Genomic DNA, 72,089 nt, shown 5'->3' with positions numbered 1-72,089 from the left:
TTTGAAATAGTGTTGAATAGCAAATATATAGTTGTTTGTATTGTTTATTTGCAATAGTGTTATATTACATACAAAAATTAAAAAAAATCGATAAAGTGCATATGTGCATTAGTGTTGTATTATATATATGCGATCATGTGTTTTGCATACAATTATTAGTGTCGTATTTGCATATATTCAATAGTGTGTATTGGATAATGCAATTGTGTCGTACTATATGCAATAAAACACTATTGTATATATGAAATAGGCATTAGTGCACATATGCACTACAGTAGTACACCGACAAGTTTGTTTTTTTAGTATCAATATCATCTTATTAGAAGGAGGAAAGAAAAAAAATCACAAAATATTTTTTTTTAAATAGTTAAAAGTAATTCTTTACTAGTTCTCTCTTTAAGATGAGTTCTCTCTAGATCCCACCCCTATATATATATATATATATATATATATATATATATATATATATAGGAACATGTTAAAGAGAACTCAAAAAAAGTGAGGAACTAAGGGACTCTTTCTTTTACATGTAAAAACTAAAAAAAAAATTCATTTTTCATGTAAAAAACACATTTTACATCATCTTTTAATAGCTTTTTACATATAAACACATGTAGAAGCCGTTTTAAAAAAAATATTTTTCAGTTAAAAAAACGTAAAGGAATTTTTTTTACAAAATTTATTTTTTTATTGGAATGTCTTTTGCATGTATCTATAAGCAAAAAATCTAAAAAGGTTTATGCTAAAACTAATTTTTTGCATGTGAAATCGAGCTTTATATTATTTTTTTTACATGTAAAATAAAAAGTTCACCAGTGCTTCACTTTTTTGAGTTTCCTTTTGAATCTGTATATATATATATATATATATATATATATATATATATATATATATATATATATATATATAGAGAGAGAGAGAGAGAGAGAGAGAGAGAGAGAGAGATATTTAGGTTCAAAAGGGAACTCCAAAAAGTGGGTAACTGAGGAACATCATTCCCAACCATTGATAATTTCTTCATATCCTTATGGTACACCCTCAATCACCTACATCACATTATTTTTGTAAGAAAAAAAAAACCGCTAAAAAATCAAAAAATAAATAAAAATTATCAAACAAAAAAATAAAAAAAAGTAAAAACCAAAATGTTTATCAAGCATCCCCCGTTCAAAAAATAAAAAATAAAATAAAATAAAAATAATTTCTTGGTTAGCCTTCGGGTTTAGTTTATCTTTTTAAGAAGTGTAGGTTTTTTTTAGCTGGGGGAGGAGAACACTTTTCATTAATATTTTACACGTAAAACAACAGATCTTATTAACATTTTACATGTAAAACAATAGTTCTTTAATATTTTACATGTAAAAGTTAATATTTTACATGTATAATAACACTTTTGATAAACCCTTTTATTTAACATTTTACTCATAAAATAACAAATCTCATTAACATTTACATGTAAAATAACAGCTCTTTAAGATTTTACATGTAAAAATTAATACGTTACATGAAAAATAACACTTTTAAATAACATTTTACACGTAAAATAACAAATCTCATTCATTTGCATGTAAAATAACATTCTTTAAGATTTTACATGTAAACATTAACACTTTACATGTAAAATAACACTTTTCATTAACATTTATACACGTAAAACAACAAATCCCATTAACATTTTACATGTAAAACCACAGTTCTTTAAGATTTTACATGCAAAATAACACGTTTCTTTATAATCTGAATTCCCATATATATATATATATATATATATATAAAACCCGTAGATAATCGACCTCTTAGGAACTCTAAACAACCGAACATTTTTTTAAAATTTTTTTATATATTAACATTATTTAAGAGTCGTTTTATCATATTTTATATAAAAAATTTTGATTACATATATTAATCACAAGCTTACACATGTGTAAAATTTATGTACTAAGAAATTTACATAGGTGTAAAACAAAACATAGATATGTTTAAAAATTAATTTTCAAAATTGTAATCGTAAATATAGATATAAAAAATGATAAACCTACACTCAGATAATATTAACATACAAATTTTTTTTAACAAAACCGTTAGTTTTTAAGGGTTCTTTCATGTTCTCAAATAATTTAACAATTTTGTAATGATACTCATCCTATGTGTATATATATATATATATACATACATACCATGAGTAACAGAGTAATCACGGACATTAGACAATACAATATTTTACAAAGTAAAAAACCATCAGTAAATACTAACTGCCAGTTTATAATTTTAACTTAGCCAGTAAATTACTCTAACCTTTACTTAATTATTACTTAAGTAATATTAGAACCATTTCTTAAAGGGGTGTTTTATGTCATGATTCAATACTTTATGGGCTTAGCCCATCATGATGTTTATTAACTTATGATAGAATATAATGAAATAAGAAGTTCTTACTTGCACAAGAATGATAAGAATGATAAAGATACACCAGTGTGACTCCAAAGCTTGAAGCTTTTATTAATAAGATGAATATTTTACAAGATTGCAGAAAGAAAGGAGGTGCTAAGAATTAGCGTACCTCCAACTAGAAACTAACCCTTCTTTTATAGGGAAAACACACCGGAAAGAAACAAAATACATAAAAATAAATTAGAAAATATATTATATAAAGACCAAAGATTCCTCATGGGAGAAGCATGGCCATTTAAATTGGCATCCAAAGTCTGCCTTATGAGGCTTTGTCAGAGATTCCCATTATGAAGATAACTATTAACTTTTGCAGAGATTCCCACTATAAGTAGGGAAAGTGTTTTGTCATCATTTAATTTAAGCATTTTATTTTCCCTTGCCTGGTTTGCTTTGGGAAGATTCCCCTGATTGATCTATGAATTCTTCTTGGAGTTTTTCTAAATATTTATCCAAGTCTGCATCTAGGCATGCGATTTCTTCTGTATCCTGGGCTTCTCCTGGTAACAAGAGAATTCATTATAATCTCCTTGACTATTAGATGAAATGGACATAGCTTTTGAGGAACTTGCTGCAAAAAAATGTTTCTTTAGTTCCTTTTTCATTTCTTTCATATAGGATTTAATAATCTCGGACTTGGAGACCTCTTGCTTGCCTTCTATAAGCCTTTTCGAAATATTTCCGAATGGACTATTGAGCTCCTTTTGTTGCTTTATTGTCAGTTGGGTTTTATAATATTCTATTCTCGAAGTGATTGCATTCACTGTGTCCTGATCTTCAATTTGTTTGGTGGACACATTTATCCGGATCATTTTTGTCCAAAACTTTGTATAACATGTTCTTTTGAGACATGGGAAGTTATCCCTCAGGGTACACCCTGTGGCCGGTTTCCATTTCCAAATCCATGGAATAGAAAATTCTTTGAAAAAAATACATTGAGGCTATTCCCTCAAACCAACAACCATTATTTTTTGCTTTTATAAGACTGGGAGATACTTCAACCCATTCCAGATATAATTCTTTCAATGGTTTGGGAAGAATTTGAACTGTTGGCCCATATAAAATGAACCATTTTTGAAACCAACAAGGTATGCCTTGTTTAAAGATATTATCACTAATCTTTATGAACCAAGAATGTTTTCTTTTTGGATTTTCATATAATAAGCATTTTTCAAACCCTTGGATATAATCCTAGTAATTATATTTATAAACTTGCTTGCCACTTGTCTCGGATATATGAATTCCCTTTCCTTTAAGGAGCTTAATCCCCATTTCTGTGGTGGTATAATTGTTTTTATCAAAATTTTGCTGAAATTATTCATATTTTTCTCTCTTTCTCCTGGATAAAAATGCCTTATTTCTGCTGTTTCAGTAAGCTACAAAATATTTTCATAATATTGTCGTGTTTTATAATATGATGCTTCATATGAAGCCGGCTCAATATATTTTTGCATAAGAACCCATGGATCATCAAAAAATTCAAAATCTTCTTGATTTAAAAGAATTATTTTCTTTTGCCTCTTGGTTATGAACCAAGAATATTCTTCATCGTTGTCTTCGGCTACATAGGCATAAGTAGGAGATTTTGAAGCTTCTTCTTCTCTTTGAGCCTTTATCATGGCCATGACCTTTTCGTATAATGGGTCATTTGGATCAATTTGAATTTCTGTATCATTTGTGTTGTTATGAACGATACTTGAGCTAGAAGCAATATTTGAAGCTATGAGTCTTCTTGTACCCATTTGTGCTAGGACTATGTCCTGCCTATTACTAATACTTCTGCCTCTGTCTGGCCCGTTTCAGCTAACTCTTTTCCATTATCTAGCATATTAACTTTTTATTTTGTTTTTTATAATTTTTAGAGTCTTAGTTTTTGTAGTCCGATTTTATTTTATTTTTTGTTTTAAGTCGTCCTTATCCTTGCATTGAGGACAATGCAAAATTTAAGTGTGGGGATAAGATATTTGAGTCGTAGTTTAAATCGAGTTTAAATTTAAAAAAAAAATTTAAAAATTAAAAAAATTTAAAAATTTGAAAAAAAATTGAAAAATGTGTTAAAAATGTCCCTTGAATATAGTTTTTTGCGTAGTGGGAGATGATGATATTTATCGGGAAATCGGTCTTTCAAACTACTAATAATATGAGATAAATAAAAGAAAACACACTTAACTTGGGATGTGTTGGTAGGCTCAACCTTGAAAATGAAAGGGCAATTTGATAAAAATGGTTAAAACGGAAATCTTTTGTGGGTAAAGCGTTTTGTCCGTGGAAAATAAGTAATGAAAGGTCGGGCCATACTCAAGCCTCAATTATTGGTATGAAAAAGTGGAAATATTATAAATTTTAAAATCTGAATACGTTATCATATGAGGGTAGGTTTTACGTTAGAGTATGCCGTGTAGCCTGTGATATAAACTTAAAACTGCTAGTTTAGTGTTTTACACCTCATCGGCGTATGGTTTTATAACCTTAAATCCTGTATTGATGAGATGCTTCGGGTCTGAAGACCATGGGTCTATATGCAATCTATTCATCTGGGTATTCACAATTCCTAAGTGGGGTTGTGGATATTTAAAATAAATCTAAAAAGGGCAAACCCTTATAAGTCTATAAACATGATTACAAGAGTACAAAAGTACAAATTCACTACAGACTTGATCATCCACGCTGTTAGCCATGTGGGGTCCCCTTGCTCGCGTCTCATTACCATTAAGAAACGGACCACAAGGGACACGCTACATGTGAGCCCTACAGATGAAATTTTGCATACTCACCTATGGTGATGGCTTTGGGGTATTGCTTGATAACGGGGGTATGTCATGTTATGGGGAACACTAGCTACTAATTAATTGAACCTTAATCGTATCTAATGGCTGCTTGGTAGACTTTGATGCTTAAGATTAGGTGGATAAACAATACCCTTGATCGTCTTAACTATTCATGAATAAAATAGAGCAACAAAAGTTTTAAATCTGCTAATTTTGAGGTTTAAGTCAAGTTGGGGTGGTCTGGTCCAGTAAAAGCTGAAAATAAGCGGGTCTTAATTGTGTAAACCACTGAGTATTATAATTGTCGGATCTTATTTGTCCCAGTAAAGATTAAGGCATGGGTTTAAGTGGACAACAATATCGGTGATCGCGGTTTTTGCGTTTTTCCGAGCTTTAAAAAATTAACCAATATGTTTGTTAGACTATATTTTCCGATTCTGATCCAATTGTATCAGACTTTTTCAGGGACGAAAAAAGAGTAAGTGTGGGGATATTTGATATACATCTCGAATCTCTTGTAAAGTTATGTTTATTTAATGTTTGAGTTTGTTTTAGTTCATGTTTCGTTTATCTTTCTTTAATTTAAGTTTTGAGTCAAGTATGTTATGTTTATCGTGTTTTTATATCTTTTGGTGTCTTGTATGTTAAACTTAATTCTTTCTATCATTTCATGCGAAGTTTATGCTCATTTTGCTTATCATTGATTACATGATTACTTCATTTACGAGTTTTGATTTATCTTCATGTAGATGGTGGCTTGGTGATAAAGGGAAGGAAGATCTAGAAGGTTCTAAGCATTACTTGGAGTTCAAGAAAGAATAATATCAAGATTTGGCAACAAATAACAAGAATTAACAACAAAAATCCGTAGCCCATCCATTGAGTATGCCGCGCCGCGCGGAGGTGAAGCCAAGGGGGGCCGCGCGGCGCCTTGAGTCCCCTGGTCGGCTATTTTTCGCAAGCCCAAGCCTGGTACTCGTTTATGTAAACATCTTTTGCAAACCTAGCCAAAACGAAGCTTATTTCCAGCCGATTTTGAGAGCAAAACCAAGGTTTTGAAGGTGATTTGAAGCTAGGAACCAAGGAGTATCAAGAGTTCTTTCATCCGGGTGTTCAAGGATCAATCGCAAAGGGTTTTATCGCTCTAAATTTCGTTCCCTGTTCATTATTTTTGATGTCTTTCCTCTTTGTTTTTAATACTTGTTTAGGATTGTTTTTAATAATGATTCTAGGCTAGACTTCATGTCTACCTAGGTTAATGAACATGTTTTCGACTTGATTCTTGCTTTGGATAATGTTTTGATTATGGTTTTGTTTTAATAATAGTAAAGACTTTATTTTGTTTTCATGACGCGTATAAGTATTTATTATCTTGATTGATTATTAACCATTGCTTCACATGGATCTTACTTTCTATTGATTGTGTTCTTTAGATATTAGGGTTCATATTTAATCATTACTTGGTGTTTTGATTATTATGGTTGAATAGGCCTATTAGATCATAAAGTCTTGTTAATCGTTGATTAGGATTTTAAATGCTTTGCTAAATTCCAAAAGCTGTAAGGTGAGGAGTTATTCATGTGTTTTGGTCAATTGCATGCTAGGATAGTAGTGACAATATTCTCGCTTATTGTGTTGATCCTTGATGTCATGTTAGTTTATCAAGTTATCTAGAGTTTTGTGTTTCGTAAGATTGCTTGCTTTAGATACTATTAATTAACCCTATTTGATAACCATAAGGAAGTCAATATAACTGATTGCTTAATAATCTAATATTCATTCTTTGGGATTTCGTTTGATTCAGTCAATGGTTCTTAGGGGTTGTTAGATGAATACGTTTAGAAATCAGTTTCCATAATCATGTTATTTGTCCATTGCTTGATGATTGTTGATACATGAGATTCTTACCTAGGTAGATTCCTCCTCTGATTGCTTTCGATCTTGTGTTTAATTTCTTGTTTCTCGTTTGCTTGTTTATTTGCTTTCTTAGTTAAATCTTAGTTTAAAAACCCCCTTTAAACATTAATAATAAATAGTCGTGTCGTAAGTCGACTCTAATTAGTTAATTAACGTAATTTATAGAGTCCTGCGGGTTTGATATTCCGGACTTACTTAGCTTTAGTACAATTGACCGGTTCACTTGCCGGTGTTTTATGTAGTTGAGTCTTAAGTCTAGTTTTTATTACTTGTTTAGTTTAGTTATATTTAATTGACTGTTTCTAGCACATTAAGTTTTTGGCGCCGTTGCCGGGGACTCTTGGCAATTGCGTTATTATTAATTGGACTCATTCACTACATTCGTGCTATTTGTTTATTTTCGTTTGAGTCGTAGGAGTCTAATTAATTTTAGTTTAATTTAGTTTTAGTTTTTATTTTTAGTCTACTTACTTAGTCCGTTGCATCTTTAAGGTTTATGCCACATTTTTGTTCGCAAGGTCCACCGTCGGAAGCTACTTCTACACCGAAATCATCACCATCCAGTTCACCACCATAAAGTCCGAGAAGTCAACCAGACGTTCAAATGGCCGACAACAGATCAATTGCTGCTCAAGCCTTCGATGGTTTAACCGGAAACCAGTCGTGCATCGTCGTTCCCGCAATCAATAATCCCAATTCGTGGCAAATTCCGTCATACGTCATGAACAACATCGTTCAAACTAATCAGTTCACGGGACGTGATGATGAGGATGCACCGGCTCACATTAACCGGCTTTATCGCGTTCTTTAAACTTTTAATTTACAAGGTGCTACCGAAGATGCTATTTTCTTACATCTGTTTCCGTTTTCAGTTGCAGGGAAAGAAGCTACTTGGCTTGACACGCATCCACCTGGCACGTTCACCACTTGGGAAGAACTGTGTTCTGCATTTATTAAAAGATACTTCCCAGTTGATTTTGAGAGAAAAACCAAGGTTTTGAAGGTGATTTGAAGCTAGGAACCAAGGAGGATCAAGAGTTCTTTCATCCGGGTGTTCAAGGATCAATCGCAAAGGGTTTTATCGCTCTAACTTTCGTTCCTTGTTCATTATTTTTGATGTCTTTCCTCTTTGTTTTTAATACTTGTTTAGGATTGTTTTTAATAATGATTCTAGGCTAGACTTCATGTCTACCTAGGTTTGATGAACATGTTTTCGACTTGATTCTTCCTTTGGATAATGTTTCGATTATGGTTTTGTTTTAATAATAGTAAAGACTTTATTTTGTTTTCATGACGCGTATAAGTATTTATTATCTTGATTGATTATTAACCATTGCTTCACATGGATCTTGCTTTCTATTGATTGTGTTCTTTAAATATTAGGGTTCATGTTTAATCATTACTTGGTGTTTTGATTATTATGGTTGAATAGGCCTATTAGATCATAGAATCTTGTTAATCGTTGATTAGGATTTTAAATGCTTTGATAAATTCCAAAAGCTGTAAGGTGAGGAGTTATTCATGTGTCTTGGTCAATTGCATGCTAGGATAGTAGTGACAATATTCTCGCTTATTGTGTTGATCCTTGTTCATGATGTCATGTTAGTTTATCAAGTTATCTAGATTTTTGTGTTTCGTAAGATTGCTTGCTTTAGATACTATTAATTAACCCTATTTGATAACCGTAAGGAAGTCAATATAACTGATTTCTTAATAATCTAATATTCATTCTTTGGGATTTCGTTTGGTTCAGTCAATGGTCCTTAGGGGTTGTTAGATGAATACGTTTAGAAATCATTTTCCATAATCATGTTATTTGTCCATTGCTTGATGATTGTTGATGCATGGGATTCTTACCTAGGTAGATTCCTTCTCTGATTACTTTCGATCTTGTGTTTAATTGCTTGTTTCTCGTTTGCTTGTTTATTTGCTTTCTTAGTTAAATCTTAGTTTAAAAACCCCCTTTAAACATTAATAATAAATAGTCGTGTCGTAAGTCGAGTCTAATTAGTTAATCAACCATAAATCGGACACGACCCTGTGTTTCTGGAAGCACACCCCCGTGTTTTTGGTCTGACAATTCTGTTATAAGCCAGTCTGACTGAGATTTTTACAGCGAAGATTCTCGCCCGCACTTTGTGGCACATGTCTGTGCTTTTAAAAGCACACCTCCGTGTTTTTGTAACTTTTTTTGAGTTTGACTATTTACAAGGCCTAGTTTTAGAAGGTCTTGGCCATACCATGTTCCTGGTATGTTTATTTGGTTGGTTGGAGGATTATTACCTCCGAGACATTTTCAAATGGCCCATCGGTATAAGGTTTCAATCGATGTCCACTAACTTTGAACTTGTGGCCATTAGAATTTGAAATCTCGATTGTCCCATAGTCAAAAACTTATTTGACCGTGTATGGACCTGTCCAGCGAGATTTCAATTTTCCTGGAAAAGGACGTAAACGTGTGTTGTATAGTAGTACTCGATCACCAACATGAAAATTTTTGTTTCCTTTTAAATGGGCGTCGTGTAAACGTTTAGTCTTTTCTTTGTAAGACCAGGAGTTTTCATATGCTAATTTTCTTAGCTCTTCGAGTTTGTAAATTTGGTCTTCCCGGTTTTTGCCGACGGGCATTAGATCAAAGTTCACCGCTCTTAGAGCCAGTAGGCTTTGTGCTTAAGTTCTGCGGGTAGATGACATGTTTTTCCATAAACGAGTTTGAAAGGTGTTGTTCCTATGGGGATTTTGTAGGCTGTCCTAAGGGCACACAAAGCGTCATCTAACTTTTCTGCCCAATTTTTGCGATTCATACCTATAGTTCTTTCTAGAATCCTTTTAATTCCTCAATTCGAGACTTCTACTTGCCCACTAGTCTGAGGATGATATGGTGTTGCCAGCCGATGGTAAACTCCGTACTGCGCTAAGACTTTGTCCATTAAAGCATTACAGAAGTGAGTTACTCTGTCGCTAATTAAGGTTTTTGGGGTACAAAATCGTGAAAATAGCTTTTTCAGAAACCGTACAACTACTCGAGTATCATTAGTGGGAAGAGCTTGTGCTTCTACCAATTTGGACACGTAGTCGACTGCTACAAGGATGTATTTGTTTCTGAATGAGTTAGGAAATGGGCCCATGAAATATGTTCCCCATACATCAAAGACTTCACAAATTTGAATGTCATTTTGAGCCATCTCATTTTTGGCTGAGATATTCCCGGCTCTTTGACAAGCATCACATGCTTGGATAAAAGCATGTGTGTCTTTATATATGGTGGGCCAGAAGAATCCTGCATCAAACACTTTTCTGACCGTAGTGGCGGTGCTGTGGTGTCTGCTAGTTGGTCTTTCATGATAATGTTTGAGGATATCTAAGACTTCTTTCCCTGAAACACACCTACGAACAACCTGATCGGCTCCTATTCTAAACAAGTATGGATCTTCCCAGAAGTAAAAATTAAGGTCGGAGAAGAACTTCTTCCGCTGTTGATGAGTAAGCCATTTTCTTAAGATTCTACAAGCTAAATAGTTTGCGAAATCGGCAAACCAAGGACTTTCATCTTCCTCTTGCATGACTTCTTGGATATGCGTGAGAACTTCGTGTGGAAAGTTATCATTGATAATATCCTCGTGATGTTCTTTTGAAGCTGAGCATTCTAAGCGAGAGAGATGGTCAGCGGCTACATTTTCTGCTCCTTTCTTATCCTTGACTTCTATATCGAATTCCTGGAGTAGGAGAATCCATCGGATGAGTCTTGGTTTAGCATCTTGTTTGTTAAAGAGGTAGCGTATGGCTGCATGAACGGTGTAAACTATGGTTTTGGAAAGAACGAGGTAAGATCTAAATTTTTCAAAGGAGAAAACTACTGCTAGTAATTCTTTTTCAGTTGTGGTGTAATTTTCTTGTGCATCATTAAGAGTTTTACTAACATAGTAAATTGGGTGAAAATGCTTTTCTTTGCGTTGTCCGAGTACGGCTCCAACTGCAAAGTCACTTGCATCGCACATGATTTCGAATGGAAAGGTCCAATCGGGTGTAGTTATGATTGGTGCGTTGACAAGCTTGTCTTTTAATGTATTGAATGATCCAACACATTCTTCGGAGAAAACGAATGGTGGTCATTTTCTAGAAGTTTGGTCATAGGTCTAGCAATTTTGGAGAAGTTTTTATGAAACGACGATAGAATCCTGTGTGACCTAGAAAACTTCTAATGGCTTTGACTGAAGTTGGTGGTGGAAGTTTAGAGATGGTTTCTATTTTTTCCCTATCAACTTCTAGTCCTTCTTGGGATATCTCGTGACCGAGAATAATGCCCTCTTTGACCATAAAGTGGCATTTTTCCCAGTTGAGTACTAAACTCACTTCTTCACACCTAGTCAACATTTTGTCTAGGTTTTTCAAACAATGATCGAAGGAGTCTCCAAAGACTGAGAAGTCGTCCATGAAAATTTCCATAGAGTGTTTGATCATTTCATGAAAGATGGCCACCATGCAACGTTGGAAGATGGCTGGGGTATTAAATAGTCCAAATGGCATTCTTCGGTAGGCGAAGGTTCCATACGGGCATATAAAAGTGGTTTTCTCTTGATCTTCAGGAGCTATGTGAATTTGAAAGTATCAGGTGAATCCATTAAGAAAATAGTAGAACATTTTTCCTAATAAACGTTCAAGCATTTGATCGATAAAAGGAAGTGGAAAATGATCTTTTATTGTTGCATCATTAAGCTTCCGGTAGTCAATGCAAACTCGCCAGCCTGTGATGGTTCTCATCGGTATTAGCTCGTCTTTCTCGTTCATTACAACTGTCATTCCTCCCTTCTTGGGTAGTACTTGAACTGGACTAACTCAAGGCGAATCTGAGATTGGGTAGATTAATCCGGCATCAAGGAGTTTTATTACTTCCTTCTTCACCACATCTTGCATGTTGGGATTGAGACGTCTTTGATGATGGACCACATGTTTGTATTCTTCTTCCTTGAGGATTTTGTGAGTACTAAAGGAGGGACTGATGCCCTTGCTATCCATGATCTTCCATGCGATAGCTTTCTTATGGTTTTTAAGAACCTTAAGAAGTTCGTCTTTTTCTTCTTTAGAAAGGTAAGATGAAATAATTACTGGAAGTTGAGAGTCTTTTTCGAGAAAGGCATATTCGAGATGGTTCCGGAGTTCTTTTAACTCTAAGGCGGGTGGTTCTTCGATTGATGGTTTTGATTTTTTATTGCATTCGGTGATCTCATATACTACTTCTGATATTTCTTGATTGTTTTCATTAGCATTGAGATTTTCGTTTTCTAAAATGAGTTTAGTGTCTATATCAGTTAAGATTTGTGTTTCTAATGGTGTTTTGATGGAAGATTTCCGCACATAGCAACACACGATAGAATCGATGATGTTGACACAATACAATGTGTCATCGTGATGTTGCGGATGTTGCATAGATTTTCCTATGTCAAAAGTGATAGCCTCGTCATTGACCCTAAGAGTGAGTTTGCTGGTGCAAACATCAATGATAGCCTTTGCAGTGGCTAGAAAGGGTCTTCCTAAAATCAGAGGTCCACTTTTGTCTTCTTCCATATCTAGAATTACAAAATCTACTAGGAAAACAAATTTGTCAATTTTAACAAGTATGTTTTCGACAATGCCCCGGGGATATTTAACGGATCGATCAGCTAACTGAATGCTCATGCGGTGGGCTTTGGTTCTCCTATCCCTAGTTTTGCAAAAACCGCATAAGGCATTAAATTAATACTAGACCCTAGGTCGGCCAGGGCATTGCTAACAGACACATTTCCTATGAGACAAGGGATAGTAAAGCTCCCTGGATCGGTCATATTTGGTGGTAGCTTGTTTTGGAGGACAGATGAACATTCTTCACTCAGGGTGACATGTGATAGCTCCTCCAGCTTCCTCTTGTTTATCAGCACTTTTTTGAGAAGCTTAGCATATTTTGGCATTTGAAAAATTGCTTCGATAAAAGGGATGTTGATGTGGAGTTGTTTGAAGAGTTCTAAAAACTTCCCGTACCGAGCTTTCAATCTTTCTTGCTTCAGCCGTCCTGGGTATGGAATAGGTGGAACATAAGTTCGGACTGGTTTCTTGGGTTGTACGGTGCCTGTTGGAATTAGTATCTCCTGTGTTTTGTCAGTGGATTCCTTCTCCATAACTGGTTCTGAAGTTGGTGAGGCAACAATGGTTGTACCGCTTCTGAGTGTTACAACGTTAGCTATCGCATTCGGGTTGGTGATTGTTTTGCTAGGGAGAGCGCCAGGTGGTCTTTCGGATAATTGTCGGGCAATTTGTCCGATTTGGGTTTCTAGATTATGTAGTGGCGATTGTTGACTTTTTAGGTCAACCTCATGCTTTAACAATACTTCGCTGATATCAACAGCTCTTGAGTCGGCCTTCTTTTCTGCTTCGTTTGTTTCGGTCACGATTTGGATTAACATTTCATCAATTTTTGAGTAGCTTGGATTTTGATGGCTACTGGAACTTTGATCTTGAAATTGTGGTTTAGGTTGGAAGGTTTGATTCATCGGTCTTTTTTGAATTCGGGTAGGGCTTGAGTGTTACCTTCGACCTTCGTCTTTCCAACTGAAATTCGGGTGGTTTCTCCATCCTGGATTGTAGTTATTGCTGAAAGCGTTGTTTTATCGAGCGATGAAGTCGACTTCTTCCATAGCCATAATGACTTGTTTGCAATCACTTGTCTTATGAGTTCCTCCACAGGTGTCACAGGTGATTTTGGTTTTTAATAATTCGACTTGAAGTTGTTCGAATTTTTAGAAAGGGTTTCAATCAGTGCGGAGACAAGAGTGTTGGAATCGACATGGTGTATTCCTTTATGGGTTTGTGTAGATTTTGGTGGGTTGTACGCGAAACTCTTATTTGCTGCCTTCTCCAGGACTTCAAATGCTTCATCAGGTGATTTGGATCCCAGGTCTCCACCGGCGATTTGGTCGATGATCTGCTTGTTTTGACTGGATTGTGCGTCAAAGAAAGTTTGTACTTGTAACCATACGCTTAGTCCATGATGTGGGCATCTTCACAGAAGACTTTTGTATCTCTCCCATGCTGCGTCTAATGACTCATCATCATCGGTCCGGAATCTAGTAATGCTGGCTCGGTATTTGGCAGTTTTATCAGGCGGAAAATATTCGAGGAGAAACTGTTCAACCATCTGGTCCCAAGTGGTGATTGAACAAGAGGAAAGAGATTCTATCCATTCCAGGGCTTGTCCACTTACGTTGTGTTCCAGAGATTCAGTTATGGAGAGAAGAGAAGAGATTTTGGAAAGAAGAGAAGAGGAAGGAGAAGAGAAGGCTTATAGAGTATATTTATTTCTTTCCAAATCGGAATGATTCGGAGAGAAAGAAAGGATCAAAACCACGTTCATTTTTCCATTCCATATTTACCCTTATCATCAACATGGCGGCAATTTCTCTCACTACCCGCCATGCCTTCAACCACCTTCCATGATACCATTCACAATTCAACAGGCATCTAGAAGTAGTAGAGAATTAAAGACGTTTGTGTTAATTTCATGCCATAATCGTTGAGTTAACACCTGCACTCAGTTTTGTTTTAATTTGATATTAATTTGTGTAATAATAGCTGTAATTGGATGTTAATATTGTTGTTTTGTAACCCTAATTCCATTCGTGCGAAGTATGTCCGATGTAAAAAATTTCTGTAAGTTAATTTATTAACAACACTTTTAATCCCATGGATTTATGTTATCATCGCCCACTTTAGGTTAATTGTCACTTTAACATTTTATTTCTTGGCTTTAACTAATTGTTTGTTGTAATCAATATCTAATGAAATTATTTAAATTAGCGGATTTAGAATCAACTAAAAATTGATAATCATACAACCACTCCAATATAGAAACTGTATTCAATATTAATAAAATGAGCAGGAAGGGACTGTTTTAATAACGACCTTGGGATTTTTTATGATGCTAATTTACATTAGATTTTGGTATTGTTTAAAATTTTGTTGAATTTTGTTTAGCACTCAATCAAGTTCAGATATGTTTCGATGACTCAAGTTCTGGTCTATTTTAATGCTAAATCACACTTGCAGTTTTATATTTCTTCTGTTACATGTTGTGATTAAAGCTACTCTCAGTTGTTTTTACACAGAGAATTTGGTTTAATTCCATAAAACATAACGGGTCAAAATATTGCATCAAGGGTGTTTTAGTAAGCTACCAAAATTTGCTAATATTAACGCATAAACTTACTGTGTTCAGCTTGTTTGTTTTAATGGGTCGTGTGTTGTTGTATAGAGTATGTCAGGACAAATTTTTTCAGTCGAAACGAGTCAAACTGAGGTCAGAATCGTTTGACGAGATTGACAGGAAAAAAAAGGGCCAACTGACTTTTTTAATATGATATTGAGTGATACCAGGATATAGTATTGTTTTAAACATGTTTGATACTAAGATTTGGTAACTAATTGTTTCTGCATGCAGTGTGAACAAGATCTTGTGATGGCTGTAAAGAGGATTCAGGAGGATTTGAAGGACTTGCAAAAGGGACAACCCCGCCCCCCCTCGGCGCATGCTTCTTGTAGTGCTGGTTAGTATCTATCTTTCTAGATATTAGTTATACGCTGTCATAGGCGACACTGATACATTATGTGTCATGTGTTTACTCGTTGCCTTCGGATCTTGTTTCAGGAATATTAGACAATAATTGTGATTAATTTATCAATATTTACAAGGTCACATGAGCAGGTTTGTATCACTAGGTTTAATGGTACAAGAATAAGTGGAGATAATTCATTTGCATCATTAAGTCAAGTTACTATAATATGAACACAAATCAAATTTGAATTGGTACTTTTAAGCTTTAATTTTTTATTGATAAAATATGTACAGATTGGTAGTTATTGGACATAAATGATCGAATATCTGTGACCATAAGAGATGTGTTGACTTTATGATAGTCAAACGTAAGTTGAAATATTGGTTCGGATACCAAAGTAATATGAACACTTTTGAGTTCATGGATCGTGGTTGGAAATGTATGAACATAATGCTATCACATGCGTTTTTTTTATTTTAAATCAACTTAAAGGGTATAATAGTAAAATTGTAGGTTTTTTCTTTCCTTCAAACCTCGGGAACGCATAAAATGTTTAATTTTCTTTATTTTCCTTTTCTTTCCATTAAACTCGGGAACACGAAATAAAATCATATCTTTTTCATTTCTTTTCTCTCTTAATTCTCTTTTCTTTCTTTTCCCTCTTTAAGAGAACTCGGGAACACATCGTTAGAGAGAAAAGAAAGAGTTTGAGTTTGATTTTATCTTCTGAACAGTTTTGGATTTTAAAGGTTCCGCAGATTCGTAGGAATCGAGATATATGAGAAAGAGGGTCTTCGTCGAGGAGACCATGAAATTGAACTGAATTTTCTACCATATGAATGGTTCTTGATTTGATTTCGAAATGTTTGGTGATATCGAGTGGAGCCACTCCAGTGCCATAGCCTTCGAGAGTTGGCTTGGCATACTGGCTCATGTTTGGTTCGTTGTTTTGGGCCGCCATCATTTCCTCGGTTTAATTTTCTTCTATGTGGTGGCGTCTACTGACTCATCTTTGATTGTTTCGGCGGTTTCAGCAGTCCGTTTACACGTTCGTCGACGAAAGAGTCGTTCCGGTTCAGAAATTGGACAAAAAAGCCCAGGTCCGAATGTAGAGGACACACATGGGGTTAAATCAAGATTAAATTATTTAGATTAAACTAAAGGTTAGGCTAAAGTTAAGCTAAAAGTTTGTCTAAGCTATTCTAAAATTAAACTAAGGTATAAGTTAATTAAGCTAAAGTAGAGGTAAAGGTAAATTAAAGGTAAATGTTAGGCTAGCCTTAAGAATATAGTTTAATAGTTAGTAAAAATAAATTGAAAGTTAAAAATTTATACAATTATAAACAATGATTAAATTAAAACTTGGATCGTTCTTAGAAACGTACCGTGTCCCCGGCAGCGGCGCCAAAAACTTGATGTTGTTGTGCTGCGTGTGATGTTAAAATATAAGAGATTGGATATTCAGCTTTTGCACAAGATCGTGTTTTAAATTTATAAAAGTGATTTCTACGAATACTAAACACACACAACATAGTCAAGTGTACCTATCGTATATGTAGAATAGTATTGTGAAGAACCAAGTATTGATCTGTGGACACAAATGTTTCCAATAATAAATCTTCGTCTTACTTTAATCGAATGGTTTTAAACATTTTGTGGTTGATTTTTAAGCTTTTATAAAATAGAAATATAATATACATATATATATATATGTATATATATATATATGTATATATATAGGTGACAAGAAGAGAAATTCTAATTGTGTAATTCAGTTATATGAAGGTTTACCATCTAACATCAAGAATCCACTCCATTATTCCTTGATGATTATTAAATGAACATGTGATAAACTTGTCTTAATAATATATGATAGACTATGTTTCTCGTTTTTGAGTGAACATATTCTATTATATAATGGTAAATAGTATGCATATTTTCAAGTCCATCCTATGGTTAATAGAATACTACCCCGAGAATGTCAATTTAAGTAGACAAGCAGTTTGGTATAGTAGAAAGATTAGGATTGACTTCGATTTCTCAAATACCAATCCTAACAACTTCGAGTGATTGTAGTTAACACACACAACCTCCCCTTGGTTGATTTAATTAGATTATAATATCACATTCCATTGACATATGATTTCTTTAACTAGCACGATAACCTAAGCAATCGTGCTAACAATGTTATTTTAGAATTATCAAAACTAGAGAAATAGATCATAGCTTATATCTCATCATTTCTAAGTACAACATAAGGATCCATGTTTTATCTTGAATAAAGTATCAAAGTATTCTTTTTACCATTTCTAGTTTCCAAAAACATGAATTACCATGAATGATTATAAATCATCAACCTTGATGTATTGAATTTAAGTGATAAAACATTTCTTCATCATTGGATAATTTCAAAATAACCATATACTATACCAAACTAAACCACATGTTTCACATAATCAAGTAGAACAAAGTTTCCTCATAGATTGTAGATGGTAATAGGAGTTTAGCTAATAATGAGCATTTTTATGAACATAAGAAGAGATGATAACAAACACATGATTAAACTTAGAACAACCAAACCAAATGTGGATGAGTCTTCTCTCTTGATGATGGATTATGATGGTGTTGATGATGATGGATGATGATGATAACCTCCAAGCCTTCAAACTCCTTACAAGATATTCAATATGAGTGTTAGTGGGTGTTTTTATAAGTGAAAACCGTTTAAAACTTTTCTTCAAGCACACTTCTCAGATTCCACAAGAGCCTATATTTATAGGCTGCCTGGAGGTAGAAGCACGGCCCCATGTCCACGTGTCCCAGTTGCATGTTGTAAGATCGTACATGATGACTCACCGCAGGGATGTGCTTTCAGAGGCACACCCCTGTGCTTTTATTGACATGTTTTTCAATTCTTTTTGTGTTTATCTAGAGGTGACCATGGCCCCGTGGCCAAAGGGGCATGTCCCCGTGCTTTTATTGACATGTTCTTAAATTCTTGTAGATTTTTGTCTTTTTTTTTTGTTTCCAGAAGCATGGGGGCATGTTTATTGTTAGTATTGTGTTTTCTTTCGTTTGAGGCTTGGGTTTACCTGAAATTACATTTTATTAATATAAATACCCTTCCATGCAATATTATTTGATTGAAGTTGCAGTTTTTAAAGATTATTTGATGCTTAAAAGATGTATAATTTTATATACATCAGTATTCTATTCATTAATATTACTCAACCTATGTTAAGTAATTATGTGGGTTATAATTCACTATTGCAAGACCCTTTGTTATATAAATACCAAAACGAGGTTTTAAACGAGTGTTCGGATTTTTCGGTTCAAGTATTGATAATTAACTAAACTCAAAGTCAACTTTGCAAAGTGATAAATGTTATGAGATAACTCAGTAAAAATTAAAAGACTTAACCAAGTATATAGTTCTATTGTGAAGAACATTAATGTCCGTTAAGCGAGTACTTGGTTTTACTGGTCCAAACTTGTCATAAGATCAAGTTGGATTCCGATATGCCAAGTATGTTGAGAAAATAATTAAAATTAGTTTAATATATAATTTCAAAGAAGAATAGGAGTTTCATTTAACCAATACCATGGAACTCATTTAACATGAATTAGAAACTAAACTATTTATACTTTAAACAAGACTAGTAAGCATTAAAGGAAATATAGTATAATCAATGACTATAGTAAGTCCTCTATGTAGCCTTGCCTCGTAGTGTATCACTTCAACCGACCATGGCCGGAGAAGATGAAAGCCAAAGGAAAACAAGGGGTGCATATTATATATATGTTGTACAACAAGCTTCAATTACTATGTAACAAATTAAAGTTAACGAATGGTTCTTGTTTGACTTCAAAGAGTTAAGAACCTTGAAGAGATGGAATTTGATCTTTGTGTGGGAGAAAACGAAATGAATGAACAAGTTGAAATGAAGGAGATGAGCTTGTTTATATTTGGTAATGGTCAAGGTTTATTTTTATGGTTTATTTCTATGCTTGCATTTGTTTTAATTGGTTAAACAAGTTAAACAATGCAACAAAACAACAAAAAACGAACTTGGATATGCAGACATGGCTAGGCGTCGCACGACCAGCCTGGCTGCGTGGCGCGGCGTGCTGGGGGGGGGGGGTCAGGTTTGGTTGTTTGGCAGATTTGGTCCATTTTGTTCGTTTCGAGGCGTTTTAAAAGCCGTAAAAGGTGTTTTCGAAATTCGACAAGTGTGAGATGATTATGTAACATAAAACCCATTATTTTATATTATTGAAAGATTCGGGTTACAATCGGGACGGTTTACAGTTCAATCTTACAAACAAGTTAGCCAAAAATTGATGAAAGTCACCGTATTTCCTAGTCTAGGGAATTTCGTCCTGAAATTAAGATGATGTTGAAGTAAACAAGTGTGGATAGTGCTCTTTCTTAGTGTCTTCTCGTTCCCATGTAAATTTGGTGCCAAGCCGTGATTCCCAACGGACTTTAACTAAACGTATGCAACTACGTTTGGTTCGTTTCTCATTCCGGTCAATGATTTCAACGGATTTTTCGATTATTTGCAAGGTTTCATTGATACGTTCTTCGTCGAGAGGTATATGGAGATTACCTTTGGCTAAGAACTTTTTAAGGTTTGAGACATGAAAGGTTGGATGAACACCGGTAAGTTCTTGCGGTAATTCGAGTTTATAAGCCACTTTCCAATCCTTTCGAGGATTTTAAATGGGCATAAGAAACGGGGAGCTAGATTTCCTTTCTTTCCAAAACGGACAACCCCTTCCAAGGGGATACTTTGAGAAGGAAAAAGTCACCAACATTGAACTCTAGGGGTTTTCGTCGTTTGTCAGTATAGCTCTTTTGGCGACTTCTAGCAACGGGAGATTTTTTCGAATTTGATCGATACGATCGGTAGTGTCTTGGACCATCTCAGGACCAGTGATTTGGGCTTCACCAATTTCGTTCCAACAAATCGGAGAACGACACTTACAACCATAAAGATCTTGGAAAGGAGCCATATCAATGCTAGAATGATAGCTATTATTGTATGAGAATTCGATAAGCGGGAGATGAGAATCCCAATTTCCACCAAAATCAAGAACACAAGATCGATGCATATCTTCAAGGGTTTGGATTGTACGCTCGGATTTGCCATCGGTTTGATGATGATAAGCGTTGCTAAGATCATGGCGAGTGCCCAAAGCTTCTTGAAGCGATTTCCAAAAACGGGAGGTGAAACGAGCATCACGATCGGAAATAATGGTCAAAGGAATACCATGGCGGCATATAATTTCATGAACATAGATTTGAGTCAGTTTTTCGACAAAGTACTTCTCACGGATCGGGATGAAGTGAGCCGATTTGGTTAATCGATCAATGATGAACCAAATGCTATCATTTTGCTTTTGAGTGGGGGTAATTTGGTGATAAAGTCCATAACAATGTCTTCTCATTTCCAAATGGGAATAGGAGGTTGTTCAAGTAAGCCAAAAGGTTTTTGATGTTCGGCTTTAACCTTTGAGCAAGTAAGACATTTTGAGACATAAAGTGCTACATCCTTTTTCATACCCGGCCACCAATAAATGGATCGAAGATCGAAGTACATCTTATCCGCACCGAGATGTACGGAATATCGCGACATGTGAGCTTCGTCGAGAATGAAAGTAAGAAGTTCATCACGATCGGGAACCCACAAACTATTTAGGAAATAAAGCAAACCATCGGGTTTGGTTTAGAGTAGAAGTTAGGCTCCATATGACAATTCTTCGTACATATTGTCTTCATCAATGGAGGTGCATTGGGCTCGATAGATGCGGTCTTGGAGATCGGTTTGGAAGATGATGCTATGAAGCAGAACGGATTTGACATTAGCCCTTCGACTAAGGGAATCGGCCACGGCATTCGCTTTACCAGGATGGTAGAGAATCTCGCAATCATAATCACTAAGTAGTTCGGCTCATCGCCATTGTCTCATGTTGAGATCTTTTTGGTCAAAAATGTGTTGGAGACTTTTGTGATCGGTGAAAACAATACATTTTGAGAGCGAAGACGACGGCACCAAGTTCGAGATCATGAGTCGTGTAATTATTTTCATTGACCTTGAGTTTTCTTGAAGCATAAGCGATGACTTGACCTCGTTGCATGAGAACACAACCGAGACCTTTATGAGATGCATCGCAAAATACTACAAAGTCATCATTTCCATCAGGAAGGGTTAGAACGGGAGCATTTCAAAGCATATGCTTTAGTGTGTTGAAGGATTCTTCTTGTTTTGATCCCCATTCGTATGGTTTTCCTTTGTGGGTTTGGGAGGTGAGGGGTAAGGAAATTTTGGATGAAACACTGATAGTATCCTACCAAACTGAGGAAAGATCAAATTTCCGTGGGTGTGGATGGATTTTTCCAATCTTTGACGACCTCGATTTTAGCGGGATCAACATCAATACCCTTGTCGTTGACGATGTGTCCCAAAAATTGAACTTCCTCTAGCCAAAATTAACATTTTGAGAATTTGGCGAAAAGTCGTTCGTTTCTTAAGAATTCGAGAATGGAACATAAGTGATACTCATGTTCAACTTTAGTTTTAGAAAAGATGAGGATGTCATCAATAAAGACAATGACGAATTTATCTAGAAATGGTTTGCAAACACGGTTCATGAGATCCATAAATACCGTGGGTGCGTTGGTTAACCCAAAGGGTATGACCAAAAATTCGAAATGTCCATATCGAGTACAAAAAGCGGTTTATGAAATATCTTCTTCGCGAACGCGCAGTTGGTGATATCCTGATCGAAGATCAATTTTTGAGAAACACGTTGCGCCTTGAATTTGATCGAATAGGTCGTCAATTCGTGGCAAGGGATAACGATTTTTAATAGTGAGTTTGTTAAGTTCTCAGTAGTCGATGCACATACGAAACGAGCCATCTTTCTTTTTCACGAAGAGGACGGGAGCTCCCCAAGGAGAAGAGCTTGGATGAATGAAACCTTTATCGGAAAGTTCTTCGAGTTGATTTGATAATTCTTGCATTTCCGACAGGGCTAAACTGTAAGGAGCTTATGCTACGGGCATTGCTCCGGGCACAAGATCGATTCGAAATTCGACCGGACTAATGGGTGGTAGACCGGTGACATCTTCGGGAAAGACATCGAGGAAGTCACAAACAATGGAGATGTTGTGAATTTTTCTTTCCTTTTGGTCTTTTACCACCACTTGGGCTAGGAACAGAACATACTTTTGGCATAAATATTTTTGAGATTGAGAGCATGAAATGAGGTTGAGCCTTTTAGGAGTCGTTTTTTCGTAGACCTTGAGTGTTTTACCGTTTACAATCGGGATTCAAATAAATTTATCGTAACAAACGACTTCGGCATGGTGCAAAGCTAACCAATCCATGCTTACTATGACATCGAAACTTCCCATTTGCATCGGGATAAAATCGATCGTAAATTTCCGCTTGCAAAGAGTGAGCATACAATTACGAATGACCGAGTTAATTATGATAGAGCTACCGTTGGCGACTTCGACGGAAAAAGGTCAAGAGAGTTTAGTACGAGGCACGGAAAGTGTAGATTCAAATTTAAATGAGATAAAACTCCTATCGGCGTCCATATCAAATAAAATTGAAGCCAAATATTCGTTCACTAGAAACATACCATTCCCAACATCGTTCGCAACTTGAGCTTGATTAGCGTTTATCATGAAGGCACGCCCTTGGTTACCAGGATTTCCTTGAGGTACTTGGTGTGACAACCAAGTTTTTTAAGACTAATGCCGTGCTAATGTAATCCGTGTTTATCGTGTAATATGATATTATGGAAAATAAAATAATAATATTTTAGTCTAAAGACTCCAAAAATATGAGTATTATATTTTATTGTGTTCAAAAAGTTAAGTTTTGGCGCGTACCGAATACTGCTCAAAACTGACACTAACAGCGACCTGAGTAAGGTTAAAAGTCCAAGTAAATTCCTATATTTCGGGAATGACCTAAAATAATATAAATTTAGTAAATTTATTAATATTAAGTCATAAACATAATTTTAGAATTTTTGATTCACGAAATTTTGAAAATTAGCGAGTAGAAGTCGGTACCGCACACCGTAAGGACCCGAAACCAACCGACTCCAAAAATTTACATCTTTATATGGTTTCGAAGCAAATTTTACAAGGAATTCAGATATGTGATTGGTTTTACATAAAACTAAACCTAACTAGTTATATTTTATAAAATAAGATCAAAGGGGTAAAATAATTACATGATTAACAAATAAAAAACATATTAATAACCACCCACTCCTCCTTTGAGCCGTCCATATTCATCCTAAACCCTAAATCTAGCTTGAGTGTGTTGTAAGTTTTTTTGTTTTTCCAAGTATACACACAATGCATGCATAAAGACACATGTCCCTTGGAAATCTCAATATAACACACTTCATCTCCCAACACAAACCACCACCCCACTCCTTCCTCTCCCTCCCTCCTTCTCACGGTCGAACACCCCCCCCCCCCCTCTCTTCCATTTTCATATTAACATACATATCATAATCAAAACCCTAATATAAAATCAATAAATATGAGTTAGAAGCAAGGATAAGGAGATCCAAGCATTGAGCAAACACGTAGAGACCATCAAGCTTACTCCCTTGTACCTCTCTCTAAAACCCTAAGGTAAAATTCGAAACCCTAGGTTTCATTCTTTAAGTTTTAGATGCAAAATACTTGTTCTTGCATCTTAAAAGGGTTCACACAAGCAACCAAACCCTTAAACTCACGTGAAAATGGAAGATTTCAAAGTGAGTATGTATTCATCTATGACCCCTGGGTTGTGTGTGTGTGTGTATGTGGAACCCGAATCCACATATGTATACATACCCACATGCATATCACCTCCGTATTCATATTTGTTAAGCTTGGTTTGGTGATTTTAAGATCTAAAAGATTAAAAATGAGTTTAAAAAGTGTGAATACAAAGATATATATATATATATATATATATAGAGAGAGAGAGCCATGAGTTAGAGAGAGAGAGTATGAATATGGATACTTTCAATGGTTAATGTTACATGCATGTGTGTATCGTGATGAGTTATACTTGAATATTGATATGTATGCTTAAAGATTGATAATACATATATGATTATTGAAAAAAAAAATGAGATTAATATGATAACAATACAAGATTGGTAATAATATTAGCTTAGATATATGTTCTTGTTGATAGAAACACATAAACTATACATGCATGTTATCTACTTAAGATTGTTATGTTTAAACTTTGAATTGTTACTAGTAAACTTGTTAGTATTATTTTGAAAATGGTTGACAATGATTAATAAAATAATATTGATAGGTTGAAAAACAAGTAAGTAAAAAGTATACAAAAAGTTGTCACTAAAAGCTAAGATAAATCATGGAAATGTAATATTTTGACATATATAAAAAAAATAATAAATATGCTACAAAAAGAATGTAATAAAATCTGATTTTATAAGTATAATAAATGTCACAAATCATTAGAAAATAATATCATAAGTGTAGTAAATATTGTGTGACATAATGAACTTATGATATAACATAAATGCATGTCTTCAGTTAATAAAAACATGATTTTTATGATTTAATATTAATCCTAGAAATTTATATATTTTTGCATATTTATAATAATTATATTTGGTGTGTTATATGCTATACATGCTTTATTTGATTTATAATGAGTGTTGGTTACTTAACTAGTCGAAAAATCGGCTTTTTAACGCAAACCGACAAAGATTTTAGGAGCTAAAATGAAACAGACCCTAAAAAATAAAAACTCATATATATTACACCATATAATATGTGTAATGTGGTCAAAATGATAAAACTTGACAATAATCAATTTGCATCGCAAAAAACGACGCGGAAACGTTAAAAATGACCATTTTTGCTAAACTTAAACTAAACCGACAACAAATATATTTTTACAAACGAAATTATAAAACATATTTACTTCAGCTATAACAACTATATTTTTACTTAAAAATATTAATTTTTAATAAAAACATTAAACAATTCACCGTTAAACGCTAAACCGACAAAACCGGTAAAATATCACTAATTAACATAAGTATTGCAAAATTTTGAGAGACTTGAATAATTCAGCAAGTAAAAAGAGGTTTTACGATAATTACATTAAAATATTTGATTAATAATTAATAAACAATTTTAAAACATTACTTAAGTGTTTTATTTGCATAATTGGTGATAAGGTATATAAATATATATGTTAGTAATATAGAAGTAGATATATAAAATACATGTGTGTGTATATATATATATATGCTTATGATATTTATGTTGTGTGCTTGAGTGAATATATAATATGGACTTAACCAAACCAAAGTTGTCAGTGGGTCGTTTTAACACTAAAACCGATAAACAAGTTAAACATTTTTTAAAGACTAAAATAGTGGTGTGAACGCTTTAAGTTGAAAGAACAACTTAGGGTTATTATGGGAATAAATTACTAAAAACGTGTACTAAATGAATAGGACACGAGACGTGAACGAAAACCGACAATAACGGTAACAAGGTGAGTTTCTCATAAATCCCCACCATTTTAAATGTTTTAATGATTTATAAATGTTTCGAGGGGAACACACGTTTGTGTCAAAACACATTTTATTTTGACAATTGTGGTATTGTAAGGACTTTAAACTGACCGAAATGAGTGAATATAGTCGGCTGATAAGACGATGGTTCTGCAGCTTTAATAATCATTAACTTGTGGAAGGGCATATAAATATTGGTAGATCTATCGGGTGACGCCCTATCATCACCGGTCGCGCCGGCGGGTCATATGATAAATCTTTTGAATTATTGTACACTTTGATTATAGGTTTAATAGTATTACATTTGCTATATTCCTTGCTAGTTTATAACTATCACAAATTGTTGAAGAATAAAATGTTATATTTTGAGAACTATCGTTGTGAGACGAAAGGTGTCCATTTAGTTTTTCGTTTAGGCGACTATCTGATTTTTTTAAAAACAACTTTCGTTTAAGTTGGCTTTGGCCTAGTGGGGGCAAGGTTAAATGTTAATCTGATTTTGTATGGACAAATAGTTTCAAAATGGAGAAAATGAAATTCTTTGAAAATGATATTTTATATTACTAAGAACTCGCCAACCATTGTGTTGACGTATATTTAAACGTGTTTTTCTAGTAAAGAAAAACTTGGCGCTTTGTGAAGAGAATATGGGAAAATGGGGGATTCTAGATCCCGACAGTTGGACATAATGTTTTTAAATAAAATGTACTCTGATGACTTGGAATTTGTGTTTCCAATAAGAAATGTCCAACTTGTACATTAATTGTGTGTGTGTTTAAATATTGTGTGGCTAATCGGCGTCTGTCACCACTCGAACGTCTTAATTAACTCTTCCGCTGTTAAGTTAAGTTTTAGGGGTGTGACACTTGGGGAGGAGGTGCTTGAATGGCTTGAATTGGTTGGATGAGAGGGGCATTGAGTTGTGGGATTTGGGGTTGGTTGGTTTGGGCTTGATAAGCTTTGGTTTTGTAGTAGGGCATGGTGATGGCTTGAGCTTGGTTCACATACGCAAGTTGGGGAAAAGCGTTGCGGAAATGGCTCGGGTCTCCACAATTGAAGCAGGCTCAGGGTTGTTGCGGGTTTTGAGCGTAAGGCATGTTGCGGTTTGTCGGGTTTTGCGGCATGGTTCTTGGTGGAGCAGGATGTCCACGAGGTGTTTTTCGAAAAGTGGTAGTGAGGTGGCCAAAATGGTTGCAGTTTGTGCAGTGGCGACAAGCCATGTGAGATGGGTGGTTAAGTTGACAGGTGTTGCACAATGGGTGAGTACCGATGTAGGGCTTTCGGTTTGGAGGAGCTTGAAGTTGTTGTGGAGTTTGTTGTGGGTGAGTAACAACATAATTTCGGTGATTGGGTTTTTGTTTCTTCTTGGCTTGATGGGATGAGTTGGATTAATTGATGGCTTGAGGTTGTGGGTCGACCTTAGCTTGAGGGGTTGGTTCAGTCTTACTCTTGTCACTCGTTTTCTTGATGGAGAGGGTACCCGCTTTGACATGATTCTCGGAAAGAGCACCGGCTAAGGTAATTACATCATGGAGTGTTTGTGGTTTACTACTCATCACCGAGTCTCGTATTTGCATGGGCTAACAACCGATATACTTCTCAATCGCCCGTTCGAGGGGAGTGACCAAGTGAGGAACCAAGAGACTAAGCTCATGAAAGCGGTTGGAGTAGGCGGAGTTGTCACCACTCTCTTGCTTAAGTTCCCAGAATTCGGATTCGAGTTTTTGGAGTTCACGTTTTTGGCAAAATTTCTTCATCATGACTTCCTTGAACTTGGCCCATGAGTAGGCCATAGCTACTTCTGCCCCATTGGCGAACATTTCTCCATTCCACCAAGTGCGGACGGTTCCTTCGAACATTCTTGAGGCGTACGTGGTTTTCTTGGGTTCGGGGCATTCACAAAGATTAAAAACGCTTTCCATCTTTTCGAACCTTTGCAAAAAGGTAGTGGCACAGTTCTTGCCATGAAACTGAGATGGGTTGGCACTGGTGAAATTTTTCAATGCAAAAGGTGCGGAGTTAGGTGTGGTTTGAGTAACGGTGGGTTGGGTGGCTTGAATTTGAGTTATTTGTTTGGGAATCACAACGACGATTTCTTTAGCAACCATAGAGGCCATCCGACGACCAGAGTTCGGCTTGAGAGTGTAGCGTCGAAGAGGAGGCATTCTAGAATAAAAGGAATGGTATAAGTTTGATATAAGTATGAGGGAAATGAGTAAATATGGGGTTTTAATGATTATGAGTCCTAGAGTTATGAGGATGAGAATGTTGGTAAAAACTATTTTATACTTGAATCAAAAGATAAAATGTATGTATATATATATAAGTTTCAAACTTTTGACATTCGAAAATTGAAGGTTTTGAGATATCGAAATTCATATATATTCGGAAAGTTGTACATGAACCACCATGATTTTATATCCCGAAAAATAAAACTTGTATTGTAACGATTCCGGCAAATCCAGGTATACCCTAGCCGGAATATACTATTTACGTGTCATTTAAATATTGATTATATGTGTTATAGTACATATATACGAGTATATATGATTCATAGTACGAATCATACTCGATTATATAGTGAATCGTATTGGGATTACAACTAATCAATGATCGGTTATTGAAACCCGAACGGATCGGGAATTACATTATAGACGACGTATATAATGTTTAGTGATATATACGAAGTATTAATGCTTCGGGATAGGTGAATTATAGCACAGAAAAAGGATTTCGATTTAATGGTACGTCGGTACGCTAAACGAAACCTTTAACACCAAACCAAGCAAGAGACGATCAATCAAACCGAAAAAGATGCACAAATACCGATAATATGATGTTTTAATGTCAGGGGTTAAGTTTTTAAAGTTTTTAAGTCGGTTGTATGTAAATTTTATTTTAACCCGAAAAACGACCATATTATGCTCGTTTTAAGCCGAATTACGAGTTTAAACGAGAAACGAACTGAACCAGATTATCCACAACATTATCCGGATTGCATAATCCAAATGTGTGGACAATATTTGAGATGTGGGCCCCCCCCACACCCCCACATATGGCCGGCCACCCCCCCCATGTTCATATTATCTTTCATTTTCTTTTATTTTACCCAAAAACTCTCCCAAAACTCTCTCAAATCCTTTCATACTTTCAAGTGTTCATCAAATCCACCTCTTCTAATCAAGAACACAAGATCCAGGCACGTAGCTGTTCCTTATATTACTCACCGACTCACAACAAGGTGAGTTTTCACGAGCCCCTTTTAATGAATTGTTTTAATTATATTTTCCCGGGGCGGAAAACATGTCTTATTTAAAGTATTTAAGTACATACCGATCGTATGGAAATACTTGTACATTTATATATATATGGACTGATGCATAGAATATATAAAATGTTTATAATGTGTTATTGTTCTGGGGTAACATAGTTCCCAGGGGTTATATTGTTCTAGGGTAACATAGTTCCCAGGGGTTATATTGTTCTGGGGTAACATAGTTCCCAGGGGTTATATTGTTCTGGGGTAACATAGTTCCCAGGGGTTATATTGTTCTGGGGTAACATAGTTCCCAGGGGTTATTGTTGTTCTGGGGTAACATAGTTCCCAGGGGTTATTATTATTCTGGGGTAACATAGTTCCCAGGGGTTGTTACTGTTCTGGGGTAACATAGTTCCCAGGGGTTATTATTATTCTGGGGTAACATAGTTCCCAGGGGTTATTATTGTTCTGGGGTAACATAGTTCCCAGAAAGTTATTGGAAATGTTCTGGGGTAACTTAGTTCCCAGCATGATTATATGGTTAATAAATGATTATTAAAAATGATTTGTCAGTGTTTATTTAAATTAGTGAAACTCACCAACTATTCGTAGTTGACCCGTTTTCTTTACATGTTTTCTAGGTATGCCCAAGTTGGATTGATTGATGTTTGCTTAACTATCTGTGCTACCTGTTGGAAGCTTGCTGCTCTTTGTTTTGTAATGAATTTATTAATGTCTTATCGGTAAATTATGTGTGTAACACCTAGACAGTAATGATACTCGCAACAATGTAATATGTTATAAATTAATGTAGTGGTATTTTCTTTATAAGCAATGCTGTTGATATCAGATGTGTCTGTTGCATCCCGTGTACGTTTCCGCTGCGGTTACGGGGTGTTACAGAACTTGGTATCAGAGCCAGGTTGGCTATAAAGAATTAGGATGTCTGAAAAAGATACCTAAAATATAACCAGTAGCTCAAGTATTATAGGATCTGAATATCAACTAATAATATATTGTGACGAGATCGGGATGAACTTGGATGGACAAGTGGGTTATTATGGTCCGGAACATAATAACAGACTTGTCTGCACGAGGGAATTCAGGGGAAGTCACGGGGGACTTAAATTGGTAAAATTGGCAACATATGTGTAAATATATGATAATATTATTATGTGGTAAAGTTGTATAAATAAGTATGTGTTAATTTAATTATGAATTACACTACGAAAAGGACTATATGTTTGTTAACTTGTGTGCAGGTATAATGGCAAGAACACCTAGTGTGTCGACGGAAGAGGACCCGGAAGAGGCTAGTTCCGGGGCCTCTGGAAGCCCAAGTGTAGCACCCAGCTCCGAGCCTTCGGAGGCTAGTCATAGTACTTCTAGACAGACCACCCCAGCTAGGAGTGCTAGTGTACCCTCCCCTGCTAGGGTTACCAGGTCTCCTACCCCGCCCGCACCACAGACCGCCCCGATTCCCCTCAGGCACGGTCCTCGCCTCACGGCGCGGATCAGTGCCCCGTATGTTCCGCCCACTGTTACCCCACCCAGATCCACATACCACCGGGGCGAGTCTTCCCGCCCCCAACCCGAACCTGCAACCCTACCTGTGTGGGGTCTGCCAAGGCAGGAGCGGGACTTGGCGGCTTGGCTACGTGTTCTCACCGAGCAGGTGAACGAGCACTCTGCCGCCCTGGTCGTGGGGGTACAGAGGCGGGCGTACCTCGGTGACAGCATACTGGACCACCAGTATGCTATCAACCAGTTAAAAAGGGAGTGCTCATACTCCCACTGGTTGATCGACCAGATGGAAACCCGAATGCGGGTTATGATGGCGGTGCTGGTGGTGCTGGTGGCGGTGTTGGTGGGGTTGGTTTACCACCATGTGTAGACGTGTTGGATGCTAGAATTTTGAACCGCTTTTTGATACTCCGTGTAAGTAGTTAGTGGTGATACTAACACGGAGTGAATCTTGTTTTGCTATAGTACAACCACTGGCCCATAGGGGGTCTCTTGTAGGGCATATCATTATCGATACTTTTGGGTATCATTCAAGCACTGACCCCTTTACGGGTTATGTCGAGGATGATACCAACATAGGCCCTTTGTATTAAAACTTAGTTGTGTAATGATGACTGGGAAGTATGTAAATGGATGTTTGTGTAATATGTACTAATGTTTATTAATGTATGGAATGTGTTTGTGTTTCATAATTTGGAATGGTATTAATTATATGTGTTTCCTTGATGTTGTGTAGAATGGCACCGAAACGATCAACGAAAATATCGGAAGTAGATGTGAGCCGTTTGATTGCTCAACAGTTGGAGGCGGCGATACCGGATATAGTATCGCGCATCGCCGCCAGTATTAATAACTCGACCAATCCAACCCCTCCGAGCAATCAAACGCCCATAAATAATGATGGGGAACAAAACGCTAATCCTCCAAGGAATGACAACACTATGCCGAGTACGGACGCACCGCCTACGGTGGTCGCTACCGACAGTAATGGCCCTATCCCTACTGTAGAGACCAACCGCACTGGACCATCCAGGGGTTGTTCAATCAAGGATTTCATGTTATGCAAGCCTTTAGAATTTAACGGGTCGGAAGGTCCGAATGGGTTAGTGAAATGGTTAGAGAAAATAGAATCAGTGGTAAATATCAGTAACTGTCCCGAGGATTGTGTCGTTAAGTACGCCACCTGTACGTTCACAGACCATGCCTTGACATGGTGGAACACCATAGTACAGACTCGAGGTCAGGCGGCGACAAACCGCATGACCTGGGCAGAGCTTAAGGATCTTGTTTTGAAACATTTCTGCCCAAAGAATGAATTGCAGAAACTGGAACATGAGTTGTGGAACCTAGAGATGCATGGGGCGGACCACTTGGGATATACCAACCGGTTTAATGAACTGTCACGATTAGTGCCGTGGTTGGTCACCCCAGAGTCAAAGAGGGTGGAACGTTATATTTGGGGACTTACTCCAGTAGTGAGGAGTATAGTTAACGCGGGAGGGCACCAGACGTATGAGGGTGCAGTGACACAGGCTGGTATTGTCACGTATGATTTCTTAAGGAGCGGATCGATAAAGGCGACGGGAGAGTCGGCTGGGGGAAAGCGAGGTACGTATGACAATAGGATCCGAGAGAAGCAGCAAAACAAACGAGCTAGGCCCGCTGCCCAGAGCTATGCCATGACTAGTTCGGGCGGAAGGCAAGAACCGCAGAGGGGAACGTTTCCTAAATGCGGGAAATGTGGTTACCACCATAGTGGTGTGTGCAAGGAGGTGGTGTGCCACCGGTGTGGCAGGGTTGGACACTACGCCCCAAATTGTAAGACAAATTTGAACAACCTGAACCGTCAACCACAACCTATTCGGGCGCAACCATTTAGAACTCAACCAGCCCGACAGCAGAACCCACAAGGAAACCAGATGGTGACCACTAGCCGTGCTTGCTACGAATGCGGCAGCACGGATCACTTCAAAAGGAACTGGCCGAAACTGAATCAGGGAGGAAACGGGAGACAACTCGCGGGTCAGCCATCGTCGTCCAATCCGGCGCGAGGCCGGGCATTTGTGATGGGAGCGAACGAGGCGCGCCAGGACCCCAGCGTAGTGACAGGTACCTTCCTCGTCTCTGATCATTACGCTTCTGTATTATTTGATACAGGCGCCGATAGAAGTTTTGTCTCCGTTAGATTCCTTTCGATAGCAAACCTTCGTATTGGTGAAACCATAGAACCCTACACCGTAGAGGTCGCTAACGGTAAAACCATGATAGTTAATCGGATTGTTCGGAATTGCCCTTTTATTCTAAGCGAACGATCCTTCCTGATTGACTTATTACCGGTAGAATTGGGTAGTTTTGACGTGATAGTGGGAATGGATTGGTTGGCACGTAATAGGGTAGAAATAAACTGTGAAAAGAAAACCGTCAAGATCCGGGTGTCGGATGACGAGGAGGTATTAGTGCAGGGAGAAAAATCCGGCACCATGATACCATTTATATCCCACCTCAAGGTGTTGAAATATATACGTCAGGGATGTGTGGCGTATCTAGCGAGCCTGACGGCCGCTGATTCTGAGGAAAAACGGGTGGACGATATTCCCGTGGTACGCGAATTTCCACAAGTTTTTCCAGAGGAACTTCCTGGATTACCGCCAACCCGACAAGTCGAATTCAGAATCGACTTATTACCTCAAGCCGGCCCTGTTGCTAAGGCCCCTTACAGACTTGCACCGTCCGAGATGCAAGAACTATCCAACCAGTTGCAGGAATTGTTGGATAAGGGATTTATACGTCCCAGTTATTCCCCGTGGGGTGCACCTGTACTATTTGTGAAAAAGAAGGACGGAAGCCTTCGAATGTGCATTGACTACAGGGAATTGAACAAATTAACCATCAAAAATAGATATCCTCTTCCCCGAATCGATGATTTGTTCGACCAACTACAAGGTGCGAGCTATTTCTCAAAAATTGATCTTAGATCGGGATATCAACAAGTTAGAATTCAAAAGGAGGATATCCCAAAAACCGCGTTTCGGACTCGCTACGGCCACTACGAATTTTTAGTTATGCCTTTTGGGCTAACAAATGCGCCGGCGGTGTTCATGGATCTCATGAACCGAGTCTGTAAACCCTATCTTGACAAGTTCGTCATTGTATTTATTGACGATATCTTGATATACTCGAAGAGTAAAGGGGAGCACGAGCAACACTTAAAGTTAGTTTTAGAGCTCCTGGATCAGGAGAAGTTATATGCAAAATTCTCCAAGTGTAACTTCTGGTTACAAGAGGTGCAATTCCTCGGTCATGTTATAAACCACCAAGGAATACACGTTGATCCGAGTAAGGTTGAAGCTATTAAGAATTGGCAAGCGCCTAAATCCCCGAAAGAAATCCGCCAATTCTTAGGCTTAGCTGGATACTATCGTCGATTTATAGAGAACTTTTCCAGCATCGCCCAACCTTTAACCCTCCTGACTCAAAAGGATCGGAAATATGAATGGGGTGAAGAGCAGGAAACGGCGTTTCAAACGCTAAAACAAAGATTGTGCCAAGCGCCAATCTTAAGTCTCCCCGACGGAGACGATGGATTTGTTGTATATTGTGACGCATCCCGTAGAGGGTTAGGATGCGTGTTAATGCAAAATAAAAAGGTCATAGCCTATGCGTCTCGACAGTTAAAAGTTCATGAGAAAAACTACACTACCCATGACTTGGAACTGGGAGCAGTCATCTTTGCACTTAAAATTTGGAGACACTATCTCTACGGTACAAAGTGCACCATATTCACTGATCATAAAAGTTTGCAACACATATTCGATCAGAAAGAACTGAATATGAGGCAACGAAGATGGGTCGAGTTGCTGAGTGACTATGACTGTGACATACGATATCACCCCGGCAAGGCTAACGTTGTAGCCGATGCCTTGAGTAGAAAGGATCGAGTCAAGCCACTACGTGTGCGAGCCTTGGGGATGATAGTCCAGTCGAACCTTTCAGATTTGATTCGAGTCGCTCAACGCGAGGCGTTGAAAGAGGACCAATTGGATAAAGAAGGACTTTACGGGAATGAGAAGAATTTCGAACAGCGTGTGGACGAAATTCTCTATTTCAAAAATCGGATTTGGATCCCGACCCTCCATGACCTTCGTGATTTGATCATGGATGAAGCACATAAATCGAAATATTCCATACATCCGGGATCAGATAAAATGTACAAGGATGTGAAAGAATTTTACTGGTGGCCAGGAATGAAAAAGGATATAGCCACATACGTCGGCAAGTGTACGACGTGTGCGAGAGTTAAGGCGGAACACCAGAAACCCTCGGGAATGCTACAACAGCCGGAAATTCCCGAATGGAAGTGGGAGCAGATCACAATGGATTTTGTGACACACCTCCCCAAGACACCCCGAGGTCATGATGCAATTTGGGTAATCGTGGATCGATTAACCAAATCAGCACATTTTATTCCAATTAGGAATACTTTTAACACTGAGAGACTTGCGCAAATTTATATAAATGAAATAGTGTCTCGTCATGGCATCCCCATCTCGATCATCTCCGATAGGGATAGCCATTTCACCTCCAAACTTTGGCAAGCTGTCCAAGAAGCATTGGGAACACGTATTGACCTAAGCACAGCTTACCACCCTCAGACCGATGGTCAGTCTGAGAGGACCATTCAAACTTTGGAGGATTTGCTTCGTGCCTGCGTACTGGACTTTAAGGGAAATTGGGATCAACATCTCCCACTCGTTGAATTTTCCTATAATAACAGTTATCATAGCAGTATAAAGGCAGCACCTTATGAAGCATTGTATGGGCGAAAGTGCCGATCACCACTTTGCTGGTCTGAAGTGGGAGACCCGCAGATCATTAGATCGGATCTGGTCCAGGAGACGACCAGCAAGATTCTTGAAATTAAGAATAACCTAAAAGCCGCGCGGGACCGGCAGAAGAGTTATGCCGATACCCGTCGAAAACCGTTGTCATTTGAGAAGGGTGAAAAAGTATATTTGAAAGTATCACCCTGGAAAGGAGTGGTCAGGTTTGGAAAGGCGGGGAAGTTGGCCCCTAGATACATTGGACCATTCAACATTACTGCAAAGATCGGTCCGGTAGCTTACCGACTAGAACTGCCTGAGGAACTAAGTGCAGTTCATAACGTGTTTCATGTGTCGAATTTGAAAAGATGTCTGGCGGATGAGACATCGGTGTTACCCTTAGAGGGTGTGCAAATAAGTGATAGGCTCAACTTCGTAGAGGAGCCCATCGAAATAGTGGAGGTAAGATCAAGCAACTTAGACACAATAAGATCTCGTTGGTCAAAGTTAGATGGAATTCACAACGAGGCCCAGAATTTACTTGGGAACGAAAGGATGAATTTCGGAAGAAATACCCCCACCTATTTCCTCAAAAGGAAGTAGTGGACGCGTAAAATTTCGAGGACGAAATTTTTATAACGGGGGGAGAATGTAACGATTCCGGCAAATCCAGGTATACCCTAGCCGGAATATACTATTTACGTGTCATTTAAATATTGATTATATGTGTTATAGTACATATATACGAGTATATATGATTCATAGTACGAATCATACTCGATTATATAGTGAATCGTATTGGGATTACAACTAATCAATGATCGGTTATTGAAACCCGAACGGATCGGGAATTACATTATAGACGACGTATATAATGTTTAGTGATATATACGAAGTATTAATGCTTCGGGATAGGTGAATTATAGCACAGAAAAAGGATTTCGATTTAATGGTACGTCGGTACGCTAAACGAAACCTTTAACACCAAACCAAGCAAGAGACGATCAATCAAACCGAAAAAGATGCACAAATACCGATAATATGATGTTTTAATGTCAGGGGTTAAGTTTTTAAAGTTTTTAAGTCGGTTGTATGTAAATTTTATTTTAACCCGAAAAACGACCATATTATGCTCGTTTTAAGCCGAATTACGAGTTTAAACGAGAAACGAACTGAACCAGATTATCCACAACATTATCCGGATTGCATAATCCAAATGTGTGGACAATATTTGAGATGTGGGCCCCCCCCACACCCCCACATATGGCCGGCCACCCCCCCATGTTCATATTATCTTTCATTTTCTTTTTTTTTTACCCAAAAACTCTCCCAAAACTCTCTCAAATCCTTTCATACTTTCAAGTGTTCATCAAATCCACCTCTTCTAATCAAGAACACAAGATCCAGGCACGTAGCTGTTCCTTATATTACTCACCGACTCACAACAAGGTGAGTTTTCACGAGCCCCTTTTAATGAATTGTTTTAATTATATTTTCCCGGGGCGGAAAACATGTCTTATTTAAAGTATTTAAGTACATACCGATCGTATGGAAATACTTGTACATTTATATATATATGGACTGATGCATAGAATATATAAAATGTTTATAATGTGTTATTGTTCTGGGGTAACATAGTTCCCAGGGGTTATATTGTTCTGGGGTAACATAGTTCCCAGGGGTTATATTGTTCTGGGGTAACATAGTTCCCAGGGGTTATATTGTTCTGGGGTAACATAGTTCCCAGGGGTTATATTGTTCTGGGGTAACATAGTTCCCAGGGGTTATTGTTGTTCTGGGGTAACATAGTTCCCAGGGGTTATTATTATTCTGGGGTAACATAGTTCCCAGGGGTTGTTACTGTTCTGGGGTAACATAGTTCCCAGGGGTTATTATTATTCTGGGGTAACATAGTTCCCAGGGGTTATTATTGTTCTGGGGTAACATAGTTCCCAGAAAGTTATTGGAAATGTTCTGGGGTAACTTAGTTCCCAGCATGATTATATGGTTAATAAATGATTATTAAAAATGATTTGTCAGTGTTTATTTAAATTAGTGAAACTCACCAACTATTCGTAGTTGACCCGTTTTCTTTACATGTTTTCTAGGTATGCCCAAGTTGGATTGATTGATGTTTGCTTAACTATCTGTGCTACCTGTTGGAAGCTTGCTGCTCTTTGTTTTGTAATGAATTTATTAATGTCTTATCGGTAAATTATGTGTGTAACACCTAGACAGTAATGATACTCGCAACAATGTAATATGTTATAAATTAATGTAGTGGTATTTTCTTTATAAGCAATGCTGTTGATATCAGATGTGTCTGTTGCATCCCGTGTACGTTTCCGCTGCGGTTACGGGGTGTTACAGAACTTGGTATCAGAGCCAGGTTGGCTATAAAGAATTAGGATGTCTGAAAAAGATACCTAAAATATAACCAGTAGCTCAAGTATTATAGGATCTGAATATCAACTAATAATATATTGTGACGAGATCGGGATGAACTTGGATGGACAAGTGGGTTATTATGGTCCGGAACATAATAACAGACTTGTCTGCACGAGGGAATTCAGGGGAAGTCACGGGGGACTTAAATAGGTAAAATTGGCAACATATGTGTAAATATATGATAATATTATTATGTGGTAAAGTTGTATAAATAAGTATGTGTTAATTTAATTATGAATTACACTACGAAAAGGACTATATGTTTGTTAACTTGTGTGCAGGTATAATGGCAAGAACACCTAGTGTGTCGACGGAAGAGGACCCGGAAGAGGCTAGTTCCGGGGCCTCTGGAAGCCCAAGTGTAGCACCCAGCTCCGAGCCTTCGGAGGCTAGTCATAGTACTTCTAGACAGACCACCCCAGCTAGGAGTGCTAGTGTACCCTCCCCTGCTAGGGTTACCAGGTCTCCTACCCCGCCCGCACCACAGACCGCCCCGATTCCCCTCAGGCGCGGTCCTCGCCTCACGGCGCGGATCAGTGCCCCGTATGTTCCGCCCACTGTTACCCCACCCAGATCCACATACCACCGGGGCGAGTCTTCCCGCCCCCAACCCGAACCTGCAACCCTACCTGTGTGGGGTCTGCCAAGGCAGGAGCGGGACTTGGCGGCTTGGCTACGTGTTCTCACCGAGCAGGTGAACGAGCACTCTGCCGCCCTGGTCGTGGGGGTACAGAGGCGGGCGTACCTCGGGGACAGCATACTGGACCACCAGTATGCTATCAACCAGTTAAAAAGGGAGTGCTCATACTCCCACTGGTTGATCGACCAGATGGAAACCCGAATGCGGGTTATGATGGCGGTGCTGGTGGTGCTGGTGGCGGTGTTGGTGGGGTTGGTTTACCACCATGTGTAGACGTGTTGGATGGTAGAATTTTGAACCGCTTTTTGATACTCCGTGTAAGTAGTTAGTGGTGATACTAACACGGAGTGAATCTTGTTTAGCTATAGTACAACCACTGGCCCATAGGGGGTCTCTTGTAGGGCATATCATTATCGATACTTTTGGGTATCATTCAAGCACTGACCCCTTTACGGGTTATGTCGAGGATGATACCAACATAGGCCCTTTGTATTAAAACTTAGTTGTGTAATGATGACTGGGAAGTATGTAAATGGATGTTTGTGTAATATGTACTAATGTTTATTAATGTATGGAATGTGTTTGTGTTTCATAATTTGGAATGGTATTAATTATATGTGTTTCCTTGATGTTGTGTAGAATGGCACCGAAACGATCAACGAAAATATCGGAAGTAGATGTGAGCCGTTTGATTGCTCAACAGTTGGAGGCGGCGATACCGGATATAGTATCGCGCATCGCCGCCAGTATTAATAACTCGACCAATCCAACCCCTCCGAGCAATCAAACGCCCATAAATAATGATGGGGAACAAAACGCTAATCCTCCAAGGAATGACAACACTATGCCGAGTACGGACGCACCGCCTACGGTGGTCGCTACCGACAGTAATGGCCCTATCCCTACTGTAGAGACCAACCGCACTGGACCATCCAGGGGTTGTTCAATCAAGGATTTCATGTTATGCAAGCCTTTAGAATTTAACGGGTCGGAAGGTCCGAATGGGTTAGTGAAATGGTTAGAGAAAATAGAATCAGTGGTAAATATCAGTAACTGTCCCGAGGATTGTGTCGTTAAGTACGCCACCTGTACGTTCACAGACCATGCCTTGACATGGTGGAACACCATAGTACAGACTCGAGGTCAGGCGGCGACAAACCGCATGACCTGGGCAGAGCTTAAGGATCTTGTTTTGAAACATTTCTGCCCAAAGAATGAATTGCAGAAACTGGAACATGAGTTGTGGAACCTAGAGATGCATGGGGCGGACCACTTGGGATATACCAACCGGTTTAATGAACTGTCACGATTAGTGCCGTGGTTGGTCACCCCAGAGTCAAAGAGGGTGGAACGTTATATTTGGGGACTTACTCCAGTAGTGAGGAGTATAGTTAACGCGGGAGGGCACCAGACGTATGAGGGTGCAGTGACACAGGCTGGTATTGTCACGTATGATTTCTTAAGGAGCGGATCGATAAAGGCGACGGGAGAGTCGGCTGGGGGAAAGCGAGGTACGTATGACAATAGGATCCGAGAGAAGCAGCAAAACAAACGAGCTAGGCCCGCTGCCCAGAGCTATGCCATGACTAGTTCGGGCGGAAGGCAAGAACCGCAGAGGGGAACGTTTCCTAAATGCGGGAAAACCCGAGGCTAGTGACCACATACCCAATACCATGGAACTCATTTAACATGAATTAGAAACTAAACTGCATATACTTTAAACAAGACTAGTAAGCATTAAAGGAAATATAGTATAATCAAGGACTATAAAGAGTCCTCCATGTAGCTTTGCCTTGTAGCGTATCACCTCAATCGACCATGGCCGGAGAAGATGAAAGCCGAAGGAAAACGAGGGTTGCGTATTATATATATGTTTTACAACAAGCTTCAATTTCTATTTAACAAATTAAAATTAAAGAATGGTTCTTGTTTGACTTCAACGAGTTAAGAACCTTGAAGAGATGGAGTTTGATCTTTGTTTGAGAGAGAAAGAAGTGAATAAACAAGTTAAAATGAAGGAGATGAGCTTGTTTATATAGGGTAATTGTCAAGGTTTATTTCCAAGCTTGCATGTGTTTTAATTGGTTAAACAAGTCAAACAATGTAACAAAACAACAAAAAACGAACTCGGATCTGCAGACATGGCTAGGCGCCGTGCGACCAGATTGCCTCCCAGGCCGTGCGGCGCGGTGTGCTAGGGGGTCAGGTTTGGTTGTTTGGCATATTTGGTCCCTGCAGTTCGTTTCGAGGCGTTTTAAGCGTTTTAAAATCCGTAAAATGTGTTTTCAAAATTTGCAAGTGTGAGATGATTATGTAACATAAAAACCCATTATTTTATATTATCGAATGATTCGGTTACAAATCAGGTCGGTTTACAGTTCAATCGTACAAACAAGTTAGCCTAAAAATAATGAATGTCACATTTGGGTTTTTGCACTTTCACACTGTTTTGAACTGATGTCTTTGAGGATTCCAGTATTCTACCAATTGGAGTAATTAATAACTGAATTTTCTGTTTTGTTTATTGTAAAATTACGATTTTGTTTTTCTTAAGATAATAAAAGTGCTTGCTATTACATTGACAAATGTACTTACAAAAAAGATTAGATCATGCATAAAGACTTCATAATTTCCTAAAAACAAATTACAAAAATGGCAATTCAAGTGTAAAAAAAAACAAAGAATACTAATACAGTTATATAAATCCGTATTATTTTCAAACTTAAACCAAATAATTAGGCAATATTTCTGTAATATCTTGAATTAGGATGTTCTTGCATGCACGTTAATTTTAAATAATAAAACACAACTATATAAAATCAAAATACAAATGCTCACCTCCACGTATGCGTCCAAATATGATTTTTGGTTGCCACCATTTCCCATTCACCATCCCATGAAAATCCTCTTTCTTATAAGTTAATGATTTTCAAAACAACTTTCTCATGGATAGAAGTGATATTGTAATTAATTGACTTGACTATGTTAATCCAACCATGGGCCATTAATGTTTGCGTGTTTCTCTTTCCTTTATTAACCTGGTGTAACAATATAATTTAAAAGGAAAATGAGGCCCTAAACCATAAATAAAGTGTTTAAATACATAATAAAACATGGGCCTTAATTACTTTGATCGCAAAAGGAGAGCAGTTGAATCGATGCATCTAAATGAACATGAAGATAAAAATAGAATACAATACACCTCAAATACTTCTTAAGTTGAATGTGAACAAATTTACCCTTTCATTACCATCTAAACAGGGTTATAAGGCAAACAAATTCAACCTTTCATACCATCGAAATTAACAAATGAACAGAAAGTATAAGCTTGCAAATAACAGTTATTATATTGTATAACTTACTGAAGCAATGTAACCTTCACTGGGATTAATTAAGAGTGTCGATTATCACTTCCACCTGAATATTAACAGCCGATTAGAAGACTTGGAGAAAGCAAGACAAAGTAACAGAAAAAATCAAATAATCAATAGCACCCTTGCCTAAAACAAACATTAACTGCAGATTAGAAGACTTGATGGAAATTCTGATTTAGGGTTTGGTAGAGCTATCTTCATAAAGAAAACATGTGGAAAGAAGCTCACCACTACCCTAATCATGTGACTTTTGCAGGTAAATCCACCTAAACCAAATCTAATCGCTTAAAACCACAATCAGATTGATATTCACATCCAATTAGGCATAAAGTACAAAGTTGCATGAAAAACTAAACAAACCAGAAGTATCAAATCATCAAACACATATTCTTGAAATCTGGAAAGATGATGTAGAAGTGAAAGTCTTGAAGAGCCGGATAGTTTTGAAATTGAAGAAGGGAAAAATGGTTAAATAAGATGAGAATTGTTATAAATCTTCCGCTTTTGATCGATCAATATCGGAATCTTGATGGTGTGAATTAGCAGGGTATTGTTGTAAGGCCCCGTTACCGGTGCCTCATATTTGGACGTTGGATTTACTCATTAACATAGTCCTAATAATCAGAGTTAATGAAAACATTCGCGGAATATAAAACTTAAACCATTCGTTACAAACATCCATATTTTTGTCTTTTAAAACATAACTTAAATTAAATAAATAAACATCATAGCAAAATCCTCAGATGCCAGCTTCGTTCAATTCTTCCATGTGTCTTCCTCAAACTAACTGCCTCATTCTACTCACCTGCGTGCATACAAAAAGTCAGCTACGCTGAGTGAGTTCTAGTTAATACAATCAACATACAATACGTTCTTATATTACATACTTGTCCTTCTTTACTTTCTTTCATACATACGTAAGTATATACTTTCATTATTACTTTCTTTCTTTCATACTTCTTATTTTATATTTCTTTACATACATACTTATACATTTTAAAGAGCCTTTCACCCTATAACCTCACAGATATTATTAGGGTCTGCCACCCCTAAAGAGCCCTTCTCCCTATAACCTCAAATATATTATTAGGGTCTGCCATCCATAAAGAGTCTTTCGCCTTATAACCTCACAGATATTATTAGGGTCTGCCACCCTTCTTCACATATATTATTAGGGTCTGCCACCCTTTACCGTCAATTCCTTCATATCATACTTTCTTTTTCGTTTATATATATTTTGCAGGCTTTCTTTCATTCTCACATTCTATAACGTACATACTTCATACATACAACATATATATAAACACTCACATCATCTAACTATCTGCTAACAGTACATGCACTATCCGAAGATCGTTCATGTACCGTCAAACATTCTTTTATAACATACACACATATCATAATAGGCGTACACTTACCACTTATGGTAAGTGTATTAACTAATCACATCGAATATGCACACAGCCCCGAAAACATAACAAGGAATGGGGCTAGAAACTCACCTGGATCCTGTTGCGCTCGTCGTTAATCGTTATCCCCTTCCTTAATTGAGCACGGCTAACTGTTAAATATATGTGTGTTAATTAACCCTTTACTTGATTAAGCCGGTATTTTAGTTAACCAACATGTTTCTAAGTTGGGCTTGTTGTTAAACTTAAGATAATGGGCTAGCTCGTTTTAAATTAGATATGGGCTTAACATTTGTGGACTTAGTTAATTCAGGCCCAACTGTTCACTATCAGGGCCCAACTGTACACAGTCCCAAGGCTCAACAGAGAACTGTGTGGCCGAGAAACCAAGACAGAGAACCCTAATGTTGACCGAGAAATCTCATGTTTGGCCGAGATCGTTGACCGAGAACCTTTTCTTTGACCGAAATCCATACTTAACCGAGAACCCGTGTTTTCGGCCGAGAACCCTGACCGAGAACACATAGACCGAGAACTCAGGGCTGATGTTCCAGATCATATTTTACTACCCTTTTCAATCCTACTCAGCCATGGTAGTTCACTGATGATCCATGACAGGATTTTAACACCCTTTTTTACCCTTTTAATCGTTTAACAACCTCTATCAACCTCTTATCAAAATCTAACCCGTTTATCCATAAATCTTGGACCTTTATTGGTTTAAAACATTCTCGGATTACGTCTAGGGTTTATTTATACGAGCCGTATATAACCATAAGTTCGTTAAGTCCATTTTAACATCAAGTTCGTAACTTTATGATTTGTCTAGACCCGATCTACTCTAGGTTTGAGTTTCATGATTATTTGTTCATAAAAACATAAACTTTAAGATCAAGAACATACCTTTATGATTCCCTCCGACTATGGTTAGCTTGATACGTGGTCTTGGACTTGTTAGCTTGCTTGTATGATCGAAGATCTAAGGTTACTATGATCGGTTTATGGTTGGATGATGGGCGGCGGCTATGGGAGGTGTATTTGGATTAATTGTGTGTTTTATGGTGTAGAGAGAATAAGATGGATAATATGGATGGAAATGGAAAGATTTAGGGTTTAAGGGTTATTTATACTCCCTTAAGCCCATGGACCTAAGGCCCATCTTTCCTTTTTAGTCCATGATTAATCCATTTAATTAGCCTGCTTATTTTTCCCTCTTTATTAATATTTTATTTACTAACCCAAGTAAACTTGTGTATTATAAGAAATAATATATAAAATATTATTGGTTAAAATTTGGGATGTTACAAGTCTTCCCTCCTTAAAGAGGTTTCGTCCTCGAAACCTGACTATTACATAAACAAATTCGGGTAAAACTTGTGCATCTCATCCTCAGCTTCCCAAGTAGCATCCGATCCCTTACGATGCCTCCATATCACTTTCACCAAAGGTATAAACTTTTGACGAAGTTGCTTCTCCTTACGGTTAACTATATTTATCGGTTGCTCAATGTAGTTCAACTGTTCATCAACCTCAATGTCCATCAATGGCATGTGCGATGTGTCATCCGCCAGACATTTTCTTAGATGAGAAACATGGAAGGTTGAGTGAATTCCTTCTCGCTCATCGGGTAAATCCAGCTTATAAGCTACTTCACCAACACAATCTAAAATCTTAAACGGTCCAATGTACCTTGGACTCAACTTTCCTCTCTTTCTGAATTGAATGATTCCTTTCCAAGGCGAGACCTTGAGCATCACATTGTCACCAACGTTGAACTCAATCGGTCGTCGCCGCTTATCAGCATACGACTTCTGCCTGTCTTGAGCAGCTTTCATTCTAGCCTTAATATGATCGAACTTTGAAGACGTTTCTTGAACAACTTCTAGGCTTCCCATTTCCTTCTGTCCAATCTCACCCTAACACACCGGGGTTCTACATCGTCTACCATAAAGCATTTCAAACGGTGGCATACCAATACTAGAATGGTAACTGTTGTTATTGGAGAACTCTGCTAGATGCAGATGATCATCCCAACTTCCACCAAAGTCTAAAACACAAGCACGTAGCATATCCTCAAGGGTTTGGATCGTCCTTTCAGACTGCCCATCTTTTTGAGGATGATACGCCGTACTGATGTTTAATCTCGTCCCCATAGCTTCATGGAACTTCTTCCAAAACCTCGAAGTAAACCGAGTATCCCTATCAGACACGATCGATAACGGTACTCCATGCTTAGATACAACCTCTTTTATGAACAAGCTTGCTAACGAATCTGACGAGATGGCATCTCGTATAGGCAGAAAGTGAGCACTCTTGGTCAAACGGTCCACAATCACCCAGATGGTATCATGATATTTAGTTGTACGAGGTAGCTTAGTTATGAAATCCATGGTGATGTGTTCCCATTTCCATTTAGGTATCTCAAGCGGTTGCATTTTCCCATAAGGCTTTTGATGTTCGGCTTTGACTTGTAAACAGGTTAAGCACTTACTAACATAATCCACCACATCATTCTTCATTCCCGGCCATCAATAGTCCCTTTTCAAATCTTGATACATTTTTGTAGCTCCAGGATGGAACGAGTATTTTGACTTATGAGATTCGTCTAAGATTCGACCTCTAAGATCACCATGGCGCGGGATCCACATACGGTCAAATCTAGACTTAACACCATGAGTGTTTTCCATCAACTCATCTTGCTGGCCGTAAACTCTCTCCTTCTTCACTAATCCTTCATCTACTAACACCTCTGACTGTACTTTGATGATTTCTTCAAAAAGACTTGAATTCATAATTAGCTGGTATGACTTCACTGTTGCAATGACTTCCTCATTCTTACGACTTAGCGCATCAACGACCACATTAGCTTTATCGGGGTAGTAGTTTATATCACAGTCGTAGTCTTTTATCAGCTCTAACCACCTTCTCTATCTCGTATTCAGTTCTTTCTGCTCAAAAAAATATTTTAAGCTCTTATGGTCGGTGTAGATTGTACACTTAGTACCATATAAGTAGTGTCTCCAAATCTGGAGAGCATGTACAACGGCTGCTAGTTCTAAATCATGCGCTAGGTAAGTACTCTCATGGAATTTCAACTGTCTAGATGCGTAAGCTATCACTTTTCCTCGCTGCATCAAAACGCAACCTAACCCACGATACGAAATATCGGTACAAACAACCAAATCCTCGTCACCATCGGGTAAAGCAAGGATTGGAGCTTGCATGAGTCTCTTCTTTAATTCATCAAAGGCTTCTTCTTGTAACTTACCCCAACTAAACACTACCATCTTTTGGTCATACTGGTCAACGGTGCGGCTATCTTGGAGAAACCTTTGATGAATCTCTTATAGTAGCCAGCTAGCCCTAAGAAGCTTCATATATTAGTCGGACTCTGTGGAGTCATCCAGTTCGTTATCGCTGCAATCTTAGTTGGATCCACGGTAATCCCTTTAGGATTTATCACGTGACCTAGGAATTGCACTTCTCTTAACCAGAACACGCATTTCGAAAACTTAGCATTCAATTTCTCTTTCTTCAATGTCTCCAACACTTCCCTCAGATGCTCTGCATGATCAGACTCGCTTCTAGAATAAATCAATATTTCATCAATAAATACAATTACCGATTTGTCCAACATAGGCCGACACACCCTATTCATCATGTCCATAAATGCTGCGGGAGCATTCGTTAGATCGAATGACATTACAAGGAACTCGTAGTGTCCATACAGCGTCTGAAACGTTGTCTTAGGGATGTTCTCCTGTTTCACTTTCAGATGAAGATAACCTGATCTGATACCTATTCGTGAGAACCAACTTGAACCTTGCAGTTGGTCAAACAGATCATCAATCCTTGGCAAAGGATACATATTCTTCATCGTAAGCTTATTCAACTCGTGATAGTCTATGCACATTCTCATACTTCCATCCTTCTTCTTCACGAACAACACTGGTGCACCCCACGGGGAAACACCTGGCCTAATAAAACCCTTGTCGAGGAGTTCCTTCAGTTGGGACATCAATTCTTTCATCTCGGACGATACTAGTCGGTAAGGCGCTTTCGCGATGGGTTGGGCTCCTGGTACTAAATCTATCTGGAATTCTATCTCTCGCTCTGGTGGAAACCCCGGAAGATCCTCAGGGAATACCTCTGGGTAGTCGCACACGATAGGAACATCTTTCAATTCTTTCGTCTCGGCCATAGCGTTGACAACATACGCCAGGTAATCACCGCACCCTCCTCTTAACAGTCCCTCAGCTTTTATCATCGAAATGACATTAAGCCCAGAGCTTTCCTTATTACCATAAACCGTCACCGCACTACCATCCAAGGACTTTAACCTTATCAACCTACTCTTAAACACTATCTGAGCTTCATACTCAGATAGCCAATCAATTCCCAAAACCACATCGAATCCTCATAAGGTTATAATGTACAAGGTAACAGGGAACTCATGTCCCTCTAACTCTATCTTATAGTTCTTAACCATTTTCATTATTTTAACCGAAGTGTCACTAGCGGTTTCTACTATAAGAGTTTCAGGCACTCGGCAACATTTCATTTTAGCTAATTTACTAAAGGGCGTGGCTACGAAACTTTTGTTCGCACCCGAATCAAACAATACAGAAGCGGAAATACCGATTACTAGAAACGCACCTGTGACGACATAGGGAATCTGCTTGGCTTGTTCTTGAGTTAGCATGTAGCCCCTGGTCTTTGGCCTTGTTGGCTCAGCGTCTTTCTTTCCACCGCCACCAACTCCAGTACATTCTCTTGCCATATGACCCTTCTTCCCGCACTTGTAACACGTGGGTTCGGCATTGCATTCGAGAGCGTAATGCCCCACCTTCCCACATTTGTAACAGGCATTTGACCCTAGTCTACACTCTCCACCATGAGTCTTCCCACACTTATGGCACACATCAGAACCGGTACCCCACTTACACTCACCGCTGTGCATCTTACCACAAGTCTTACATGACTTCTTTCCCACACCTTCTGTTTCTTATCTTTGAAGTTCCACAACTGAGTATCGGGTCGTTTAGCAGGAACAACTCATTTCTTCTCCTTCTTCTCCCCTTCCACCACTACATCATCCGTAGCCAGGTCTGCATAAACCATCTCTGCGAGTTCGATAGCAGAATCAAAAGTTGCAGGTTTACTCGTCCTAATTAACATGCGGACTTTCTGTGGCAATCCCCTCACATAGCACTTGATTCTTTTAGCCTCAGTGTTGACCATATCGGGTACCAACCTAGACAATCGGTTGAACTCGGTGGTATACTCACGATGTGTCATCGTTCCAGATTTCAAGTTCAAGAACTTCATCTCCGCCCTCTCAACCTCGGCGTCAGCAAAGAATTTCTTCATAACCAGTTTTTTCAGATCCTCCCACTTCATAGCCTTGATTTCCTCTTGACTCTTCCTCTTCTCAATCAATTCCCACCAGTACATCGCCTCATCACCAAATGATTGGGTGGCATAAAAGACAGCTTGGTCAGGGCGGCACTCGCTGATTCGGATAATTTTATCTATGGCGGTTATCCATTGAAGAGTAGCGATTGCGTCTCCCAGACCAGTCAGCTAAGGCGGGTCGCATCCCTTGAAGGACTTATAGTTTACCCCCCTCGGCCTCTTTTCCTGTCACCGGCTTTCACAGACCTAATCCCACTCTAGGCCTCCCTCTCTTCTTCCTCATCTCTCCTACCATCAACACCTGCTCTTTCAGCAGTTCTTTCACGGCTTCCAGCAAACCCTCCAGGAGTAATATTCTTTACAACAGTGGCTACAGCTTGGACAATAGCTGCTTGAATTGCGGGATCCAGTTGAAGCCCTTCGTTGTTGTTCGGGTCTCTTCCAGATGCGCTCCCTTCATCTCTGGTGTTGGAAGCTGTCTCCCCCGAAGGTTGCTGGACACGACGCGGCCTGCCACGTCGTCCAGTGCGACCTCTCGCTTCCGCATTTCCTCCTGTTCCAGCCATCGTATTCTAAAAGGGAAAACATAAACGTCATCCCTAAAGGAACTATTTAGTACAAGGATAGTAAGGCTAACAGGTAATAACAGTAGCCAGCTGTGATTAGCTGATCACATTACTTTCCATGTCCTATACACTTCCTCTTATGAGTCTATTTGTGTTGGTTCTACTATAAAAAGTTAATCAATCAAGGAAATCAATTAATCCTATCTCTACAATTAACATACGTTCTTCAATCATACACTTTACCTTTACTAGGCTTGCTTGAGTGACACATGGCATTCTTGGACTGGCATTTACTTTCTTTTTCTTACTTAAATCCCATTCTCTGTTCGAGTCTAAGCATATAGGATGCTTAAATCTCTAGAACTTTGCTCTGATACAAACTTGTAAGGCCCCGTTACCGGTACCTCACATTTGGACGTTGGAGCCTTTCGCCATATAACCTCACAAATATTGTTAGGGTCTACCACCCTTCTTCACATATATTATTAGGGTATGCCACCCATCTTCACAGATATTATTAAGGCTTCCCACCCATCTTCAAAGATATTATTAGGGTCTGCCACCCTTTACCGTCAATTCCTTCATATCATAGTTTCCTTTCGTTTATATATATTTTACATGCTTTCTTTCATTCTCACATTCTATAACGTACATACTTTTATATAAACATATATATAAACACTCATGTCATCTAACTATCTCCTGGCAGTACATGCACTATCCGAAGATTGTTCATGTACCGTCAAACATTCTTTTATAACATACACACATATCATAATAGGCATACACTTACCACTTAAGGTAAGTGTATTAACTAATCACATCGAGCATGCACACAGCCCTGAAAACATAACAAGGAATGGGGCTAGAAACTCACCTGGATCCTGTTGCGCTCGCCGTTAATCGTTATCCCCATCCTTAATTGAGCACGGATAACTGTTAAATATATTTGTGTTAATTAACCCTTTACTTGATTAAGCCGGTATTTTAGATAACCAACATGTTTCTAAGTTGGGCTTGTTGTTAAACTTAAGATAATGGGCTAGCTCGTTTTAAATTAGATATGGGCTTAACATTTGTGGACTTAGTTAATTCAGGTCCAACTGGACTCAGGCCCAAGGCCCAACAGAGAACTGTGTGGCCGAGAACCCAAGACAGAGAACTCTTATGTTGACCGAGAACTCTCATGTTTGGCCAAGATCGTTGACCGAGAACCTTTTCTTTGACCGAAATCCATACTTAACCGAGAACCCATGTTTTCGGTCGAGAACCCTGACCGAGAACACATAGACCGAGAACTCAGGGTTGATGTTCCAGATCATATTTTACTACCCCTTTCGATCCTACTCAGCCATAGTAGTTCACTGATGATCCATGACAGGATTTTAACACCCTTTTTTACCCTTTTAACCGTTTAACAACCTCTATCAACCTCTCATCAAAATCTAACCCGTTTATCCATAAAGCTTGGACCTTTATTGGTTTAAAACATTCTCGGGTTACGTCTAGGGTTTATTTATACGAGCCGTATATAACCATAAGTTCGTTAAATCCATTTTAACATCAAGTTCGCAACTTTATGATTTGTCTAGACCCGATCTACTCTAGGTTTGAGTTTCATGGTTATTTGTTCATAAAAACGTAAACTTTAAGATCAAGAACATACCTTTATGATTCCCTCCAACTACGGTTAGCTTGATACGTGATCTTGGACTTGTTAGCTTGCTTGTATGATCGAATATCTAAGGTTACTATGATAGGTTTATGGTTGGATGATGGCCGGCGGCTATGGAAGGTGTATTTGGCTTAAGTGTGTGTTTTATGGTGTAGAGAGAATAAGATGGATAATATGGATGGAAATGGAAAGATTTAGGGTTTAAGGGGTATATATACTCCCTTAAGCCCATGGACCTAAGGCCCATCTTTCCTTTTTAGTCCATGATTAATCCATCTAATTAGCCTACTTATTTTTTCCTCTTTATTATTATTTTATTTACCAACCCAAGTTAACTTGTCTGTTATAAGAAATAATATATAAAATATTATTGGTGAAATTTTGGGATGTTACAGTTGTAAAGAGAGGATTTTCGTGGGAAAAGGTTGGCCGATTAGGTTTAGGGATTGTTTTTGAAGAACATTGATACGGACCCAGTAGCAACTGGCCCACTAAATCGGCCTAAGAGAAACCTGAAGAAGCCCAAGAAGTTGTGGGAGTAGTTGTTAGTTTAATTCTACACATGTTTTATTTTTACTGCATTGTTGCATTTGATTTAGTCTTTCTCACATGTTAAAATGGAAGTAGTGGGTTGGTTGCATGGATAGAAATAAGGGACATGAAATGGTGAACATGCATTAGTGGCGTGGTGGATATGTACTCCCAAGTTTTTTATTTGTAGTTTCTTTTGCATTGAATGAAAAACACAGAAAATTTCCCCAAAATTGGATATCTTCTTAATTTGTTTTTCTTGGAGTTTTGCCTACTTACAGGCTGCAACATTTGGTGCTTTCATCTCCTTACTATGCCTCCTCGCAAAGACCAATCTCAACCCGATGACCCTATTCAAAATTTGTGTGAACAGTTCTCACAATTTTTCACCCATTACACCACCACCTCTGCTCAAACCGAGTCTCGTTCGGTGGCGCAATTTGAAACTCTTCAAGCTTCAATTCAGTAGAAAAACGAAACCACAAATCGCCTGCTTGCCTCCCTCGTCACCGATCCCAAACTCATCAATAAACCGTCTTGATCCCAACACGACCCACCAGATCCATCAAATCCCCGCTCACCAAAAATAAACCACCCAATGTTTGACGGATCCAACCCGCTAGACTGGATTTTCCAAGCCGAAAACTTCTTTACATATTACAACATTCCCGAAACCCGACGACTTTCGTTGTCCGTTTTCTATTTCACCAGAGAAGCGTTGAGTTAGTATAAGTATCTCTATAACAATAACTTGTTGGGAGCCTGGCAAGAATTCTCAAGAGCCCTCAAACTCCGATTTGGCCCGTCGGATTACGAGAATCATCAAGCTACTCTCTTCAAACTTCACCAAATCACAACTGTTACTATGTACCAAGCCGAGTTTGAAAAACTCTCTAACTGCGTTGTCGGGTTATCTAGCGAGGCCCTCTTAAATTGTTATTTATCTGGCCTAAAACATGAGATTCAAGATGAGTTAGCCATCATTAAACCAACCACCCTACCCAAGCTTTTGGCCTCTCAAAACGTGTCGAGGATAATCTCACACTTTCTAAACCCAAACCCTTTCAACGTAACTATAACCCATCAACATTCACCACACCAAACTCATCGACTGTCACCACTACACCTTTAGCCTCCACTTCCAACACTACACAAAAAAATGGTACCCCATCGCTCCTAACCAGCCCTTCAATTCCTAACCCAACACTACCATTTACTAAATTATCCCTAGAAGCACTCCAAAAACGCCGCAGTGAGGGGTTATGTTTCCGTTGCCCAGAACGATACTTCCCGGGCCATAAATGCAACCCTCCACAGTTCTTATTGATTACCGATAACGAACCTGATGAACCACTCGATCCCTTACCCGAAAACACCTTACTTTCCCTCACTACAGACCAAATTGATCCCACAAACCCGAGTCAGTTCTTCTCCCTTTCAACCGCTGCCTTTTTTGGGTTGTCATCGCCACAAGCACTTCGGGTTACAGGTTTTATTAATAACCAACCCGTGCAAGTGTTGATCGACTCGGGTAGCACACACAATATCATTCAAACTCATATCGTTTCCTTCCATAACTCCCAACCCAAAGAGTTTCAGAATTCTCTGTCATGGTGGGTAATGGCGAGAACCTCAAGTGTTCAGGCATTTGTCCGTCTGTGGACATAACGTTGCAAGAGGCGGCGTTCAAAATTCCTATTTTCATATTACTAGTAGAGGGCGCTGACATTATTTTAGGGCTAGCGTGGTTACGTGCCTTGGACCGCGTCTTAGCGGACTTTGCTATACCCCAACTCACTTTTAATGTGGGCCAAAAGGCCATTACTTTACGTGGGGAGAGTCAAACAGGCCAGGTATCTTCCACGTCGTTGCAAACCCTAATATCAAAAAATTCTGTGGCATCTCTGCATGCTCTTGTTTTCATGTCACTACCCCCACTCAATCTAATCCCCCCACTTTCAATTACCCATGATGATCCCATCATCCAATAATTACTCACTGCATACGACCACCTCTTTCAAGTGCCAACCCAATTACCCCTGTGCCGCTCACAAGATCATCACATACCAAGCATGCCAATTTCGAAGTCGGTCAATGTTAAGCCTTATCGTTACTCGTATTATCAAAAGCCGGTTATGTCTAACCTCATTGCAGAAATGTTACGAGATGGTATTATCAAGCCCATCCAGAGCCCATTCTCGTCACCTGTTCTTTTGGTTCGCAAAAAAGACGGGTCATGGATATTTTGTACCGACTATTGCACATTAAACTCCATAACCATCAAAGATCGTTTCCCGATTCCTACCGTTGATGAGCTCCTTGATGAATTGCATGGAACAGTGGTCTTTTCTAAAATTGATTTGAGAGCAGGTTATCACCAGATTCGTGTTGCTAATGACGATACCCATAAAACAGCCTGTCGTACAATCGACGGCCACTAGAGTTCCTGGTTATGCCGTTCGGCTTAACAAATGCGTCGTCCACCTTTCAAGCTACCATGAACGATCTTTTTCGAGACGTTCTATGATGGTATGTTCTCGTTTTTTTATGACATCTTAATTTATAGCCACTCAAAAGAGGAACACTATGGCCATTTGCGACAGGTGTTTGAGAAACTCTCTCAGCACAAATTTTTTGCAAAACCTTCAAAATACACATTTGTCGTTCATACTGCCGATTACTTGGGCCATATAATATCCACTAAGGTTGTTGAAGCGGATCCAGACAAACTTGCTGCTATTCAATCTTGGCAGACACCTACCAATTTTACGGCTTTACGGGATTTTTAAGGCTTGATGGGATACTATCGTCGGTTTGTCCGAAACTTTGCTCAACTAGATGCACCTTTAACTGATATCCTAAAACAGCGGGTATTCACTTGGTCTAAGCAAAACGAAGCAGCCTTTAAGGCTCTCAAAAATCTATGGTCTCATTGGTCACACTTACACTTCCCAATTTCACCAAACCCTTTGATGTGACCACCGATGCTTCAAACGTTTCCATCGGCGCCGTTCGCTCTCAAGAGGACCATCCTATTGCATTCTTTAGTAAAAAGATGTGTCCGAGAATGCAAGTAACTTCAGCTTATGTCCGAGAACTGTATGTCATAACCGAAGCAGTAAAAATGGAGACAATATTTACTTGGCCGAAAATTTAATATTTTCACGTATCAACGAAGTCTCAAGCATCTACTTTCTCAAGACGTGCAAACCCCCGAGCAGTATAAATGGGCAACTAAATTACTAGGGTTTGATTTTGAGATCCACTACAAGCCAGGTAAGGAAAATCGAGTGGCGGATGCGCTTAGCCGTTTACACCCTTATCAGTTAACGGCTATTTCTTTAACTGAGCCTAAATGGGTAGTGGCATTAAAAGAGTATTATGGAACATCAGAAGGGAAGGAATTAATAGACAAGTGTTTGGCTAGGTCCACATCTCAGTTCATAATGAAAGAAGGCCTTTTGCACCACTTAGCCAAAATTTTTATTCTGTTTCATCCAAACTGAGATCCTTATTGCTTCAAGAATTCCATGCTTCACAAGCAGGTGGCCATTCAGGTATTCGGGTAACTATCAAACTCTTAGCAGCAGCATTTTCTTGGCCGAAATTATAGGGGGACGTTACAACTTTCATTCGCCAATGTCAAATCTGCCAACAAATCAAATACCCAAACCACAAACCATACGGTCTTTTACAACCCTTACCTATACCATCTAACGTTTGGAAAGACGTGTCGATGGATTTCATTACAAACTTACCCCTTTCACACGGAAAATCCGCCATTTGGGTCATCGTAGACCGTTTAACAAAATTTTCACACTTCATTCTGTTACCACCACATTTTGGAGCCGTCATGCTTGCTACCATTTTCTTTCAAAATGTCTATCGTTTGCATGGGTTGCCCCGGAGCATTGTCACGGATTAAGATCCGATTTTTCTAAGAACATTTTTGGAGGGAACTGTTTAAACAAATTGGAACAAAGCTCAAGTTTTCAACAACTTATCATCCACAGTCGGACGGCCAGACCGAAGTGGTCAATCGTTGTTTGCAAAATTTTTTGCGTTCCTTTGCAGGTGAAGAACCGAAATGTTGGAGTAAATATCGGTACTTGGCGGAATATTGGTACAACACATCATACCATTCAGCGATAAATATGAGCCCATTTAAAGCATTATATGGGCAAGAAATTCCTGATGTGGTATGATATAAACCAGGTTCCTCGAAAAATCCTTTAATTGGTGTAACACTTAATGAACTTCAGCGGTTACGATCGGTGTTGAAACAAAATTTAAAGTGGGCTCAACAAAGTATGGTAGCATTAGCTAATGCACATCGGCTGGATAAAGAATTAAAAGTGGGAGATATCGTTTTTCTATGACTCCAGGATTAACGACAATAGTCTGTTGATGTAACACCCCGGCTAAAGCGGAATGCGCCCGAGTGTGACGTACAGATTGCCCAAAACACATGTGACACTATTAAGTGACAATATTACCATTAATTAATTTAAACATCAAGTACACAAGTTTATAACAAGAAATACAAAGAAAATACAAGAAAAATTAACAACTTGTCCATTTATTAATATAACCTAAGTTCTAGTGTCTTCTCCGTTTCATCCTCTAATAATTGTACCTATAACATATATATATATAATAAAGTCAACTAATTGAATAGTTGGTGAGTTCACACAAGTTTTTGATATAAGTACATAAAAATCATACAATTCCATGAACAAGTGTAAATGAGCAAATAAAGCCCATTCCGACCGGGATTGTGCACCAGCGTACTAAGATAAACGCAAGTAAAGTCCTTTCCAGTTGGGATTGTGCACCAACGTAATCGGATAATGAGGCCCTTTTCCGCTCATAACAACAAATGTATTGAGCGCAAAGGGGGGCGTATGATCATACTATCTTGAAGTAATCCATGAGCAAGTAATTTGTAGCAAGTAACAAGTAAACACACAAGTCCATGTAACGAATTGTAGTTTGTAGATAATAAATAAACGAAATTGAATTGTTGATAGGATATATATGCTACCCCCAAAATAGTTAAAAAGGATAAAAAGAGGGTGTGAGAAACTCACCTTGAAGTTGAAGACAACCTTGAAATAAAACCGAAAGTGCGTAAATGAAACCGAAGCAATTGAACATGACGAACTAGAATTAAAAGCATAAAATTAATATTAACTAACGATTTATAAAAAAGTAGATGAATCGGGTTGTCGTGATTTAGAAGCGTTTAATGTATATTTTATTTATGGAGTTGGATAATATAATATTTTTTATATCTTAACGAATTTTAAGGAATTATTAATAAATTATGAACTTAATATTAGTTTAAATTATGAGGTTGATATCGAGTTTGAATATTATAACATTTATAGAATTTTTATATATTTTATTTTAGTATAAATGTTGTCATTTGGAATTAATAAAGTTTATGACGAGATTGTATATATATTTATATATATTTCACGAGTTTTAACAAAAGTTTCGGGTTGGAAAAAGTTTGGTTTTCGGATGAAAAGGTTATAAAATAAACTAAACCAATTTTTATTTAATTAAAAAAAATGATCTTATTTGATTTATAATAATTTTTATAAATTATACTTGGTTAATAAATATTAAAAGAAAGGTTTTGAAAATAAAAACAACAAAACTGCTACTCCCGGGTTTGAACCTGGGTCACCTTATTGACAAGTTAATGGACTAACCGTTGGACCAGATTGTTTGTTTGGTAATAGATCAAAACAAAAACTTTATAATTTATAACCTTGGTTCATCATCTTCCTCATACAAACCCTAGGATTCAAATCTGCTAATTGAATCCATGTTTGCTGAAATCGATTTAGGGGTTTCGTTACGTGGCTGAAAACAATCAAAACCATATAATTATTACCTCTAATGGTTCTGGGTTGACGGAGAACGAGACCTCTCCGGAAAACCAACTTGAGAGATTATTACAAGAGGTTGAGATTGTTTGAGATGAATAGGATGATTGGGGACAAGTTTAGATGATACCTGGCGTCCTATTTATACTAGTAATTAAAGACTTATCGTTTAACTCGAGTTATTGCGATTTTGGTTCGTATTCCGACGAGCGGGTGATTAAAACGAGTTAATTGGTTTTTTAATGGTGAAATTAATCGAATAATAATGTTTAACGTTAATGGCGAAGTCGTTTGGTGCAAAATAACATATTTAACCAGGTGTTTATACGTGTATTGAAGGTCGCCGGCGCCAGAATCCGGCCGCCGGACTTTTCGCCGGAAAAACGTGAGAAAAAAAAGGACGGATGGAGCTGCTTCTAATTTTGTATTATTATTATTATTATTAATTTAAATACAATTTACCTATTTAGCCCTTGTACTTTCATTTTTTATTAAAGCTGACGTTAAAGAATGTTTACAAATTGAACCTTGTACTTTTCAATGTTATATAATAGTGTAATAAAATGTTATGGATTATTTTTATATTATATCTGGCTAGTTTGCGACTCGTTTAAATATAGACATTTAATATTGGAGATTTGTTATTGAAAAATACAAAATAGATGCACAACGAATAACGACAATAATGGGTCGTAAATATTATTAAATAAATAAACAATAAGTATATATATATAATAAAAGAATTATACCAATACATCGATACATCAAAATGAGTCGATTGACGAACACGCATAAAACTTAACTTGAAATATACATTTTACTTATACATATATTTATAAATAATACCGAAAATTTGAAATGGGTCGAGTTTTCGGGTTTGAAAAGTAACGAATGTTACAGTTGAATACCGGGGTGCTAAGAAGCTGTCAAAAAGATTTTTCGGGCCTTTTAAAGTGATTGAAAGAATTGGAAAGGTCGCATATAAACTGCAGTTACCGCCGGACGCAAAAATACATCTGGTCTTTCATGTGTCTCTGTTACGTGAAGCGAAAGAGGAGCCGGATCCAATCCCATTGCCAGAGTTTTATGCAGGAAACGAATTCAAGATAAGCCGAGCCAGATCATGGATCGATGGGTTGTTATGGGAAAACGGGAACTCTTAGTCGCTTGGAAAGATTGTAACTTAGCTGAAACGACTTGGGAAGGATATGAAGACTTTTGCAGCCGTTTTCCGGATTTCAAAGTCAAGCTCGAGGATGAGCTCATTCAAAAGGGGAAGGCAGTTGATACGGACCCAATAGCAACTGGCCCACTGAACCGGCCCAAGAGAAACCTGAAGAAGCCCAAGAAGTTGTGGGAGTAGTCGTTAGTTTAATTCTGCACATGTTTTATTTTTACTGCGTTGTTGCATTTGATTTAGTCTCTTTCATGTTTTAAAATAGAAGTAGTGGGTAGGTTGTATGGATAGAAATAAGGGACATGACATGGTGAACATGCATTAGTGGCATGGTGGACATGTACTCCCAAGTTTGTTATTTATAGTTTCTTTTGCATTGAATGAAAAACAAAGAAAATTGCCCTAAAATTGGATCTCTTCTTAATCTTGTTTTTCTTGGAGTTTTGCCTACTTACAGGCTACAACAAACATCGTAGCATATGTGAGGATATGGAGAAACCCATGAGGAGGTCAAATCGAGATAAATCAATGAGAGCTCACCATTCAAGAATGAAGCAATCTGGTGGCTCTAGAATGGGTGGGGAGCGACCAGAGCACGACACATAGGATTTGTGAGAAACAGGAAAAGAAAAAATTCATAAATCTAATATAATTGTTACATTGAAACCCGCATCGTCTTGTACACGCGTAAAAACATAACTTGTTAATGTTAATAAACACTAAATTCCATAAGATAACTGTAAAATCTAAAAGAACTGTGGTTTTACATGTGTGTGTGTGTGCATATATATGGTATGGCTAACGTAAAAAACAATAGTTTTGTGAGAAACATAAGAATAGATGTAGGCCCTTGGATCTAGGATCTAGTGGTTGAGATTTGTTGTTTCTAAAAGTTGTATGGTTTCCTATTTACATGTTATAGTGTCCTATATAGGTGGTGTACTTTATTTTAAAGTCTTCTCACACTTCTCACAAAACAATTGTTTTTTATTTGAACCAATATATATATATATATATATATATATATAGGATGGGGTTAAAATAAGAAGTGGAGTTTGTCTAAGAAGTGTAAGAAGTAATCTGGTGCGTTAGATATGTTGATCTGACGGTGGATATGAAAAGTGTGTTTTTTGTTCGTTGCGTTTTATTTTAGTTGTGGTGTGTTTTTTGTTCGGTGTGTTTTAATAGATATAGTGGTGAAAACACACTTTATATATATATATATATATCAGAAATAATTAGGGTTTATGATAAAGAAGCTCTGATGACACATCGAATGATGATGTACGCTACAATAGCAAAAAATAATCAGAATAATGATAGTATTGTATGCAAGATGATAATTGCAGGGTTTACAGGACAACTAAAAGGTTGTTGGGATAATTATATTAAACCCCAAAATCAACCTCATATTTATAATCATATTAAAACGTTAGATGGTCAAAATATTTCTGATGCAGTTTACATTATAATACTCACAATTATAGAACATTTTACTGGAAGATGGTCAGATAATTCTAAAACTATAAGAACTTTATTAAATGGTCTAAGATGTACTACCCTGACATCATTCAGGTGGTATAAAATGTTTTCTTAAGCAGGGTTTATGAACTCCCAGAGAATAACAGTTCTCATTGGAAGTCAAAATTTATTGATGGTCTTCACCTTTATTTGCCGAAAGAGTAAGAAAAACTCTTGGAGGGGATAGTATTCAAATCCCTTATGATAATTATAATTACGGAAGGCTCATAGGGGTTTGTGTTCAAGAAGGTCTAGCCTTATGCAATGAATTAAAACTGAATCACAAAATAAAAAAAACAAAATATAATGGAAAAAGACAACTAGGTCAATTCTGTGAGCAATTTGGAATGGAATGTAAAAGAAAATAAATAACAAAGTACTTATAAAAGTTATAAACAGGTTTCTAAAGAAAAATGCTTTGCTAAAAGAAGGGGAAAACGTTATAGAAGGAAGTCAAAAAGAAAAGAAGAATGGACCCCAACATGTTATATATGTAAGAAAAAAGGTCGTACAGCAAATAGATGCTACCAGAGAAAGAACATGAAAATAAAATTAATTACCTAAATATAGAATAAAATATTAAAGAAGAATTATGTAGAATTCTTGAAACAGAACAATCTACCGATTATGATTCTGATCCAACTTTGAGTCCTGAAAACTGCGAAAATTGTTGTAAAAATGAAAAGTCGGATGATGAGATTTATAAAATCATATCCCAGTTCCAAGATAATGATACTAATGAAAGTGATCTTTGTAACAACTCGGATTTTTATATTATTATTTTAATAATCGTTTACCAGACCCGTATATATGTTCGGGAAATTTTATCACTAAAATTATCGCGTTTATCAAGAAATCATTGTTTTTAATCTTAATTGTTAATATATTTATTATATATAAATTATCTTTGAAAATCTACACTTTTTGCCTTAAAGTATACTTTAAATCATATTTTGTTTCCAATCTTATAGTTCAGGGGTCTATTTACAATTTCTGTAATTATTATTATATTATACTATAACCCATAAACCAAACCCTTTATCCAACCTATAACCCATACCCGTTTTCACAAACCCGATTCAATTGGGGTATCTTGGGCCTCAATTATCGTAGAATTTATGGAAAGTTGATCAACATACGCGTTATACATACCGTCTGCGGCCTACCGACAGTGTTAATACGGTTAATCAATCAACAATTATGCGTTTTCTTAATATACACTTGCCGACACGGATTTGGTCTGGTTATGCAAGCAAATAAGCATAATAATTCAATTAAACCTCCAGATATAATCTTCTCCACCTCGCGACCAATAGCCTTAGGTTTAATTTCGTTATAACAGTTGCTCCTACCTGTTCGAAGTCGTGTTCTTTCCGGCAACAGTTTGCTCAAGTATGTCATACATATATCACCGTTTCTGGTAATTGTTTTATGTTTCAAGTTCGTTTTTAATCAACAACCAATAACCCTAACATTAATTGCATTATACCAGTCTGTAATGATCCATACTCAACCGTATTTGTGCCGTCAGTACATGGTAGCCGTTCTTCATCAATTCGTTATATAATCAGGTAATAAATGCATGTAACATGATCGTTTTTCATCACGTGTCTTTAACCCTAAGGTTAATTAGAGTAAAATACAACAGATTGAGCGATTTGGTAAATTAGGGTTCATAAGGTTTGAGGGTTTTTATGCGTATTGTATTTAAATTAATTTTCTGATTATTGAACCATCTGGACATGCCAGCCCAGTGGTTGTGGTGTGAACATTTAATTCACTGAACCGGCCAGGGGCGCGGGTTCGAGCCCCCTGGACGCGGTTTTTGTTTCTTTTTATTTTTACATGTTTTTTTGATTATTTTATTGGTTATTAATTAATTTTGAATAATATTAAATATTCAATAAACCCAATTTTGTTAAACCGGCATCTCTAAGTTAGCGGTTCTTGTATAATAGTCTCGTTATAGATTTTTTGGTGTGTGTGTGTGTTTATATATATATATATATAATTCATAAGTATAATATGTATATATTGTTTTTCTTTAAGTAAAATGGTAATTTATTAATAAACAAGTTAGGTATATCTTTCTCACTCGTTCGTGTAAATAATATGCGTTAAAGATTTGAAATGCATATTCATCTATGTATTATTATTATAAATATTAGATTTATTTAGACATTTATTATAAGTATTAGATGTCTTTATTATATATTATAATTTTATATTAAGTACATATATATTTTGTTGTATTTATTCAAATATTGAAAATATATCTCATAATATATTTAAATTAAAATATTTCCCTTTATATTTAGTTATATTTTTATTTATATTTTGTCATGTACAGTTAATGGGGTTTTGGTGAATAATAAAACTAATAACATTATAATCATATGATGATAATAATTATTATGAAAATCAATCGTTCAATCAGTAATACTATAATCACAAATATAACTCAAATCACATTAAAACTTAACTCATTAAATCATATTATATAGTTTGCCATTAATTAATATTATATTGTTTAACTAGGAATCCTTGACGGTATATCTCGAAAGGTTCATCATTCTCGCATCATCCTCATTTGTATTTCGTTCATCTGATCAGATGAGTAATCACTCCCCCTTTTACTTGTTTTTAACCTTTATGGGGACATATGCGTATCGTTTCATATTTATCTATTATATAGTATTCAAAATCGCAACTGTTTAATCCTTGTGTGTATATCAGTTTACGCCTAACTTGCTAATTGCTTACTTGCTTTATATGCTTCCACATTCGGAGAGGTCCAACATATTCTCAGTCTAGTATGATCATACGACCGTCGTAGTGGCCGGCGGCCGACGCATTGACAATGGTTTCACCGACATCCCATTTTTGGTAACCAATGCCCATTCGCATGGCAACGGTTTAGCCCTTTCTTTATGTTTGATTGTTTGTGTATGTGCTATGGTTTAACAGTTTATCTCACAGGTACAGTTTGCATATTTCTTTATATATTATATATACTATTACCGTTGTGTCTTAAACTGATGTTTTACTCACTCAACATGTGTTGTTGACAAAAATATATTTTATACCCATTTCCAGGTTTTCAGCTTGGTTGTTTAGCAAAGATGAAGATCACTTAGAGATGCTTTTTAGAATACAAACTTAATTAATCATTGCTGTAATTTTGTTATACTTGATGTACTAAACTGTAATTGTCTTATTTGAAATTATTAAATAGATATTGAAACTTATTATGTTGCATGATAGTAACTTTGAAAAGCTGTGAGCAATCAGTTACGCCCCGGCATTTCCGCCGTAGGTTGGGGTGTGACGAATTGGTATCAGAGCCGAAAGTTTAAGATAGGTCGTTAGTGGTGCCTTAGTAATATGCTTAGGAGCCCCATACGTGCTTATTTGTTTGCATGATGCGTTCTATTTGATTGTTTACAGCTTACGTATTTGCCTTGCTTGATTAGTACTTATTTATCTGTTTAATTAATTGTTTATTTTATTTTTCATGCACACACACACAACTCCGAAGCTATGCTTCACTCTCAAAATGTTTTATTACTCCGAAACTATGTCACATATTAAAAATATTTTTAAAACTTCGAGGTTATGCCTCAATCTTAAAATATTTATATTAAATGTTATTGTATTGTCTTTTATTGTCGGAAATTTCCTTGTGAATATCCTAGATTTTTTTTGCTCGTTTTCACTTAAAACTAGGGAGTGTGACAATATTCACCGCCATAGTGGAAATTGTCATGCGACCAACACTTTAAGTGTAAGGCCCCGTTACCGGTAGCCCTACTTTCGTGTTGGATTTACTCATAAACACAGTTCTAAATATCAGAGTTAATTAAAACATTTACGCGGAATATAAAACTTTCATAAAACTTTACATAATTCATAACTTGTCTCAAAACATCCTTTGTCTTTCAACAATTAAGCATTAAAATTAAAACATCATAAGTCTTCAGATGCCAGATTCTTGTTCAGTGCCATGTGTCTCCTCAAGCGAGCTGCCTCATCCTACTCACCTGCGTGCATACTAAAAGTCAGCTACGCTGAGTGAGTTCTAGTTAATCACATAATCATACAATACATTCTTACGCTTCATACTAAATCTCTTAACTTTCTTTCATATACACCTAAGTGCTTTCACTTTCATTTTTTTTACTTTCATACTTTCTTTACATACATAATCATACTTTTTAAAGAGCCTTTCGCCCTATAACCTCACAGATATTATAAGGGTCTGGTCCCTAGTTTTCGAATATTAGAAGGGTTCGATTCCCTAACATCACAGATATTATAAGGGTCTGGTCCCTAGTTTTCGAATATTAGAAGGGTTCGATTCCCTAACATCACAGATATTATAAGGGTCTGGTCCCTATCATCACAGATATTATAAGGGTCTGGTCCCTAGTTTTCGAATATTAGAAGGGTTCGATTCCCTCTTCGTTACCATACAACCATACATCATACCTCGAGTATTAGTAGGGCTCGGTACCCTTTTCGTAACCATACAACCATACATTATACCTCGAGTTTTATTAGGGCTCGGTACCCTTTTCGTAACCATACATTATCATTTCTTTCTTCTATTATCTCTATCATGTTCATACACATAAACATACATAACATACTTACCTTATACATAGCGTCACAACCTGACAGTACGTGCAATATCCGAAAATCGTTCACGTACTAACAAGCAATCATTCATACATTTCACATCATTCATATAAGGCATACACTTATCACTTGGGATAAGTGTATTAAAAAACATATCGAGTATGCACACAGCCCCGAAAACATAACACAGAAGTGGGGCTAGAAACTCACCTGAACACGGTTACGTTCTTCGTTGATCGTAATCCCTTTCTTCAGTTGTGCACGGCTGACTGTATAACAAGTATACATATCAATTTAACTATCACTACTTATAACATCTTTCTAGTCTTAATTACTACCCACAACGAACGGGGTCCGGGGGCAGCGCCCCTGGCAGCGGGGTCTAGGGGCGGCAGCCCCTAGCAGGGTCCAAGGGGCAGAGCCCCTGGCTGGGGTCGAGCTGCCAGGTCAGCTTGGAAAAATTTTATTTCCATTAACTGTCTTAACACATTTTTCATTAGATTTTTAATTTATTTTCTAAACGAACTTGGCTTTAGGCGAAGTTAAACCTCAGGCGAACTTAGCTTTAGGCGAAGTTAAACCTCAGGCGAACTTGTCATCAGGCGAAGTTAAACCTCTGGCGAACTTAGCTTTAGGCGAAGTTAAACCTCAGGCGAACTTAGCTTTAGGCGAAGTTAAACCTCAGGCGAACTTGTCATCAGGCGAACTTAGCTTGCAGGCGAAGTTCATCAGGCGAACTTAGCTTGCAGGCGAAGTTCATCGCTTGAAGGCGAAGTTGCCCAGATGAAGGCGAAGTTGCCCAGATGAAGGCGAGGTTGCCCAGACAGCCTGCTGTTTGGTTTCTTTCCAACATTTCGAGCGATTTTAACACCCCCGCTATGGTTCAATATCACCCACTACGCTTCCCGACCATTTCCGGTAACTTAACACTAAAAAGCTTGGATCTTTAAACTTCAAAGTTCAAGAATCTTACCTTTTTGAGCTTGTTGGATCTTGTTTCATTGCTTAATCACAACCAACCGCTCTCTCTTCTCTCTCGGATCTTGGTCTCTCTCTCTACGGCTCTCGGCCTCTCTCTCTCTCCTCGGATCTCGGCCGCCGGTCGGCTTGTGTATGGGGTGTGTGTGTGTTTTGGAAGTGTGAAGGAATAGATGTAAATGAAGATATTTTTGGGTTTAGGGGATATTTATATCCCTTAAATCCCATTCTCATTTAACCCATCTCAATTAATCCAAGTCCCTGATCCGCTCCTACCCGATATTAATAATTAAAAACGCGAAATCACTAACATAACTTTCTTTATTCAACATTATAAATTTTAGGATGTTACATTAAGCATTTAATGTAACAGGCTAAAGGGTTACACCCTTTATTGTGTGTTATTGTTTTTAAAATGTCTAGTCGGGTGTAAAACCCATGGGACGCCATGGACACGGCAACTGTACATTTGCTCAATTTATTATATTTGCGATATTTTGTTGGAACATTATCATCCGTGGTGATACACGAGATGTTTCAACTACTTATGTTTGAGTTCGTTTATTCATTATTTAGTTTGGTCGGTCAAATTGCCATGTAACGCTCATGGGCCGACAAACTCAATTGATTCATTGGTTAGTTAATTAAGTTGGGCCATTCAAATTGCCATGTAATGCTCATGGGAGGCCAACTCATGCATTTATATTGGTTTTGGTATTCTAATAAGTTGGGGAAACAAAATGCCATGGAAAGCTCATGGGAAACCCAACACATCGAAGAACATTCGTTATTTGTTTATTTGTTTGTTTATTTGATTTTATACGAAATGATTTATGATCTAATTTAATTATTCAATTATTCTATTATTCAATTATGCAATTAATCAATTCCTTACTAAATCATTTTGAATCAAGATCTATTGATTCGATCTTATCCACTCAAAACATTTTTATTCTCCTGATCGGATACAGACCCTTCATTCATCAAGACTCGGTTATCACGAGCTAACCAAAACAATTTACACTCATTAAAATCGGTTTTCACCTATTCGTCTTATCACATTATTATAATTTCAATAACTTAATTAATTTAAATAATATAATACAATTTAATACTCATGACATCATATACATAAACTATTAAACATATTTCTAGTATTCAACCTCAAAATGTTAGTTTGTTAAAACATGTCAAACTTTGATGAAACTAATTAACTCATCAAATTAGCCCATTGATTTTCAATTTGGATTCTAACTTATCCTTAAGTTATGAATAAACATCAGCATAAAATATTTAAAGTTTCGTTTTACACAATAACTCATATGAAATCTGCACAACTATCCAATCTTCTCATCAAATCACATCTTTATTAATCATAGAATGTTTTCTTAACATGAAACAACACCAATCATTTATTTTCAATAACCACCTCATGGTTACATGTTTAGTCAAGGAGATAACTCCTGCAATCTCTAAAATATAAACTCAATTTCTAAAACATAAATACAATCAATTCAATATTGTTCATTAACTTCTTCGCCAATAAATTCAATTCATTTACCCCTACTCAATCTCATAACAACAACAACAACCGCAAGTCTAAACATCAACTTTATGTTGTCAATCAAGTTAACAGTCAATCTCAACAAGATCTTAGCGTCTTAAACAAGAAACTTTTCAACGGAATTCACATGTTATGCTTCACTTGCCACTATCGCTATTCAATTCAACCCTCGTATAGTTTTGTACACAATGTAATCGTTTAGTTATCTTGTTAATACTTGCCACGTACCACAAGACATTCCACGACAGTCTATACCAACAAATTCTAAAACCCATGTTATGACGTTTGCTCAAATTTTATACCTTGCTACCTGTAATTGCTACGACTATGGAAATCCTAATCACCTATCCCATGTGTGTTCTTGATTCAATCATATTCACCAAGCTCAAATTTCCAAACTCATTCTATTAAACCATACTTTGCAACCTAATCAAAATATTTCAATTCAATCAACTTCAATTATCCACATTTCTATAGATCTAATTAGTCGAGTTATTTTAAATCAAATCAATCGTAACTAAATTTATCAAATAAGACGTTTTTGTCATTTTTATCTAAACATATTTTATCTTTCTCAATCGTATCATATAACAAATCTTTGTTCTATTTTTGGATTTAAACAATTTCAATTCTAATAATTCATTGATTATGCATATACAATAAAATCTATCTTCTCAAAAGACAACTTCCTATACTACTATACTCCTAGTTTGTCTCATGACCTCATTCACCCCAATTCGTCTCACTTTCAACCATAAGGAATCCTTTCCTTTTCAAACTTCCAAATTCATATCAAAGACATTTTAGAAACTATAATATTTTATTAAATCAACTCAAAGATTCAATTTATTTTTTAGCAACATTTTACACAATGACTATTTCCTATTTATAATTAAAATATATTAATATTCTTGTTTTCACTAAAAAAACATGTTATCCAAATGTTTTGTAACCCTCACGATGGGACGAGTTATGTGGACCATCTGACGATCTAAATAATTATGGAGGCCTAAATAATTATCTAAGTCCTAGTATGGAAATCATAATGCGTGAAATTGTGTGTTGTAATATAGAATCGAAAGTAGTTGGGATAACGGTACAAATGTAGAGATGATAAGGACATGGTGGATACGCCGCTGGTACATCCTATATATAAGTGTCCTTATCAGATTTTCATTTGGAGCGCTATTCTGGCTATTCAAAGTTCTGTGTTATGGTAAATGCTAACAGTTATATTTAAGAATCTCCTTTCTCAAAATTTAGTGGTTTTGTTATAATATCCTTTCATTTCGGGACGAAATTCCCTAAAGTAGGAAGACTGTAACAACTCGGATTTTTATATTATTATTTTAATAATCGTTTACCCGACCCGTATATATGTTCGGGAAATTTTATCACTAAAATTATCGCGTTTATCAAGAAATCATTGTTTTTAATCTTAATTGTTAATATATTTTATTATATATAAGTTATCTTTGAAAATCTACACCTTTTGCCCTAAAGTATACTTTAAATCATATTTTGTTTCCATTCTTAAAGTTCAGGGGTCTATTTGCAATTTCTGTTATTATTATTATTATTATTATTATATTATACTATAACCCATAAACCAAACCCTTTATCCAACCCGTAACCCATACCCGTTTTCACAAACCCGATTTCAATTGGGTTATCTTGGGCCTCAATTCTCGTAGAATTTATGGAAAGTTGATCAACATACGCGTTATACATACCGTCTTCGGCCTACCGACAGTGTTAATATGGTTAATCAATCAACAATTATGTGTTTTCTTAATATACACTTGCCGAAATGGATTTGGTCTGGTTATGCAAGCAAATGAGCATAATAATTCAATTAAACCTCCAGATATAATCTTCTCCACCCCGCGACCAATAGCCTTAGGTTTAATTTCGTTATAACAGTTGATCCTACCTATTCGAAGTCGTGTTCTTGCCAGAAACAGTTTGCTCAAGTATGCCGTCCATATATCACCGTTTATGGTAATTGTTTTATGTTTCAAGTTCGTTTTTAATCAACAACCAGTAACCCTAACATTAATTGCATTATGCCAGTCCTTAATGATCCATACTCAACCGTATTTGTGCCGTCAGTACATGGTAGCCTTTCTTCATCAATTCGTTATCTAATCAGGTAATAAATACAGTTTGCTCAAGTATGCCGTCCATATATCACCGTTTCTAGTAATTGTTTTATGTTTCAAGTTTGTTTTTAATCAACAACCAATAACCCTAACATTAATTGCATTATACCAGTCCGTAATGATCCATACTCAACCGTATTTGTGCCGTCTTTAACCCTGAGGTTAATTATACTAAAATACAACAGATTGAGCGATTTGGTAAATTAGGGTTCATAAGGTTTGGGGGTTTTATGCGTATTGTATTTAAATTAATTTTCTGATTCTTGAACCATCTGGAAATGCCAGCCTAGTGGTTGTGGTGTGAACGTTTAATTCACTGAACCGGCCAAGGGCGCGGGTTCGAGCCCCCTGGACGCGGTTTTGTTTTTTTTTTATTTTTACAAGTTGTTTTGATTATTTTATTGGTTATTAATTAATTTAGAATAATATTAAATATTAAATTAACCCTATTTTGTTAAACCGACATCTCTAAGTTTGTAGTTCTTGTATAATAGTCTCGTTATAGATTTTTTGGTATGTATATATATATATATATAATTCATAAGTATAATATGTATATATTGTTTTTCTTTAAGTAAAATGGTAATTTATTAAGAAACAAGTTAGGTATATCTTTCTCACTCGTTCGTATAAATAATTTGCGTTAAAGATTTGAAATGCATATTCATCTAAGTATTATTATTATAAGTATTAGATATATTTATACATTTTTATTATATATTATAATTTTATATTAAGTACATATATATTTTGTTGTATTTATTCAAATATTGCAAATATATCTCATAGTATATTTAAATTAAAATATTTCCCTTTATATTTAGTTATATTTTTATTTATATTTTGTCATGTACAATTAATGGGGTTTTGGTGAATAATAAAACTAATAACATTATAATCATATGACGATAATAATTATTATAAAAATCAATCGTTCAATCAATAATATTACAATCACAAATATAACTCAAATCACATTCAAAACTTAACTCATTAAATCATATTATATAGTTTTCCATTAATTAATATTATATTGTTTAACTAGGAATCCTGACGGTATATCTCGAAAGGTTCATCATTCTCGCATCATCCTCATTTGTATTTCGTTCATCTGATCAGGTCAGTAATCCACTCCCCCTTTTACTTGTTTTTAACCTTTTTGGGGACATATGCGTATCGTATCATATTTATCTATTATATAGTGTTCGAAATCGCAACTGTTTAATCCTTGTGTGTATATCAGTTTACGCCTAACTTGCTAATTGCTTACTTGCTTTATATGCTTCCGTATTCGGAGAGGTCCAACATATTCTCAGTCTAGTATGATCATACGACCATCGTAGTGGCCGGCGGCCGACGCATTGAAAATGGTTTCACCGACATCTCATTTTTTGTAACCAATGCCCATTCGCATGGCAACGGTTTAGCCCTTTCTTTATGTTTGATTGTTTGTGTTTGTGCTATGGTTTAACTGTTTATCTCACAGGTGCAGTTTGCATCTTTCTTTATATATTATATATACTATTACTGTTGTGTCTTAAACTGGTGTTTTACTCACTCAACATGTGTTGTTGACAAAAATATATTTTATACCCATTTGCAGGTTATCAGCTTGGTTGTTTAGCAAAGATGAAGAACACGTAGAGATGTTTTTTAGAATACAAACTTAATTAATCATTGATGTAATTTCGTTAAACTTGATGTACTTAACTGTAATTGTTTTATTTGAAATTATAAAATAGATATTGAAACTTATAATATTGCATGATAGTAACTTTGAAAAGCTGTGAGCAATCAGTTATGCTCCGGCATTTTCGCCGTAGGTTGGGGTGTGACAATCTTAATGTTATAAATAGTAAAACTTTAGAAGATATTCTTAAAAGGATAAAAGATCCTAAAGAAAAGATAAAAATTCTTGATATAATTTATCAAGAAGAAGAAAAGAAAAATGGTATTGTAAAAGAACAATAAGGTCCTTATACTATGAAACTAGTCCATGACAGATTGAATAATAAAAAAACATAATTCTTCAACTCCTGAAGATTTAAAGATCGAAGTCACAAAATTAAAAGGGGAAATAGTAAATTTGAAAAAACAAGGTCGTGACTTTGAAAAAAGTGTCCTAGATCTTGAAAAAACTAGTATTTATAATACTATAAGAGAGACTTCATGCAAATCCCCTACTTTTT

Source organism: Bidens hawaiensis, unplaced genomic scaffold, assembly GCF_021521415.1.
Source record: "Bidens hawaiensis isolate Kalapana, Puna unplaced genomic scaffold, B.hawaiensis_p1.1 tig00004414_1, whole genome shotgun sequence".
Taxonomy (NCBI): Eukaryota; Viridiplantae; Streptophyta; class Magnoliopsida; order Asterales; family Asteraceae; genus Bidens; species Bidens hawaiensis.
This window is presented reverse-complemented; position numbering follows the sequence as displayed.